The following is a 70,444-nucleotide window of genomic DNA, read 5'->3' as shown; positions in this document are numbered from 1 at the left end:
ATTGGTCCTGCTTTGAGCAGGGGGTTGGACTAGATGACCTCTTGAGGTCCCTTCCAACCCTGATATTCTATGATTCTATGTCCACACTAGTGCATTAAGTCGGCGGAATGTGTCCTCACTACCGTGGTTAGCATCAACTTACAGAGCTGCCCATTGGAATTCTGAGTTAAGCTCCCAATGCCTGATGGGGCAAAAACATTGTCGTGGGTGGTTTTGGGTACATGTCGTCAGGCCCCCCACCCTCCCTCCCTCCATGAAAGCAATGTCAGACAATAGTTTTGCGCCTTTTTTCCTGGGTTACCCATGCAGATGCCACACCACGGCAAGCATGGAGCCCACTCAGCTCACCGTCACCATACATCTCCTGGGTGCTGCTGGCAGGTGTGGTACTGCATTGCTACACAGCAGCAGCTCCTTGCCTTTGCGGCAGATGATGCAGTAGGACTGATAGCCATTGAACATCTCCTGGGTGCTCCTGGCAGACCTCGGTGAGGTCAATCAGGGGTGCCTGGACAGACATGGCTATCTTCCTCTTAGAGCACTGAACGGGAGCCAGAGACTCCAGGTCATTCTCTTCTTTAAGTTTCGTCTCATGGAGATTCAGTCTTGCCTGGAATATCATGCGAGCTGGAGGCTTCTGCCTCAGGCTGCTCTCCCAGCCAGCAGCACTGTGCAGTAACACCTACCCCTTGCTCCCATAGCTCAGGAAGCCTGGACAGTAGCAAGGAGCAGTTCAACTTTAAGATTAAACTCGATAAGTTTATGGAGGAGATGGTATGATGGGATAACATGATTTTGATAATTAATTGATCTTTAACTATTCATGGTAAATAGGCCCAATGGCCTGTGCTGGGATGTTAGATGGGGTGGGATCTGAGTTACTAAAGAAAATTCTTTCCTGGGTATCTGGCTGGTGAATCTTGCCCATATGCTCAGGTTTTAGCTGATCGCCATATTTGGGGTCGGGAAGGAATTTTCCTCCAGGGCAGATTCAAAGAGGCCCTGGAGGTTTTTCGCCTTCCTCTGTAGCATGGGGCACGGGTCATTTGCTGGAGGATTCTCTGCTCCTTGAAGTCTTTAAACCATGATTTGAGGACTTCAATAGCTCAGAAATAGGTGAGAGGTTTTTTGCAGGAGTGGGTGGGTGAGATTCTGTGGCCTGCGTTGTGCAGGAGGTCGGACTAGATAATCATAATGGTCCCTTCTCACCTTAGTATCTATGAATCTATAGGCTGAGCAAGTGAAGAATGGTGGTAGAATGTGCCTTTGGACATTTAAAAGTTTGCTGGCGCTGTCTGCCGACTAGATCAGACCTCAGCGCAACCAACATTCCCATTGTTATTGCTGCTTGCTGTGTGCTCCATAATATCTGTGAGAGTAAGGGGGAGACATTTATGGCGGGGTGGGAGGTTGAGGCAAATTGCCTGGCGTCCAATTTTAAGCAGCCAGACACCAGGGTGAAGAGCACAGTAAGGCATGCTGTGCATCAGAGAGGCTTTGAAAACCAGTTTCATGACTGGCCAGGCTTCGTGTGACAGTTGTGTGTGTTTCTCCTTGATGCAAACCCACCCCCTTTCTTGATTTTAATTCCCTGTAAGCCAACCACCCTGCCCCCTTCGAAATGAAGTAACTATTGTTTTGAAACCATGCATTCTTTCTTTATTAATTAAAAAAAAATGAGATAACGGACAAGGTAGCCTGGGTGGGGTGGGGGAGGAGGGAAGGACAAGGCCACATTGCTTATTGTAGCTACACTAAAAATCAAACTGTTTGAATGACAGCCTTCTATTGCTTGGGCCATCCTCTGGAGTGAAGTGGCTGGGAGCCCGGAGCCTCCCCACCCCCGTGTTCTTGGGCGTCTGGGTGAAGAGGCTATGGAACATGGGGAGGAGGGTAGGCGGTTATACAGTGGATGCAGCGGGGGTCTGTGCTCTTGTTGACTTTCCTGCAGCTCCAACAGATGCTTCATCATGTCCGTTTGTTCCCCCAACAGATGCTTCATCATGTCCATTTGCTCTCCCATTAGCCTCAGCATCATGTCCTGCCTCTGCTCTTCATGCTCACTTAATTTTTTCCTGGCCTCTGCCACTGAATGCCTCCATGCATTAAGTTGTGCCCTACCAGTGCGGGAGGACTGCATGAGCTCAGAAAACATGTCATTGCAAGTGCGTTTTTTTCGCCTTCTAATCTGCGATAACCTCAGGGATGGAGATGATAGGGGGAGAGTAGAAACATTCTACGCTCTACGATTCTGGGGGGACTGCATGATCACCTGTGCTGCTGAGTGCTCCTGAGTTCGCCATGCTAACCAAACAGGAAATGAAATTCAAAATTTCCCGGGGCTTTTCCTGTGTACCTGGCTAGTGCATTGGAGTTCAAAGTGCTGTCCAGAGCAGTCACAATGGAGCACTCTGGGATAGCTCCTGGAGGCCAATACCGTTGATTTGCATCAGCACTACCCCAAATTCGACCCAGCAAGGTCGATTTTAGCGCTACCCCCCTAGTTGGGGGGGAGTACAGAAGTTGATTTTAAGAGCCCTTTAGGTCGATGGAACAGGGTTCGTTGTGTGGACGCAGTCATTTTTAAATCGACCTAATGCGACTAAATTTAACCTAACCCTGTAGTGTAGACCAGGCCCAAGGCATTGCTCCAAGACAATTCATACTAGTGAAGCCTTTCTGGCACCAACAGAGCACTGCAAAAGAAACATTGGCACCGCTGGAGTTCCTGCTGCTATTGGCAAAGAGCAATACTGCTAAGAAGAAATGGATACCACTGAGGTCCTAGTGGCAATGGACAGGGTACTATGTAGAAACAGCTAGAAACATGGTGAAAAGAAAAGAAAAGGACTGGGAGAAGAATGTGGGCAAGAGGAAAAACCTGACTGATCATTATATATAGATTTATCTACATTAGACAGCCAAACATAACCACCAAGGACAATAAACAGAGTAATGTAATCCAGAAGCACCAGTTGCAACAAATGCATTGGTATTTCCAATTTGAAGGACAGTTCACTTTTTTTTCTCCTGCTTCTGGCCTCTCACTAATATTCATCTCAGCTTCTTTAAATTATTTATATAACCAATGACACAAAATACACTCTTCACTGGCTGCATGGAAAGAAATATTTCCTAAACATATATGAAAAAAGTGTGAAAATGCATATGAAGATTCATGAGAACAGACTAACATCCCCTGGCTGTGCTTAATGTTCTCTCTCTCTTACCTCTTACTTCCAGAATCTTCATCTCGGACAAAACTAGTACTGTGCTTGTTAATGGAATAATTAGTCAGGTGCATGCAGACGTCATCCTACAAATAAACGAATGGGTTATAAGGTGAGAGAGACATCTGCCTTCTTCACTCTCCCTGTACATGATGATACCTGGTCACACTACTTAATGCAGAAAAAAATCTAAGTACAAGACATTCAATAGCAGTACTTATCTCATCACTCTCATGAACCCAACACAGTCTTAAGATCATTTAAATGGGACCACTTGCATGAGTAAAGTCATTGTGGTATGCATCCAATGAAGTGAGCTGTAGCTCATGAAAGCTTATGCTCAAATAAATTTGTTAGTCTCTAAGGTGCCACAAGTACTCCTTTTCTTTTTGTGGTATGTAAGTGTTTGCAGGATCAGCCCCTAACTGCCCAGAAACTATTATGTAGTGTTATTGTGTGCTGTTAAACTCTAGCTATGTTCTACCACAGAGGTGGCTGCATTTCAGTGGTGGGTGAGATGATTCATCTATAACCTTACCCATGTCACTTTGATGAAGTGAGGATTAATTATTATTGTTTGTGAAGGACGTGCAGATCCTCAGATTAAAGGTATCGTAGCAGTCCAAAGCATTCTTGTTTCTCTGTGCCACAACATTTCAACAGATAGTTCCTGTTGTTATGAATTTGAATGGTGTTAATTTATGTTAACAGGGTTCTTTACTCACCAGATTGCTGTGTGAGGGGTCAGAGTAGGCTGATGTAGCAAAGCGTGCAAGGCCCTCATTATAGACAAATATCCTCAGAGGGTCACATGATGTCACAAGCACATAAATCCTCAGATCAAACTTAAAACGATCAATAATAAAAGGCTGGGAAAGAGAAGATGAAACTGAGTTGCTTATAGTTTGTTTGAAGTACAAGAGGAACATTAGTAACTCATTAACTCGAGACTGAGGTGATGAAAATAGCTGTACAGTCCCACCTACAAGCTGAAAAAACAAAACCAAGACATGCAATCCTTATAACAATACTTAGCACATATACATCACCTTCCTTCATCAAAGTGCTAGACAGATATTCAGTAATTAAGCCTTACAACATTCTTTGGGCGATAACAACACTTCCTTATCTATCTCCATTTTAGAAATTGGGAAACTGTCTGGGTTAAGACATTCCATCCAAGTAAGGGTAATTGCAAACTTTATGCAGAGCATGATCATTTTAATAAGATCACATGATCAGAACTAGTCATGGACACTTAATAGATCTAGGTGTTCTTAATATGCAAACAAAAATTTACATGTACCCCAGTATCCGGTATATAAGCAATTCTTGCTAGAGTACTTTTCTCTTATAAATGATGTTTCTTATAGTTATTCAAATATTGGGAAATTGGAGAATTTAAGAACAGTAATGTATTTTATCGTACTGAGCACAGCAGCAACACTATAATAGTAATTAAACTAATCCGTCATTGAGTTCTTTACATGTTCTGAGCATTGAACAAACTCATTAATCGTCACATAAAGTCTATGAGGTGGATAGGTTCCCCCCCCCCCCATTTTAAAAGTGGGGGGAAACAGACATGGAACAGTGATTTGCTGAAAGCCACACAGTGAGTCAGCACAAGAGAAGATATAAACTCTAGCAGTTCTGAATCCCAGCTCCCCAGACCATGCTTTATCTCTCTAAAAAAAAATCAGTAATAAATAATAATGAAACATATTCAAAATGAAAGAACAAACCAGAGTAAAAACTTAGGTTCTGGTATTTACATTATAGGTGTCCCAAAGGCACAGGAGATCCCAGAGGCTTGAATGTGGATGTTTCCTTAGGAAGAGAGGGTAATGCCAAAATGTCAGCCAAAAGATTCTTGAGTAAAATAGGTTATAAACAGGTTTGTGGGACTGGGTACAAACAATCCCCTCACTCTCTCCTCCAGTTGGGCCTACGGAAATATTGTGTATATTTGAGAGCTAACTCACTCTACAGCAGGAAGGAGATTTCCCTCATCTAGTTAGGTTCATCCAGCAAAGGTGAATTAGCTTATATAAAAAGCTTATTCAAAAATTACTTATGAACCCATGGCACACAAAAGAGGAATTATTTCAATGGTCATGTATTCAAAGGCAATGAGTGCTGTTTATGACTGGATGATCACAGGCAAGCAAGGCTGAGCTGAATTAAAGTCTGGTTTAATGACATAAAAGTAATCTTGGGATGTGGAATAGGGAGATTACCCTTGAGATGTAGAGCTGGCAGATCATATCCTCTCCAGGTTTTATGTCTTTCAAAGATCTGGTGATGAAGATGCCTCTCCCCTGACAGCCAGAGTCGGGCTTACAGATGTATGTCTTATGTTTCCTTGATCTGCTATAGGTCTGCAAATCCCCATAGCTGTAGGGAAAGATGATGCGGGGGGGGGGGGGGAGAAAGAAAGAAAAGCAAGACAATCAGAATTACATGATTCTGAGGTTTGATGTCTCACAGCCTACCAATGCTAGAAACGTTTTGGCAGACAAATGCAAATGTCTACAGAACCAGTGATCACAAAGAAAAAAACATCTGTCCCTCCAGAGCCAGGAATACAACCTGTTCTCTAGCTCTCAGTAAACCTTTATTTCCAGTAGAAGCAAGTTTGGAGTGAATCACAAAGTCTTATGGGAATGATCTCTTTTTTGATTTTTAGAGAAAAGAGATTTTTAATATGATATAGAAATCATCTCCTCTTCCAAAGAGGGAAGATACTTCATCCCATTGAGTAATACAGCAATGGACTTCATCCAGAAAAATAAAAGGAATTTTATTCCATTCACTGCCAAGGGGCTTGCATCACCAGTGAATACATGGTGCATTCAGCTCAAAGCAACATCATTCTACTATGAAAATGTTCCTAGTCTTTTTCCATTACTCTGGGTAAAGAAAAGAGCAGAAAGGTAATGGGTTTGATTCTCTTCTTACTTGCTCAAGTTTTACTTTGGAGCATCTTCATGGAGCTCTAAGAAGATACTCTCAATTTACACTGGTGTAAGAGGAGACTCAGGCCCAAAGTAAGGAAGGCTGACATAAAGGATGAGCGGAAAAAGTGAGGGTGATGGTGAAGAGAAGCAAGACAAGAGGAAAATCAGTCAGTAAACATTGTAAGGAAGACTCACTCAGCAGGAAGACACCAGGTCCTGGGAAAGAAGTTAAATTCTTTAGGAAAGAGCTTTAGCATCCTGCTCATGTTCCTGGCCAGCAGATCCTTCCTACATATTTCACTCATCCCAGGGAAGTGGTTGATTTTCTGGAAAGAAGTCCAGAGAAAAGGCATAATAATAAGCATCTTCCTGGTCTCTTGGTCATTTGCACTGGGGAAAAAAGTAATAATTTAATATCCACTCCACCTCACAGAGATAAGTACCTGATAACTTTTCATTTCCATTACCCGATCCAGTGAGACTGAATAGTCTGTCCAATAGAGGGTCCACTCATCATTCTCACCTGCTTCCCGTAAGCCATACTGCTTAGCAGCCCGACGCACTGCATCATAAGAAAAGAAACAGTTTCAATCATACTCGAAATTTAGACTTTAGAAAATTCTGTTTGGACTCAGAAGGAGATATAGAATCATGGTTCAGTTATACCACTCAGCTCAGATATCTATAGACCTCAGCTCTACTCTGAGTGGCAGCTTCCAGTCCTCTAATCTCTACGGATACGCTGCCCAAAAACCATCCATTTTGTCTGACAAATTGGACAGTCACTGGTGACTACTGAACAAGTTGACCTCTCCAGTATGCTGCTAGAAACTTCACACTAGCTAGCAAAAATTGCAGGATGGAGTAAGCTTGCGTTGCTGTTGCATTGGTCTTTCTGAACAACGGTGAAAAGCAGAACTTCTTGAAATAAAAAAATTAAATGATTCATTTTATGTGGAATGGAGCCATTTGAATTGGTTCCCCATGTTGCAAATCCACAACAAGCATTCAAATCTTGCACTGGCAAAAGTTCATGGATATGACTTCTTGCCTAACTTCAGTCACGAGAAGGGAAACATATTTGATGATCACAAGCTAGTGCCTTTAGACGATTTAGCATCATTAGCAGACTGTGCTTGAGGAGGGCAAGTAATAAAATACCAGGGGATGCTGTTGGTTAATATTGAGATACGCTAAGAGAGCTATGTGGTGCCAAATGTGTGGAATAACAGGAATGCTGTAGGTCAGGAATGAGTTTCACTAGTAGGGGAATCTTGCACAATGCTTGCCCAGACTGCATGAGGTTTCTAAATGATGCTTGCATTTGGTCATATTCATAAGCACTAAAATTCAGTTAACAAGTCACATGACAAAATAAATTCCATTTTAAATTGAGCTCTTTTTCCTAAGAGTAAATGAAAATATACATTTCTTTACATGAATCGACTGGGTCACAATTCTTTGGCTTACCTTCTACATTTGGGAAAGATGAGAAAGATACTCACCACTATCATACTTGCAGTTGGTCAGACTTATCACAGGTCATCTGGAAAACAATAAAAAAAAGCAGAAAGACAGAGGCATACAGACAAGGACCAGTTTACGCTTTATGGGGAAGGCCTGGGAACTTTACAGTTGTACTTCCATAAATTTATGTAAAGCACTATCTAAATGATCATCTAATAGGCTAGTCACCAGGATTGATCACTGTTTTTTTGCTCAGTGGTCACTTCGAAAATTATTTGCTGGAGACAAACTAAATAACTATGCATTTAGTCTCTATAGAAAAGAAAGGCAGGTACTATTAAGTAAACATCTCTGAAGACAATGATACAACAAGCACAATGTGAATGTTATTCCCTGGTTACATGGTCTCCCTCCAGCACATATCATCAGAGAAACTGGGGGGAGCAGACTGCTGGGATGGAGACCTGAGAATTCCCCATGCCTCCAACCTCAGCAGCACCCTTAATAGTATGCTCCCCGATTGCATTGGCTAAACTAACCCACTTTGCAGAACCCTCAGAAACCGGGGGCCCCTATGCTTTCAACTGCCATTTTTCACTTTGGGGCTTTGCCTGCAAGCCAGAATCCACAGCAAAAACTGTGGAATCCATAGCAGCAAGCTCAGCCTCCATTTTGCAGTCAGGTTCAGGATGAGAGGCCACTGAGGATAAGTCTATGCAGCAGCTAAACACCAGAGGCTGGCCTGAGACAGTTGACTTGGGCTCCCAGTGCTTGGGCTGTAAAAATGCTCTGTAGACGTTTGGGCTGGTCTGGAGCCCAAACTCTACTGGGACCCTGCAAGGCGGGGGGGAGGGGAGGGGAAGATCCCAGAGCCCGGGCTCCAGCCTGAGCCTGAATGTCTATATGGCAATTTTTAGCTCAGCAACCAAGCCCCGCAATCCCAAGTCAGCTGCCCCAGGCCAGCTGCAGCAGTGCCGTAGGTCCTTTATTCCAGTGTAGATGTACCCCGAGTCAGGAGCCACAGAACCAGCAATAGCATCTCCCACATGTCATAAAGGGACACTGACTCCCCAGAACCCATTTCCCCACAGACATCTGGAGCCTGTTAGGACCCAGTCTCTGCCACAGCCACAACCACCCCACCCTGTGCTTTACTCACAGAAACCCACACATTCCCAGGTACAGGATCACCACACCAGAGGCAGCCTGCCACTGCTCAGGGCACTGATTACTAAGTGTTACCCCCAATGAAAACAGGCTGTCGTCAATGGCCACAAACAGTGTAGTCCAGGGGTCCCCAAACGGTGGGGTGTGCTCCCATAGGGGAACAAGGAGGAACGTTCAGGGGGTCGCGTGGCAGGGCTGGGCCAGCCCCCATGCAGGGTGGGGAGGGAGCGCCACCCAGCCCAGCTGTGCCCCAGCCCAGCTCCGCTCTGCCCCCAGCCCAGCTCCAGCCACAGCCACGGCTCTGCTTTGCCCCCTGCTCCACCCCCAGCCCAGCTCTGCCCCCATTCCTGCTCTGTCCTCAGGCCAGCTCCGCCTCTAGCCCCAGTTCCTCTCCCATTCCCAGTTCTGTCCCTGGCTCCGTCTTCAGCTCAAGCTCTTCTTCTGAAAAGGGGTCGGCACCACCATGTTGCGCGACAGACACTTGACAAGATTACCGTACTTAGTGACGGACATTGGGGGCATTATGTCATCCAAGGTTTTTTGAACCATGGACCTCATACATGGACCCCAAAATTTTTACCACAGCACTTGTCCGTGTACAGACACGTTGCCGACCCCTGCTGCTGAATCAACTGTGCTGTAATGGGTGGGAGGGGCGTACGGACAGATTCCATTACTGGTAAGTGGGTGTGCAACAGGGAAAGTTTGGGCACCACTGGTGAAGTCACAGACCCCAGTTGTACGCTTCAGGGAAACTTTTAGAACCTTGGAAGCAGTGATTAATATAATAAAAACCTGCCTATGAAAGGACAGGAGATGGCAAACCTCTGAGGCTTTACAGCCCAAAGGAACCCTCTTAATAGACAGGTTTCAGAGGAACAGCCGTGTTAGTCTGTATTCGCAAAAAGAAAAGGAGTACTTGTGGCACCTTAGAGACTAACCAATTTATTTGAGCATAAGCTTTCGTGAGCTACAGCTCACTTCATCTGATGAAGTGAGCTGTAGCTCAAGAAAGCTCATGCTCAAATAAATTGGTTAGTCTCTAAGGTACCACAAGTACTCCTTTTCTTTTTCCTCTTAATAGAGTTAGTGCTCTCACCATAATTCAGCAGGTCTCTGGCCAGCTGCTTATTTCCTAAACACGGAGGGGCATTAGAGAGAGAGTGACTTAAGAAGCAAGCATCAAGAAAGGCACAACAGGAACAAAAACAACCTGCACAACAATCCCCTCAGCAACCACCAGCTCAACACTACAACAGCCTTGCTCATGTGGGAGGTATACCATACCCAATCACCTTTCCCACAGCTAGAACACACTCCTCCACAGAGGTAGAGTCTGGAGCCAAATCAACAACCCGATATCCCCAGGTTAAACCCTCAGAATCTGCAAGCAACTGCAGTCTTTGTCCCCCTGGGCTGACTGTGCCAACCAAGAGGGCAGACAAAAGCCGGCTAAGACAAAAGAAACCCTGAAACGAACGCCACAACAACCACAAAACTAAACAAACACAACAAAACCCAAACCCCATTTCCCCAAAACAGAAAAAGTGAACAGCGAAGCACACCCACTCTCAACCTGCCTCCCAAAAACTCCCACAATGAAGAGAGACACAGAGAGAGCACACAAAGTGGTGGGGTTCACTAGAATCACAATTTTCTGTAGACATTTCATACACTCAAAAAGCTTCAACTGATTTTTAATAATAATAAGAATTTGAAGGCGTTCTAAACAACAGGACAACAGTATGCAAATGAAATAAGGAAGAGACGAATGGAGAGATGGTAAGAGGAAGAAGGGGAGGATAAGGATTATGAATTTTACCTCTGATATTGCAGTCCCCTGGGGAAGGAAGAAAAGAGGACAGAGTAACCCTAATCAAGTGTCTTGTGGTATGGATTACCAGCTCCAGTAGTAAGGCTATATCAGACATCTGATGATGATTTCAACAAGAAAATATTATATTTTAACAACACAATATAATAGAAAAGAGTGAGCACATTTTACATAATAGATGTAGAAAAAGAATACAGTGATGAGCACTACAGAAATGCTTGTAAAGATAAAATAAAAAATAATACTAGAATACCAGAATACTAGAAAACCAGTAGTTATGAAACCAAAGGAAGAGCACTCTTTCTGTTGCAGTGGGAGAAAAAGATATGGCAGTTACTCAACAAGATTGGTTATTTAGGAATCAACCTAAGAACGGGATTCCCCAAAGTCGTGAGCCAAAGGGCAAATGGGCATCAACAGAAAATATTTATGCTCAGAAACTGTACATCTTCTTTTTCTCCTGGACTATTCTGCAACTCTTACTAGCATATCTATTTCACATCAGAATGAAAGCTCCCCTGAACTATGTTCTTTCCATGAACACTAGTGTCTAATTATTATTACTATTATTTATTATGGTAGTAACTATTACATGTTAGGTTCTTTCTGTACATTCAAGAAAAGGCAATCCCTACTCTGAGTTGCTGACCACCTACAAAACTTAAAATCATCACTTTTTCTGAACACCTTAATTTCCCCTCCACTCCAACACATTTACCTATCCCTCTCACTACAAAAATTCTGTGTTCCTCCCCTTCTGCATAGCACCACTCCGAATACCCTATTCTCCAACATCTCTTCCCCACATTACCCTCCTCTATTTTCAGTAGCTCTACTATGAACATATAAAAGTCCCTCTTCAGGACTTTTACAGCCCTTTCAATAGTTATTTCTAACCTCTTTCTCTTTCTTTTCTTTTTCATGGATATGTTAGGATCTTGAATTCTTCTTTTCTTCTCTTCACACCCCACTGTATCCTGGTCTATGGTGTCCAAGGCATTGTCTTTTCTTTCTAGTTCTCTTGGTAAAAAGTCTAGTTCAGTTACATCTTTCTCATCTGACTCTTCTGTCTCCTGCTCCACTCCTTCAAAGGATCCATATTTTTGCAGTATAGCTGATGCCTTCATCCTGTGGAAACATCCACAACAGACCAGAAGAAAAGTGAACAGTGTACAGGGATGAGCAATAGTCCCATCAATCTTTTCGTGGATCCAGCTGCTTCCTCAAATACAGCTGATAAAACAGAATACTGTATAACTCCCTGCATATTCCCAAGTTAGGAACAGATATGTTCATCCCCTCCTCACAAGTCCACCCTCCATGCCTCTCTCCCCATTTCGACAGGATCAGATATCTACCTATATATGTATCTGCTTCTGTCAATAGTGATTCCCATCTGAATGGCATCTCTGCACAGGAAAATAGCTTTGTTTGACGCTGACGAATATTTCTAAACTCCTGCTATCTGTGATATTATGCTAATAGAACATCAGGAAGCTGTCTTGGCGCAGATTCTTAGTGTTATTGCAAGAAACTACAATGGAAGGATTAATAGCTTTTGTCTCACTAGAGTTAGTGCTCCCTTAACAGCTTGTTCTTTCTCTCTTCCTAAAGGTTCAGTCCTGCTCAGATTTGAGAATTCAGTACTAAAGAACTGACTGATATGCACCTAATCTGAATGCCAGCTCAGTGCTAACACATGATCAGAGGGATGAGATGAATCAGCGTCTATCAAATCTACAGCTAAAACCCTAGTCTAACAGATCAGGTTCTGCTGCAAACAGAAATCTTTGGCAAAGTAAACGGAGATTAACAATCTTTATATAGAAGTTAATGTTTCTTATATATCTACAGATTCTACCCTGCCCTTCCAGAATGGTGTTGTATTTATAGAATGCTCCAAGAGGTAAGGATTCCTTTCTCTTAAAGTATAAATAGCAAGTAGTTCAGAAAACAAACTCTATAAAACTTTATATTAACAAAAATATTCTCACTCTCTTTATTTAAAATATCATTTTTGTTTGCACTTACAAATTTCCTTGCAGTATTTACTACTTGAGTGGTAAACACTGTGCTAACTTTTGAGAACCAGAAAGTGAAACCAATCAGAAAGAAAAAGCGAAATTGACCAATCTATTCCATTATTACATACAAAGAACTGAATGAAGCAGGGGACCTGTGGAAAAAATAGAATATGATCATGTAATTAAAAACTTTATTGTAATGCATGCACACAAGGGAGGTGAATTAGGATTGCACAGCCTAACTTTGAGCGCTTGACTTTGCAACTTTAATAATGTTATGTTAATGTAGTTTTGTGTATGTGATTTTTGAGGTTTTTAAAAAAACAAACTCAAAAAACAATTTCCATCATGTGGCAGCATATTGACATCCATATGGGTTATCAGCATGGCTGCAACCTTTAGCCCCACCACACGGATCTTTGCCATTTGAGCTAACAAGTAACTGTCACCCTCTATGTGGAACAATGCTAAAGGGGAACGGAACACTTAGCCAGTGGGTTTCAAATATGTTTGAAAAGATTGCCAGGGTTTTTTAACCTGGGCAAACCAACATGTTTTTCATTAGCCTTGTTCTTGGAAATGCCTGTACAGCTTTGGCTGAAATTTAAAAAAAAAAAAAAATTTAGCCTGAGGCAGATACCCAGCATGGAAAATTTCAGCCGAAATGGTTAAAGTTTGGCAAAGTTATAAGCAACTGAAAACAGAGTCTTATGTTGGGAAATGTTGAGCAACCTTCATAATATGTGGTACTACCAGCCTGCCTATAATACAAGGGGATTAAGTGCAAATAGTAAACAAACAACATATGAATGATTAAATGTATATGTATTTTTAAAGTGCTCAGCTTTAATCATCTAAATACTATTAGTAGCACAACCAAATCTATAGTTAAAAGAACATGATTCACTTTTAATTTGACAGCACCTCTTTAAATGTTAACCTTAATCTCTTTACAAAATCTGACCTGGATTTCTAGCTCCTGTGCCCTGCCCAGAATGAACTTTGGGTTCTCCCCAGCTCTGGCCACAGCACGGAAAAGAAATCGCATGTTACAATTTTTATCTAGTAGTTGTCTCTGGGGTAAGGGAATCACAGACAGAAAAAACAACAAACACAAATCCCAATTGATGAAAGAGTGAAATATGCCAATGCCTCACATATACATGGATGGCCTGATTCTAAACTCACATTGATGTAAATCAGGAGTCACTCCACTGAAGTCAGTGGAGCTACATTGGAGTAAAACTGATGGGGGCTGTCCACAAATTACGTAATACATATTTTGGTGATTTTCAAAATCCACCCATCCCCTTGTAACACTGAAACAAACACTCTGTCATGCAAAATTAAGGACCACCAACCCACTAATATATGTTATGTTATTTATGGGCACCCCCATGTAAGTGAGATCAGAATTAGGCCCATTACCTTCCAGAAGTTTATGTGTTTCATTATAACCTGTCTAGATCTGGCTTTCTGCTATAGATCATTATGGCTTCTGTCAAGTTAGAGAACCCTGAATATTGTTTTTTGTATTGTCTCACATTTTAAAAAATAGAGCTTTTCAAAGGAAAGTGTAAAATGTATCTTATTGATCCTAGATCAGTACAGTTTTTTGAATTTTTTTTTTAGATAATATAAATGCAGTAGCTTTTTGGCAAGACAAAGAATGGTATAAACACCAATCCTGGAAGATTAACCACATGGACGACCCACATGCAAAGCCACAATTCAATAATTAGCAATCTTTCACAAAAGAGAAACTACAATTCAATCTTTCCCCAAAAAATTCCAATGGAAACAGGATTTTAATATACCCATAACAAAAAAATAAACAAATGTTCCCCTGCAAAGTTTCAACCCAAATATTGCAGCAATATACTACTGAACAAATAAACCAAAAGATGAAATTGACTGCAAAATAAATGCAAAAAGTAAACAAACAGTGAAGAATAAATTAGATGTAAATATTCTTTTCATTTGTATAATCTAAAGTGTTGCCAGTAACACAGATGATGAATTTATATATAATTCCTGTGTTACTGGCAACACCTTAGATTAAAAACATTAAATTTGATATAAATTCTTTTCAATTGACATTGTCCCTGTAAGACATTGAGCCAAATTCATCCCTGCTGTAACTCCCTTGGGCCTTGTCTACATCAGACTTTTCTGTCAAAAAGTTCTCACCGGTGCTATATCTGGTTCAGCACCATTGCATAACAAATGGCCCTACTAGTGCAAACCAGATGCCAGGGGCCACTGGTATTTTTACTGTCATGTATTTAAGACTTGAACAGGGTCATAAGACATGGCATCAAAAATGCCTATGGCCACAGAAGTCTTATCTACTCTAGTACTTTTACTATAGCTACCACTGATGCAGCTAAACCAGTATTAACAACTGGCAAATTTTGGCAAAATCCCTAGTGCAGACAGCCTTAAAGTCCCTGCTATTACACCAGGGTTGAATTTGGTCCACCAGCTATAAATTGTAAAGGAAGGATTTCTAAAACCATTACTAATCATACTGTTTTGAGGGCTCGTGATTACATCAATGTTTGCAGGACAAATGCACAACATTGAACTATTGGAAGGTAATTGAAGAGACTCACTGATTCTCCATGGCTTTGAATCTTGTGTAGTCATTCACATCTGTGCAAAGTGGATGAAATATGCTACCACCAGTGAGTGAATGATTTGGTAGAATTATATATTCACTTCACACTTTTTGAATCGGTGTAAATGATGACACAAAGTGTCAGGGCCACTGAATTTAAAGTGTGCCAGAAAATGTTACTGTATTTGTAATATATAGTCTTTTTCTCTTATTTATATATAGTATTATTGAATCAAACTATTTTAAAAACATTTTATATCCAGGCCTTTTTTACCCCAATCCAAAGACTACTGTAGTCAATTGGAGCCCTTCTATTTCTTTCAGTGGGCTTTTGACCGAGTCCACATGCCACACTCATCTCTGCGGTATCTGAACATATACACATAATTCAGGATGATTGTTACCAGTACATATTTTCTCCTAGTATCTCAATTTTTTCATTTCTGCATTACTCATGCAGAACAAGCACCTGCTTGGTGAAAGGCAGCTACAGATTCTTCAAGCAGCAACTTGCAAACTTACTTTTAGAAATTTAATTATGAGTAATGTAATTTATAAGAGGCTTTTAGTTCACTTCCAACTAATCAGACAGTGGGGGTGTTTCACCAACACCATAGGTAAGCTTGTATTATCTACACAGATTTCACTATCAGTCATTGCACAACTTGGATAAATTACTGTACAATATATGTCTTTGTTTACCCTCTGTCTGATATCTATATGCACATCTTCCCAGGAGGGGAGTGTGAAGAATGGGAAGGGGAAATATTGTTGGGTAAAGAAGGTGGGACTAGAGACAGAAAGCGTGAGTGAGTGACTGAGTATAAACAACAGGCGGTGGGCTCAAGGAAAGAAAAGTGACACTCAATAAGACTTTCACGAACAAAGACGCACAGGTGTTCAGAAATTGCAAAGGCCTATGTGGCCTCAGCAAGAGTGCCAGACAACAAATGGCTAGAACAAGGGCAAGACATAGTCAGATACTGTGCTTCATACACAGCCACCCTGTCTAGGAGAGACAAGGGATTTTTAGTAAAATATTTATAATGTCCCTACTGCCTGCAGTGCCCACCATATTACTACCTTTGCTAAGGAGCCCTGCTCTCCTTCCTCCATCCCTATCCTGACAACAACGCTGTCCACTAGAGGTCACCAGTGAGAGGATTTGGTAAGGGGACAATTCAAATCTGGCAGCAGTAGGGAAAGCAACGATAATGATTAGGTACTGTTCCCAAAAAAGGGGAAAAGAAGGAAAAGTAAGGGACTGCTTCCTATTACTCCTCACTCTTGCAGCGGGGTGGGCCTGTCAGGTCCCTCCAACTCTGCTCCAGTACTGGGGGGCAATGGGAGAGCTCTGCGTCAGGGTGGGCTCTGCACTGGAGTGGATTCTGAACAGGGGAAAATATGCACAGGGGAAAATGCGGGGGAGCCCTGCACTGGGGATAGGGGGTGGAGGGACACCGAGGTGGGGGCTCTGCACTGGGGAGAATAGGGGGCGTAGGGACGCTGAGGTGGGGGCTCTGCGCTGGGGCTAGGGGGCGTAGGGACGCTGAGGTGGGGGCTCTGCGCTGGAGGATAATGGGGGGAGGGTTCCCCGCTCTTACCTGACCCCGCTCCCTTCCTCTCCTCCTCACTCCCCGTTTTGTTCCCCAACTTTCCCCCTCACCTCGTAACGCTCTCAACCAACCTACACCCCTACCCCGCCTACCCTGATGGCTATCTCCTGCCTTCTTATTGGTCGAAATACATACCGACGGCCCTCCTCTTCACTCCCCCAGACCTTTAGAGCATTACCTACTTCAGTCCCATTGGTCCAAGCGTCAGCCAGGTTTCTGATTGGGTGAGAAGAGGGTTGTCACGGCGATGTTAGGACGCTCTGGCCTCGCGCTCCCGAGAGTGAGGGCGCGTGCCATCCTGCTCATGCGCAGTTGAGGTTCTCGGCGACTCTCCTTTCCCCCTTGTCCCACTCCCTCCCTCAAAAAAAAGCTCGAGACAAACTGTCACCACCAACCGCCCTACCTCGGGTGTGGAGTCAGGGGGCGTGGCCTCAGTTTGAACCTCCGGACCGCAGCCAATCAGAGCTGTGAGGGCGCTGGCTGATTTGAATATATGTAAGTCACTCTCCTCCTCCTAGGGAGATTTGGGGCCAGCAACTGAGGTTCCGCCTAGAGAGAAGGGGATCCAGACACAGGGAAGGAGACCCCCCTCATGACTGGATCCGTTCCACCACCCATTTCTAAACCACTGCCTTACCCTGAAATGGCAGCAGGCCACTAAACGTGTCACCATGACATCACCATGCCAAACACGTCACCGTGACATCACAGCGCTAAATGCGTCAGTGCACCAAACGTGTCGCTGCGATGGGGTCGCCAACTTCCCAACCACACAAAACCAAACACCCTTGGCCCGCCCCTTCCCTGAGGCCCCGCCCCTTATAAGGCCCCTCCCCCACTTATTCCCCCCTCCCTCTGTCGCTTGCGCTCCCCCACCCTCACTCACTTTCACCGGGCTGGGACGTGGGGGGTGACGGCTCCGGCTCGGGGTGCGGGCTCCAGGGTGGGGCCGGGGATGAGGGGTTTGGGGTGCAGGAGGGGGCTCAGGGGCAAAGGGTTGAGGTGCAGAAGGGGGTGTGGGCTCTGGGAGGGAGCTTGGGTGAGGGAGGGGGCTCAGGACTGGGGCAGGGGGTTGGGGTGTGGGAGGGGGTGTGGGCTCTGGGGTGGGGCCGGGTATGAGGGATTTGAGGGGCGGGAGGTGGGCTCTGGGAGGGAGTTTGAGTCTGGGAGGGGGCTCGGGGCTGGGGCAGGGAGTTGGGGTGCGGGAGGGGGTGCGGGGTGCGGGCTCCGGCCAGGCGGCCCTTACGTCAGGCACCGCCTGGCCTGCGGCACAGAAGGGCTAAGGCAGGCTCCCTGCCTGCCCTGGCTCTGCGCGGCTCCCGGAAGTGGCTGGCATGTCCCTGGGCGGAGGGGCCAGGGGGTTCTGCGTCTGCCTGTGCTCGCAGGCACCACCCCCGCAACTCCCATTGGCTGCGGTTCCCAGCCAGTGGGAGCTGTGGAGCCAGCACTCTGGGCAGGGGCAGTGTGTGGAGCCCCTTGGCCGCCCCTGCTCCTAGGGGCCACAGGGACATGCTGCCACTTCGGGAGCTGCCAGAGCAGGCAGGGAGTGCTGCCTTAGCCCAGCTGCACTGCCGACTGGACTGTTGTTGCTAGTTTAAATCTAGAGCATGGCTAATGTGAGCCACTCACTGCCACAATATGGCCAATCCCCCCCACAAAATAATGAGATTGGCTTAAAAATCATGGAGGTTTAAATAATAACTGAGGGTTTTTTATTTGCTGTCTGGTGTTAGGGTGCACATGGGTCACATTTGCAAGTTTTTCTGTGCAACCATGAGATCTAAAAACTTACTGTTTGTTTAAAAAAATGAAAGCTGAGATTCTCACAACATTACATGACTCCGGAACCGGGGGCTTTAAGTTAACAACAATAAAATCACAATGAAATCACAAGAGTTGGCAACACTGCTACCATATGATGGCTGTTTGGTGGCCTATGTGAAATGAGTGGTGTGGGGAGGGGGGGTCTCAGTCCAATTTCTAGTGGACAAGTACCCAGATTTCAAAAATCATCACAGCTGATTTCCTCCCCCTCCCCAACACACACACACACATCACTTTTTGAGGGGGGGAGAGAGGGGTTCGGGTCTCAATGGGGAGAGGCCAAAGATTGAATGGACTGTAAAGTTTAACTATCTTCTCACTCCCTAGCAGTGACTGTGACAGGGAAATTGCTTGAAATACCCTTGAAAAAACCTTACTGAATTAAGAAAAGGAGTACTTATGGCACCTTAGAGACTAACCAATTTATTTGAGCATAAACTTTCGTGAGCTATAGCTCACTTCATCGGATGCATCTAGTCTCTAAGGTGCCACAAGTACTCCTTTTCTTTTTGCGAATACAGACTAACACGACTGTTACTCTGAAACCTGTCATTACTGAATTAAGTTTACATATCTTTGGAGTCCATTGTATTAAATGCAAAGGTTAGGTATTATTGTGATCAAAGGACTATATTGACCAATGTGACACACTAGAATGATCTTTTTTGTGACGATATGTGTGAATCTGAATTCCTGGAAAATATCTAGGGGGAGGTAAATGCAAAACCTAAATTTTGGACCAAATTTGCCGTGATCCCTTTAAAAGAGGATTGTCAGTTCTAATGGGTCTGTTAGGACCAGTGAAGTTTGTTACATCCACTGCTGCTGAGTAATAAATCCCTGGATTAAAGATCCATATGACTTTCTAGACAATATCACTGCCCATGTGCAGCTGCTGCTTTTAAGAATACACTAACTGTTCTAAAACAAAAGAATTAAAGTAATCAGATAGTATTGCTTGCCAAATCCAATTTTATTTTTAAATTGAAGCAGTTTGCCTTTTTTTTTATAAAATGCCTTTAAACGGGTGTCCTTTCTGTCTTTTTCATCATTATTATTATTTATTTGTAATAGCATTTGCATGCCTTCTTCAGGGTGGAGGTCCCATTGGGATAAGCGCTGTAAAAATACATTGAGTGGAAGAGCTTACAATATGCGAGTTGTCAGTGGGAAATCTCTTGCAGTTTGATGGAGGGGGGTCATAGGCCATGTCTACACGAGCGATCTTACAGCGGCAAGCTGTGCGCTGTAAGATCTACCATGTAGCCGCTCTATGCCTACAGAAGAGAGCTCTCCTGTCAACATAATTAAACTACCCTCAACAAGCGGTGGTAGCTATGTCCCGCAGACATCGCGCTGTCCACACCGGCACTTCCATCGCTGTAACTTACGTCATTTAGAGGGGTGTTTTTTCACACCCCTGATCAACATAAGTAATAGCAACAAAAGTACGAGTACAAACATAGCCATAGTCTGAAAGCCCAAGTAGATTTTTCGGGACCACCAGTAGGAAAGTTAAACTCTCCCAGGAGACTGAGGCATCAATCCCTTTGTCCTTCACCCCAGCTCTCTCTTTTTGCTACCTGTTCCTACTCCGGATGAATGTTAGATCTGAAGTCTTTTTATGCCACAAACTTTCTGTGCAACGTTGCTCAAGTCCCTTCAGTTCTGTGCCTCTGTGGGGATAATATTCTATGTCAATGGGAGGAGGGAGGAAAGGCAGAATTGTGAGGCCTAATTCATCAATATTTGTAATGTGTTTTGAGATCCTGAGAGGGAAAGGGTAAAGAATGAGCTGTGTTTCACAGCAGGTTTTGCAGATTTGCATCTGCATCGCTAAGGATTTCACTATATTTTGGAGTCTCCACACCAGAGTGGCAATTGTGTGAAAATACAATCCCTAAAAGGCTAAATCCTGGTCATGCGGAAGCCAAGGGGAACTTTGTCACTGGGACCAGGATACGGCCCTACATTTCCACTGACGATAGCTGGGGTTGGCTATGGGGGGATAACCTGGTCAAAGGATCCATCTTGAAAAGAAAAGCCTCCTCTGACTAACAGCGGGAGATAGGATGTGTAGTACAAATACAGTAACTCTGCCAAACCAACTTGGATCAGAAACTCCATTGCTAAGGAGGAGGCCCTGTGTTTGCCTAAGATTTACTGCTTCACAGACTGAGGGAGCCGAGTGTAAACTGCAGCACATCTGTCTTTATTCCAGCAGCCTCCATGGTTACATTATTCCTGGTCTCCAATCCCCTGGATGAATTGCCCTTCCCCCACTATGGGACCAGGTGACTCTATAACTGGCCACCCGGCAGATGCTTCTGCAATACCAACTGTTCTGAATCCCCCGCCCCTTCTCTCTCTTTTTTTTCTCCTTCTTCCCCTGTGCCCTACCAATCTAGGCTGCCTGGCACATGCTGCAGGGCTGCAGTCCCACTGGAGTGATATTGTGATGGAAATGAGGGAGGGAATGCAGGCAAAACTGCACAAATTTACAGCACTCAGAGGGCTTCCATTAAAATCCTTGACAACCTGTGATTTACGACAGGGCCAACAGTGCTCCTAATGTCCCAGGCCTAGGCACCATTCTGCTTCAATTATGCTGTTTGGAACAAATGAGAAACCAGCTCGGTTAGTATAATGGAAGAGCCCAACAACTGGTTAGTGAAAACAACTGATTTCCTTTGAGACTCACTCCTGCTCCCATTGACCAAACTTTCAGGGCCTGATTCTGCCATGCCTGCACCTCATGTCATTGTTCATACCAATGCAAAGTGAGTGTTCAATGCTGCCATTCTGGTCTGGTGGCATTTACGCCAGCTTTGCATTGATATACATGACAACATAAGCTGCAGGGTAACGGAGAAACAGGCTCTTGTTGACTTTAATTGGAGCAAGTTCTCCGTGTCAGCTGGGACCTCCACAGTAATGCAAAGACATACAACAAAAAAGGGATCTGTACTTAGAAAACAATATGAACCAAAAAAAAAAAAAAAAATTAGCAGTAAGAATCTCTGCATTTATTCATTTATTTTCCAAATTCTACATAGGCACATTAGGGTTTATTTTCTTCCTGTAACAGTTTCTGAACCTTTAACCATCAATGCCAAGTGGCTTTTGGAACAATAATACCCAGCATTTTGCCAAATTGTGAAAAATAACAGGTAAAACATGGGTACATCTCTAACATAACTACCATGAACGAAATAGAAATGATCCATGAAAAAAGCATTCCAATGATCATATAGCTTTAAGCATGAGGATGTATATTATACAAAACTGTGTAAAGAAATGACCATCTCTCTTGCTGTATCTCAAAATGGAACTGACAAGCAGAATGGCTAGCATAACCACTCAATCACTTGCTGGTATGTTGCTTTCCTTTCCCCCCATTGTTTGCCTGCATTTTGTCTATTTACATTTCTTGTGGCAGGGACATTTCTATGTTTTAAAAGTGACATGTGAATGTTTTTCACCATATGCAGAAGAATAATAGATAACTATACACACAGAGGGTAAAATTTTCAAAAGTGACTTAGGAGGCAAAGTCACAGGACACAGAATCCTAAGGAGCAGATTTACAAAGGTATTTAGGTGCCTAAATATGTAGATGAGTGCCTAGCGAGATTTTCAAAAGCAGCACCTAATCTGTTTAGGTGTATTTGAAAATCTCACTTTGCGTCTATCTCCATTTTTAGGCACCTAAATACCTTTACAAATCTGGCTCTAAGTCACTTTTGAAAATGGCTCTTAGGCTACTCAGTTCAGCTGGGTGAAATATTTTGGCTGAAACTTTTTTCGATAAAAAAGGCAGATTCAAATCGACACAAACATTTAACAAATTTATATGAATTTTCCCGAATTGTTTCAGTTGGAAAAAAACCTACACAAATTCTGAAAACATTTTGATTTTTTAATTCAAAACAACTTTTTGTTTTGAAATTTCCTTCCATTTGATTTTAAAATTAAAAAAAAAAAATTTAAAAGCACTCACAATTGAAATGAAACATTTTGGTTTGAGCTTAAAAAAAAATATTTTCTTCGACCCAAAACATTTTTTCTTTTCTTTTTTAACTGTTCAATTTGCAGACGTTCTGAAAAAAAATTGATTTGGGTTGACTCCAAACTAATTTCTTTCCGGAACTCCCAGCAAACCAAAAAATCAGTTATTCATACAGCTTTCCTCGTAGGTCTCTTGGGCCCTTCTGAAAATTTGACATGGAGAGTCTGATTTCCACCCTCCTACACTTTACATAGTAACCTACACTTGTGCAAATCAAGTGTAATAAAATGCTACCATTCTGATTTTGTAGCATTTAACATCCAATTTGCACAGGAGTAACTAATGACTGAAAGGGCAAGTCAGTGGTGAATAAGAAGAGTGTGTGTGCATGGTTTCCCCAACAGTGTAGGATGTCCACATGCAACTACCTTTGACACAAACCCTCAAAAGCCAGGAAATAAACTATTAAATTCACGTATGTATAAGATGCTAAACAAGCAAACCAACTCCACATAAGTCATTAACTTTAGTTTACCAAACATAGGTTATACCTATACAAATTGCTCCATCAACCACATTGGCCTTAACTGCTACCTTGATTCTTTTTAACACTGTCTGCTAGTATTGTTGAAATAAAAATTATGAAAAATGTATTGTGCTTCTAAAGAAACATGTTTGCTTTGTGACTGAGGTACAATAAGCACAAAATAGGTTTCCCTCTTTTAATGCAGATAATATAGTGTACTGCTTAATAAGAATTTTGGGCCAGATTCTCAGCCCCATTTCCATCCTCTCTACATGGTTTAAGCAGCATAAAGGGGATGTAATGTGGCTGCAGCTGGCCATCTGAGAATTCTTCCAGCAGATGTGAATTCCCAATTTGCATAAAGCCTGCAGAGCTGGCTCCTAAATTTCTTCTTCTCCCCACTCCAACATAGGGGTATGTTGTGACGGAGCAGATGGTGCAGAGTTCTGCTCCTCTACAGCAATTCTCTGCTAGCATACGGTAAGATCCCTTAGAGTACCTTAACCACAGCCATAAATCACAGCAGCCCTTAGGCTGCTCTAACTTATATCAGGACTAAGGTGGGTTTGAGAATCAGGGAGCTGCAACTGGCTTTCTGATGGTCTTTCCCTCTCTCCTGCACCAAGAGTATCTTGACAAAGGAAAAAGGCTGGCCCCTCTTGAAAGAATTGAGATCACTGAGTGTGTGATGCTTTCTGTGATCACAGGGTTGGTAGCATGTTGCTGCTGTTAATGGAGTTTAGCATTTAATGCATATAAGGACTTAACTGTTTATTTCCTGGATTTTGAGTGTTTGTGACAATGATCACTGCACATATGAACCCTTTACTTTTGAGCGAAGTTTTTTTGTATGCAAATTGGGAAATGTTCCACCATGGAATGAGCTGTCTGAAAATATGACAGATAAATTTCTTGTGTGTCTGAACAGGACAACAAAAGCCCCCAAGGGAGGAGAGGAGAACTACCTAGGAAAGAGGAGAAAGTCAAAGAGTAGGGCAAAAAGAAATCAAACGATGGAGGGAACTCCCAGTGAAGCTGGGGAAAAGGGCCTTCCCAGGCTGAACAGACATGCCCAGAAGGGGACTGCAGGCACTTGAGTAGGGCTATGAAGAAAAGTTGTGGCATACTCTCCCTGCCTGCATCACTACCTTACTCTCACAAACCACCCACATCCCTGTGCGCATCATTGCTTCCTCCATGAAGTGTCACTGACTGTTTCTTCCTAGCTACAGCCAATGATTAGAGGAATGGGAAGAAGGAAGAAAAGACAGAGAAACAAAACCTCCAGGGAGGGAAATGGGGGAAGTGGAGGTGTACCGATAAAAGAAGGTGAAAGGGGAGGAGTCAATAGGGAAGGGGATGTGACCAATGAGACAGAAGCAGAGCTCATCACTTATCCCTGATTTGACCCCTGATTATTAATAATCAATTATTATAATTATTTAATAATTTATGGCCACCTCTACAACATGCAAGGTTCTTTCCACACATCCAGGAAGGGATGGTCCCTGCTCCAATAAGCTCACAGTTTAGCATATTTACAGTGTACTCATCAGTATTGCATCTAGGCGCATTTAATAAGTGTTAAAACTGGATATAACTGTATATTCAGATAGGAGGAACAAGCTCAACCTGCAACTTTAAAAGAGCAAGAACCGGGGGGGTGGAAACCTGGCCAGTTTGCTAATGCCCAGGATTTCAGAGCCCATTGGGAGCGTGGACAAAAGGATGTCTTGTCAGTTTTCCAAATGTGGTTGTGTTTCGGTTTTAAATGACAAAAGCTGATTTTATTTTAGTTTAGGGTTGTTTTGCTGTACTTTTTTTTTTTTTTTTTTGGTTTAACAATTTGTGGAGCATGTGACTTGATAGAGGGATACTTTTATTTCATTCACAGGGCAAGGAGAGAGTGTTTTGGGGGCAGAAGAGAAATATGGTGGGGATACTGACACTAGGTTCCTGTGATGATTGCTGCGTTCATTTGGGTGGCTTGCTTGGTTTACAGGAGTTGCTACCCTGAACAGATCATTGGCCCCCCAGATCCTCAGCTGCAGTACATTGATGTAGCTTCATTGAGATGAATAGAGCTGACCAGATTTACACCCACTGGATTTGACCCGCAAACTCTAAGTCCTACCCTTTAGTCAAATTTCAAACACCTTTCCCTTTCTAGGATATAACCAAAGTTGGACATGAAAGTATCCTGCTGAACTCTGCACAGGTACAGGAAAGAAACTATTATGGTAGTTTTCAGAGTATCAGCTGTGGTAATCTGTATTTTCAAAAAGAAAAGGAGTACTTGTGGCACCTTAGAGACTAACAAATTTATTTGAGCATAACTGCTAGCTAAACTCAGCTGGGATGAAGATTTGGGTTTTGCATACATTCCTTTAGGACTTTAGTAAGGGACTCTGTAAAGTAGTCTGGCCGAGGGCTAGTACACTTTTATGCCTGGAGCAGGCCTAAGGATGGTGGGGGAAACTGAGACAAATGTTTTCACAGCACCACAGCCAGCTAGGAGGCCGTGTTGGGGTGGAAACTTTGCCACAGGCAGAAAACTCCTCCTCTGCCTTTTTGGGGTTGCTCTCTGTAGGTTCTTACTCAACATCTATCCATGTAATAGAGAAGCACCTCCAAAATTAGGAAGTACATATATGCCAGTGGAGTTACTCTTAATTTACACCAGCGTAACAAGAGGAGAATGAAGCGCTAGGATTCCTTGGGCCCCATTCACTGGTGATATAAATGGTGCTGTACATTACAGTTCAGCAAATGGATGCCCTAATCTGTGCTGGGGCCAAATTACCCGAGGAGGGAGAAGATGCATGCTGCACCTTACTGTGCTCCGTACAGGCGCAGGGCTGAATCTGTGCCAGGACTGCAGAAAATTCCTACTAGTCCATGAGACTTCCTGCCATCTAACCCCCCCTGCTGGGCATCCCCTGTCTCTGCCTGCTACTGGAATGGCACAGGGGCAATGTCCTGTGATGAGACCTACAGAAACGACAGGAGCATGCAAGAGGGAAGATGATGGAGACAGCGACCAATGTAAAAGGGAGGGAATGGCGAACTAGGAGCACAGTTCACGGCATCAACCGCATAAAGGGCATAAGACAGACTCCTGCCATGGATCTAACCTCAAATAACCATGGTTTGGGTTTGTGAACTCCGATTCTAAAGCAAATGTTAACCACAGCATAGGTGGGGAAAGAGGTGTGGTAATTATGTCTAACAGGGGCAGGTGCCGATATCAGGATTTTAATAACATCTATATCTGTCTTGTATCATAGCCATGTGTCTGTAAAAACAGAGGATTTCCTAGGAAGCAAAAAAATAACTTGGTACTAGGGCTGGTGGGAAAAAAATGGTTTCTCACTGGAAAAGGGGGATTCATTGATCTTTTCTGTGGGAAAAGAACAAGTTTGGTGACATTTTCTGTTGGGGACAATTGAAATGAAACATTTCATTTGGGGAATCCTGAGATTTCATTTTGATCATGTCAGAATGGAACACGTTGAGATTTCAAAATCAAACATTTCAGAACTTTTCATTGTGCGAGTCGTCTCTGTATTGCAATTTTTATCCCAATTGGGGATGAAAATAAAATGTCAAAATATTGAGTTTCCTACAGGATAAAAATTCCTTTTTTCAATCTGCTCTGCTTGGAACCCATATTAAGGAGGCAGCTAACAACAGGAATCTTTCCTTTTTCCAAGATCTTTTGTGCCAATTAAGTTAAACACAGAGGGTCAGATCTTTAGCTAGTATAAATGGAGCTGAGGATCTGGCCCAGACAGACCACATGGAAACCCATGGATGAAATAAAGGCCAACTTTGATAGTGAAACTCAGGCATCGGTCAATGGATCAGGGAATCAGGGTGCTAGACCCCAGACACGCATAATTAAAAAACGACAATCCCTGCCTAAAAGTATTTACAGTCTAAACGTATGAGGAGAGGCAACAAGTGGAGAAAAACAGGGTAATGATGTAGCAAATCATGCAAAGCCCTAATTATAGACAAATGTCTTCAGAGGATTGCATGATGTCACCACCACAGAAACCCTCAAATCAAACTTAAACCCAATGATAATAAAAGGATGGGGAATAGACGAGGAAACTGAATTGTTCCTCCTGTACTTCAAACAAACCTCTGAACACCAGTGACTCATTAACTCAAAGCTAAGGTGAGGAAAATTGCTCTATGGTCCCACCTACAGGGTAAAAAACCTGCAAACCTTATAATAATACTAAGCATAAATACAATGCTCTCCCTCTTCAGCGCTATGCAACATGGTTTTGGGTGATACGTACGAAAGGGTCAGTATCCCCATGCTAGAGATGGGGAAACTGAGGCAGTGAGGTTAAGTGATTGTCCAAAGTGACATGATTGTGTCAGTCCTGATGCATCTTACTAAGTAAATTCCCAGGGTATGAAACCGATGCATGTTCCTCTTATGAGGAAATAATTATCCAATTCTGGGGATGGTGATTATTTATGCCAGCACGGAGGCAAACTGGGTAGCGAGGGATGAGTGTGAGGAACATGGAAGGTGACTGCACATGGGAAAATGTTGTGTGTTTGTACAGCACCTAGCACAGTGGGGCCACGGTCCACAGATAGGGTTACTACCGGAAAATAAATAATAATGATTCTGGATGGTGATAAGGGCTGTAGAATCAAGAGGATTCAGTAGCAATGCTGGGGGAAGAATGAAGTTGGGAACGTGCTTGGGGATGGGAAAAGTCCATGTGGGGGCACTTGCTTTGGAATAAAAGGGGCCTATAAGAGTGTCCACATACAGATTTGTACTAAAATAGCACAAGGTGTGACTTACAACCCATTTAGTTATTTTGGTGCTAGTCTGTGTGAGGACAAGCCCTTATTTTACGATAAGTGCAAGCAATCCAGTTGACTTCAGCGTGGAGGACTTCATGTGCTAAAAGTTAGCGATGTGCATAAATGGACTTGGGCCTTAGAAAGGAATTAAGGGCCTGCAAGACAGCTCCCTGAGGACATCTTTCACTGGGGATGGGATGGTAGAATCTCCACCTGTCTTATTTGTTATAAAAATAACCAGACACTTTCTCCTAGTGTAGTTTCTGTTGGCTATTGTTTATTCACCTTTTCCATTTCTCTGTTACATGGTTTTGTATAGTGCCTGCTAATAGTTAAAAAAATAAAATAAAAGCCTTATTACATAATCAAAGAAAGTTTTAATCAAAAGTTGATCGATACAAGTTTATTTAAGCCTTTAGCATTGAATATATTAAAGCAATGTCTTAAAGTATCCATTATTCTTAACTTTATCTGAACCAGGCTATTCTGAAAACCTATTAGGATTCCCTATAGATATTCATCACAAAATTAATGCACAGTATAACACTGTTGGATAATAAACTTTACCCTTGTGTTTGCATAGAGGAAAGAATGTTTACTGTAAATGGCAACAAAAAGAATTTAAAACTTGTGCAAAAGCAGTGCAATCACCCCAGGCATTTGACAGGTTTGAACACCGGCATTCTGCACTCAGAAGAGGCTCCTTTTGTCCTGGAATCAGGAAGCGTCAGACAAGCACATCAGAGAAACAATTCAGGCTCCCCTCCATCAGTTTCCTTAGAGGATGCACATAGATGGTTAAACTCATTCCTGAGACATGTAAAGCCTTCACTGGCTTGGGATAAAGGGTGAAGGAAGGAGTCAATTTTATTATTAAGTTAGATCCGCAGTCCGGTAACCGTGAACAAGACTGGGACTTTGAGCTCAAAGGCAGCATATTGTTTGTGGCCTTAGGGTTAGTGGTCTCAGCTCTGCTCTGAAGAATAAAACATCTGTAACAGAGCGGGTTCTGCAAAGCACAGGCAATTGGGAACTGCCGTTCTGCAATATCAGTACTTGACTAGATCGGAGCAACAGAGCACAGCGACAGCTTTGTTCTGGAGTACTGGTGTCGCACTCGATCCGAACAACTGGTTACAGGGACTGAGCTCTTTAACAGTGCCCATATTTGGCTGAAGATAAAGGACACAGCTGACAAGGATGGATTATTTCAATAGTACTGGTTGGCATCTGACCCAGCTTGATGATGGGTCACATCACATGGAACAGATGGGTTAGCACAGGGGCCCCCAACCTTTCTGTGGGAATAGCACATTCCTATTCCCAGAAGACCGCGGCGGGCGCCAGACACCCCGCCCTTGAAATGCCACCGAGAAGCGGCAGCGGAAAGAAGCGTTGCTGCCAAAATGCCACCAAGAAACGGCAACGCTTCTCGGCGGCATTTCGGCGGGCGGCTCTCCGGCGGCCACGCTCAGCAGCGGCATTTTGGCGGCGCGGTGTCCTGCAGGCATTGCACCCGCGGGCACCGCGTTGGAGACCCCTGGGTTAGCACTACAGTACTGGTGCCTAGTCCAGCCTTGCTAGGGTGATTTTACTAGGATCTATATCCCTACAGTATTGGTTATGATCAAGTCTGTGCTATCACACCTGAAAGAGGAGCTATACACCTGCTATACAGCACAAAGCAGAATTAAGAATTATTCCAGGCTGTGGCAGTACATATGATCATCATACACCTGCTTATCCCCAAAGGTTTCATCACAGAATGGGCAATCCAGAATGTGGCTTCGCACATGGTCCTCGTACTGACGTGGCCCAATGTCGTCAGAAAAGACCTCATGACACAGGGGGCATTTCTTCACAGAGGGCTGAAAGGTGAATACAAAACAATGACATATATATATATATATATATATAATGCATCCGATGAAGTGAGCTGTAGCTCACGAAAGCTTATGCTCAAATAAATTGGTTAGTCTCAAGGTGCCACAAGTCCTCCTTTTCTTTTTGTGAATACAGACTAACACGGCTGTTACGCTGAAACATATGTAACGGAGGAGGGGAGGTTAGAAATAATCAGTTACAGGGCAGGCTGCTTTAGTTTCTAATGCTCCACAGGGTTTTAAATGTTTCCATGCCTCAGTGACTGGCTCTATGAGCCTAAAAGCTTCTCAGAACTGCTTTTGCTTTCTATCCTACCCAGTATGTGTCCATTTCTCCATTATGAAATACAGCATCTGGCAGCTGAATTCTGCTCATTCCGGCTTCCACGCTGATGTTGCCCATGGCTGCAATTGAGTTCTAGCAGAGTTCCCTTGTTCCTGCTTAGCACAATCATTAATTCCCCCAGCTTATTCTGCAATATACCGGGCTCCATTCCTCTGGTCTTGGAAGGTAGAACCCACTACCTTGACATAACTAAAAGCTTATACAGGAAACTGGCTATGGAGCTCAATTAGACTTCTGCCTTCATAACACTAAGCAAAATCCACCAACCACTTTACTCACCACGTTCACAGCACTTGATTCTAGGGAGTCTGCAAAAGAACAGAAAATGCAAGTCTTAATCATAGCCAAAAGTAAACCGTTTGATGTGGTGTAGACCTGTTATTCTTGATTCTTCTTGAAGCACCAGATCTAGCTCTGAATCTGGAAGAAACCTCCACATTTAAGACTCCAGAATGCTGAACTGAGGACATGGGACTGGCTGCATTGCGGCTGGGCAAACTGGTTCTCTTTCTTGGCAGAAAGAGAGCACAGTGCTAATCACTTAAGTCAACTCTCAGACCTGACAGAGTTTTGGAGCTGCCAGGGCATCTTCTGAACACATGGGAGGCAGCACAGACATGCTGTTGAGAGCTTTTTTTTTTTCCTACAAACCTCCATATCAAGAGGGATGACAACCTGCTAAGACCCCCACCACCACATGGGGAGGGGGAGGTCCCTCCTGCCAACAAAGAGTGAACGGACAGATTCCATCTTTTCAGGAGCTATGGGGAGGAAGTAGATTTTCACCTTCTGTCTCTCACTGGCCAAGAAGAGGTAGGAGGACTGAAGAAAGGATCTTCAGGGGGTGGGAGCTCCCAACTCTATTCATTCTTAATTCATCTCTGATTCTAGCCCAGTTCTTTGATTAGGGTTCTCCTGCTCGGGAGCAGTCAGGATGCGATTAGATAGGACCCATCCCGTTTGGTCCCTGCGAGCCTCTGCATAGCATGCCAAGTAACTCACTATAGTACGGGTTCCCAAACAAAAGGTTTGCGCTTTCTGGAGGCCGAGTTGGAACTTGTGCCAGTGGGACAGCAACCCGGGCAGAATAATCCGAGCTCTCAGAGAGGCGCATCAGCAGCTCGTTGTTCTCTTGCCTTAGTCTCTGCAAAGGGACAGAAGAGCAGAATGAAGTTCCAGGAACTCAGGGGGCCATTTCAGAGAGAAGCCATTTATTATTAGCCATGACCATTTGCACTGATATAGTTCCTCTCACCTGAGAATCTCAAAGCACTTCATAAATCCTTTTCAGTAGGTCAGGCTTATCCCCATTTTACAGATGGGGGAAACAGGCAAAGAGAGGTGAAAACACCTATTTGATGGCCCATGTAACACAGGAGGTCAGACCTGATGATCATCGAATCATAGACAAAAAATTTTGGGCTGGAAGGGACCTTGAGAAGTCAAGTCCAGCCCCCTGAGCTGGGGCAGGACCAAGTAAACCTAGACCATCCCTGACTGGTGTCTGTCCAACCTGTTCTTAAAAACCTGCAATGACGGGGATTCCACAACCTTGCTTGGAAGCCTATTTCAGAGCCTAACTAGCCTTATAATTCGCAAGTTTTTCCCCAATATCTAACCTAAATCTCCCCTGCTACAGATTAAACCCTTAACTTGTTGTCCTACCGCCAGCGGACGTGGAGAAAAATTGATCACCGTCCACTTTATAACCGTCTTTAACCTATTTGAAGACTTATCAGGTCTCCCCTTAGACTTCTTTTCTCAAGACTAAACATGACCAGGTGGTTTTTTTTTTTTTTTAACCCTTTCCCTCATAGGTCAGGTTTTCTCAACTTTTTATCATTTTTGTTGCTCTCCTCTGGACTCTCTCCAATTTGTCCACATCTCTCTTAAAGAGTGGTGCCCAGAACTGGACACGATGATCAAAGCAACCCCTTCTGCCCTTAAAATCTATGACCAGCCTAAGGTCATTCAGTTTGTGGCAGAGCTCTGAACAGAACCCCGGAGCTATTCTTTAGCTAATAACTCTGTGAAAAGACTTTGTGTGGTTTGTTTGCAAACACTGGGTAGGACCACTGAATTCCATGGGAGCCGTTAGGCCAGTGCTGAGAGCATCTGAAAAAACCCCACCATCTCATCTGATTGCATTTTAGTAAAGCTTTCTTCCACAATTTCCTTGTCAGGCAGCTCTTTTTAACTATTTTCTCATGATTCTCTATTTCATAATAATGGTTCATTATTTATGAGCTCCTTAATAAGTCTCAGCAAAACCTCTTACAGCTTTTTGTTCAACCACCTTGCCTAACTCTGAACTGTGTTCAGTACCACTGCTAATGAAAAAGAAAAGGAGAACTTGTGGCACCTTAGAGACTAACAAATTTATTTGAGCATAAGCTTTCATGAGCTACAGCTCACTTCATCGGATGCATTCAGTGGAAAATACAGTGGGGAGATTTATGCATCCGATGAAGTGAGCTGTAGCTCACGAAAGCTTATGCTCAAATAAATTTGTTGGTCTCTAAGGTTCCACAAGTACTCCTGTTCTTTTTGCAAATACAGACTAACACGGCTGCTACTCTGAAAACTGCTAATGAAGACCTCTCTGCGCTGTGAGGTTGGTAGTGCGGGTGTGAGTTTCTCACCAGATTTTTCTCATCAATTTCATCCTTTTTCCGCTGAAGAATCTGAAACAAATGGTTCTTCTCCTCGAGTTCCTTTGCTAGATCACGGTTTTGATGCTGTGAAGCAAAAGCATTAGGTTTGTCAGTGATGGGGAATCACCAAAAGAAAAGCTGTGAGAGCATCGGGGGTTGCTCAGATATCATTTGTTTCTTATGCCTGCATTTGTGTGTGTGTGTGTGTGTTTCAACAATAAATAAACATTGACCTTCAACGTGAGTCTGACCATGTCATATCTAACCAACCTAAGTCACCATTGCTTCCAAAATAAACCACTCATGGTCTGTATTTCCCTCATTACATACATGGCGATACTGTGAGTAGGGATGTAAAAGTTTACCCGATAAGCATCGGTTTTATCGGTTTTGGTTATCAATTAAACTCTGCAGCTGGACTGCGCCCAGGACTCCGCTGCCACCACGGGGCTGGCAGCCGGGAGGGATGCCCTGGCGCGGTGGAGCCGGCTGTGGGGATCCCAGATGCGGGGTGGCAGTGGAGCTCTGTGGGGGTGCGGCAGCACACACACCCCCTGCACCCCTAATTCGCTGGTTGAAGGTTTAACCGTGTAACCGATAAAATTTTAGTCGGTTACACAGTTAGTTTTTTTTAACCGCTATTTACATCCCTAACTGTGAGTAATATTTTCTACCATCTCTGGTTGTCTAGAAGCTTCCATCATCTTGGCAAACAGTGACCTGGCCTTGGCTATTCATGCCTTTGTTACCGCTCAGGCTGGATTACCGCAATGCAGCATACCTGGGCATGAAGCCTTCAGCCCTTAGGAAACTTCAGCTGGTAGAGAACACCACAGCACATCTCCTCAGTAACACTGGCTACTGTGAACTAAGATTGCCAACCTTCCAGGATTGTCCTGGAGTCTCCAGGAATTAAAGATTATGTCATGTGATGAAACTTCCAGGAATACGGCCAACCAAAACTGGCAACCCTACTGGGAACACATCAAACCTGCCCTCAGCTCCCTACACTGGCTTCCCATAGAATAGCAAATCAAGTCTGAGGTCTTGGTTCTCATCTTCAGGGTGCTCAATGACCTGAGCCATGGGTATCTAAAAGATTGCCTCAAGCTCCGAGCTCAACAACTTTGCTCCTCAGGCACAATGGAACTTTCTACAACAAAAGTAACAGTTTGTGTGTGCAGGAACAAGAGCTTTCTCAGGGCTAGTTGGAGCTTGTGGAGCAAACTCCCCCAAGACTAAAGACAAACCTCGCCCCCTTCCTCTCTAAGTGCAAGGCCTGTTTCTTTGCCGTGACCTCTCTAACCTGCCAGCTATATTCCCTTCATGATAAAGAAGTGTTCCATTCTGCTGTATACCCATTGACTTTACATTCCTTTCAGTAAAATATTGGCCCTCCCTGAATCCCAGCAACACCTTGTCCTCTATACAACCACAGATTTCATCCCCTCACTTTTCCCTCTACTCTTTGGAGACCATCCCCCACATCCACCCAAAGAAAGACATGACACCTGCTTATGTTGCAGATGAAGAGCCATGCTGGCCTCTGTCACCTTCAGATCCTCCAGACATTGTTCCAGCTTCTCTTCCTGCTCCTTCTGCACAGGACCACAAATTTCAGCACCATATGCAACAGTGAGCGGGAGCCGCATATAAATAACAAAAGGAACACCAAAGAGAAGGGAGGTCGGAGGAGGCATGGGACGCGCACACAGCCAATCAACTCATCCCCCACAGAAAATGGATGCTTCCCACTGTTTCTGGCTTTCTTCTGTAATTTAGACCCTCTCTGCTCCAAGTGCATCTGTTTGTAGTCACTTCTATTAAATGGCTTTGCTAAACTAGGATACTATAGATGAGTAAAGGGATGACAGAGAAGAGTTATAAGGGTGTTGCTGCCCCTCCATCAAGCAGTAGCAGATGTACAGGGCTTTGTAAACCAGCTTCCCACTGGAGCAGAAATCAGCGATGCAGAGTTTGGGTATATTCCTAGTATACCTTGTTTTATTTACATGTATACACCAGTCCTGGGACACGGGCGGTCACAAACACAACACAGACAATCCTCTCTTTTAGAAATCTCAGCAAAACACAAATCCCTGGCTCCCAAGGAGCAAATCTGACCGAAGAATTGACACTAGTTAGAGATTAAGGCAGGGAGCAAACTCTCTTGCTGCTTGCAGCAGCTCTTCAAAGGAACTGAATCACAACCACCAACCATACAAGTGTTTTCCCATCAAGACTAAAAACTGGTTTGCACACTAAAAAAGAGCACCTGGAAGAAAAAACTAATGTGTAACAGCACCGCCTGCTATAACAGGGGCGGTCCCTTCCCCTCCATCACCTAATTCCCCTGGAGCTTCCATAAAATCACCTCCATCTGCTCACCGCTATGGGCTGCTCTCTATCCCTCCACCCCAGCTCCCTCATGCCTCAACGTTATTGGGGAAGGCTCTACCTGTTCAGTCACAGTAATGCGTAACTGACGATTCTCCTCCTTCAGATGCTCCAGCTGCTCAGTCTTGTCATGGTCCATCTGAACCAGGCTTTCCATTTCCTTCTCTTGATTCAACACCTGTGACTGAGGTGAAACAAGAGTGGATGAAAGTGATGGCCCAACAGTTCATACAGGACAGAAGGAAGCACAGGCAATTTATAATGCAGCAGGAATGTCCAGAATGAAAATAGCTTGGCAAAGTCTTACCAAGCCATAGATCCTAATTCCAAACCCCACCCTATTCACATGGCTTTTGAGTGTGATTTGCATAACTGCACACTAGTGGTAAATATCCTGAAATGTTGACCTGATTCAGTTGTAGAACAAATGTCTGGAAACCAGTTCCAGTGAAACATTTTTGGAACCCAATGAAACTTTCGGAAAAGCACCAATCTGGAGACAAGAAAGATGATCCTTTGGCTGGGAGACAAGAGAGCTCAGTTCTATTTCTGGCTCTGCCACTGATTTTGTGCATGTCCTTAGTCAAGTCACTCAATCTCTGTTTCCCCATTTGTAAAATAGAGCTAGAAATGGGAGAGCAGGTAAAAAAAAATTTTGATGCAACAATTTTCCATCAAATGCCATTTTAGTGAAATTGGGATGTTTCAGAGGAGTCATATTGGATTTGATAAAATTTTTGTTGGAAAGGTTCGTCGGGACCAAGATGGCATTTCTGGTCGGGAGGATGGGAAAGCTATGTAGCCTGGTGGGTAGAGGCTCCATAATCCAGTAGTTCAGACACTGGCCTGGGTCTCCCATGTCCCCAGCCTAACTGCCAGGATACAGAGAGTCAGTCTCTCCTTTTCCTTCTGATGGACAATAGCACATTGTTTGAAACCTCTCTCTGTTTCATGAAATGGAGTTGTTAGTTTCCAGCTAGCCTTACCACTTACATACCTCATAGGGCTCTTGTGAGAATAAACCCTTCCACATTCATAAATCCCTTTGAGATCCTCAGATAGGAGGAGCTAGAGGAGTACAAAATCTTTATGATGAACCTAACATGGGTGCAGAGGGGAGGTGTTTTGGGGATGAGATGAAAAATCTGCAATGATTCGCTAAAACTTCCCAAATACAGCATTTGTTAGGAGCTTCCTGGAGCTTACGTTGTCATGTTGTAGCTTCACATTTTCCTAAGGAAACCATGGAATCACTAGGAACAACTCAGACACCATCCTAATTTGCTACAGGCAGCTCCATTCCCAGCCAGACACGCCAAGTACTACACAGATTGCAGAAGCAGAAACAGACCGCGCCTTGCTTACCTGCAGCTGGTCCATGTGATCCAGGGTAGTTTTCAATCTGTTTTCCAGCTGTTCCTTCTCAGATGACACTTCTTGATTGTGCTCTTTGAATCTGCTCAGAGCAAACTAAACTGTAACATTTTCAGCTGCATGTGGCCCCCCAAATTCCCCCTCAGCACCAGCCCTTGGTAAACCGCACCCGCAGCCTTCATTTCTCAACCTAATCAAAAGCTTATCTTGTCCCCAGGCAGGTTCAAATGGAGTGACCCTAGATACCAAAGCCCTGCTGTCTTGCTCAAACCTTTACATGAAGTTACCAGAGATTCCACAGCCCTGTGGGTTCCTTTCCCCTCAACTGACGCAGACAGCTGAGAGCCTATCATCCGTGGACGCATTCCAAGAGTCAGTTTTGCGCAGTCACCCTCACACATCTGGTTGACTGAGGGCCTGTGAATGCCATACCTAGATCAAAACCCCCAGGGGCTCCTTATACTCTCACTCACAGGGTGCATTCTGTGTATACAGTCACTGGCTTTCATCAGCACGAAACAAAAGAGGAAACCCAACCCACTGCGCCTGGGAGCTTCCAGGAACTCCCATTTGCAGACGTATGGTGTGAACACTCACTGCTGCAACTCTCTCTCTTTGCAGCCATTCTGCTCCGTCAGCCGCTTGTTCTCCTCTTTCAAGAAATTTCCTTCCAGCTCCAATTTCTCACAGCTGCTCCTCAGAGACTCCAGTCCTTTCTGCAGCTCCTGAGTGCAGGAAGGTAAATGGGAGTCAAACCACAGAAACAGCCATCATTTTTGCTCCCCACTGTATCCGCACGTCCTTTTGAATGCAACAACCCCAGACAACCCTCCTGAAGGGAACAAGATTTTCTCTCTCCTTTCTCTTCTCTCTCATGTATTCAGCTCCAGTTTTGCTTAAATTGGGGCCCTGGACAAAAGAGGAGGAGGAGGGAGCAATAATAGGCAGGTCAGATCCAGAGCTGGCCTTTGGGGTTTTGGGACACGCCTATGAAATCATTTTTGAGCACTCCCCTTTCCCAAACGTGACCAACTCCAGCCCATCATGACCAACCTGCTCTGCACTGGGTCAGCCTCAGGATTTGGGAGAGGGTTGGAGAGATCGTTTTTTGGAGATACACGCACAACTGACTCTTTGCACACAAAGTGTCGGTCAGATCTCTCTCTCTCTCTAAATCTTTGGACCTCACCAGGCTCCAGCTGCAGAAATGAAGCCCAGGTGCTCGGTCCTTTCCACCCACGCGATTGGTTTGTATTTTCAAGGCTTTTTGCCAGGAAAGGGCCTTGAAACTCTTTTTGTTTTGCTTTTTAAATGGACGTGGAGATTCTCTGTTGCATTGAGGGTTCCCCCCGAATTCGGAAGGCCCAGGAACCCAGTTCCACTCAGAACCTGTCTAACTGCAGAAAGAAGCTCGGCACAGAGCTCCCATCAGTTCCATTCCCACATGCAAGGTGCTGGGGCTGCAGCAAGACTGTTCCACAGAGATCAAAGGGCATGGGGCGAGGGAAAGAAGTGAGGGGGAGATTTTCTCTTCTCTTTGCCCTTTGGGACTAACCCTGAGAAGCATTTACCAACCCCCTCATTGGTTACAATGGAAGATACAGTTGCTCACATTTCTCTAAGGCGAAGACCTTAAGTCTATCTTATTCTCCCCACTCCACTTTCTCTGGTCTCCCCCTTTTCCCTCCTCCATGTCATCCCAGTTTCCAGCTCATCTGGACTTTTACCTTATTTTCCTTTCCAAGTGTTAGGTTCTGTTCCCTAACTGAAGCCAAATTCATCTGGGCAGAGCTCATCTCTCCGGCCTGTAGCTCCTGAGCTCTCCGCAGCTCCAAGTTCCCAGTCTGCAAGAAACAGACTTCTCCCTCTAACTCCTTCATCTTCTCCTGGAAGCACATAATGGGTATGTATAAGCCTGAGTTGTCAGCCACAGGGCCTCTGAATTCCTGTATTATCCCTTGTCTGTACCTGTGCCAGCCGGAGCTCCTCCTGCAGACCCAGGTTCTGCTTCTGGAGACAAAGGCAGCTTTCCTTCAGTTCCTTGTTTTCTTTAAGTAAATCCTTGTTTTGTTGCTCAATCTCCTCCACTTCTCCCTTGTAAACAACACAGACTTGTTCAATAAGAATGCAGTGTGTAGTGATGAGCAAAGGAACATAAGCCCTACAGAAAACCACAGTATATTCTTCCCTACCCCTTCACTGACACCAGGGAGACTGGACTTCCCTTTCAGTTTCTCCTGGTGCTGCCAGAGCTTGTCCAACCAGAGCTCAAAATCAAGCTCCAAAATACTGCACACACCAGGCCTGAATCTCCAAGGCGCTCAATGCCCTCAATTTCCCCAGAGGTCAGTGGGAGCAGAGGGTCTTCTGCCTCTTGTAGGATTAGGCCCATGAACTGACGGATCTGCACAACCATTAACTTCAGGCGGCCAGCTGAGTCCTCGATACAAACAAGCACCTGCTGGCTACCCAAATGCACCCTTGATCATTTCCTGGCACAGTATTACCTGCTGCCACAGCTGCGCTTCCACCCCCTGGTCCAATTTCTACTTTTGGGGTTGCAGGGAGCAACACTTACTGAGGCTTTTGGAGACTGAGGCTCTGGGAGACCTCTAAACCCCCACCTCCCCCAGCCTAAGGGAAGGAGCCACTGGACCCAGGCGTCAAGAGATTATGGGAGACAATAAATGAAAAAACAGACAGGAGTGAGGGTCACATGGTCTAAAGCAGGGATCCAGAGGGGGACACCGAGCAGAGAACCCCAGACAGTGCCCACTGCCCCTTGAAGACGTCCAGTGAGCCAGTGGACACGGCCCAGAGGAACTCTGCCCAGAGACTTAAAGGAGGATCAGAAATAGGCCGCCCAGTCACAGAATACCTCCCTGTCCAGCTTCCTCCTCCTGGTACAGTGGACGGCCACCTTGGCCAGTGCCAGGAGGAGATCGACCAGAAGGTCTTGCGACTTTATGGGGCCACAGATGAGGTGTGCATAGGTCTAGAGAAGTGCAGCCAGAACTTAAGGAGAAGGTCCTGGAGGAGCCGGAAAGGGGACTGCAACCTGGTGCGTTTGATGTAGGTGAGCGCCAGGGTCTCCCTCTCACTGCAGATGGGGCAGGTGTCAGGGAAGGTAGTGAACTGCACCAGAGACACACCCAGGCTCAAGGCTCCCTAAAGGACTGCAGGGAGCAGCAGCTGAAAGAGCCACAGATAGCTACAGGCCACATACAACACACCACCATGTAGCCCAGCTAAAAAAAAACAAACAAACAAACAAACAAAAAAAACACTTTCCACTTACACAGCACCTTCATCAAGGGACTCAGTGGGCTTTACAAAGTCTATTAGTCCTCAATTTACAAAGGGGTAAACTGAGGCATAAAGCGATAAAGGAATTTGTCCAAATAGCACAGTCTGTGGTTGACCTGGGGACATAACCCAGCAGTCCTGATTTCCAGTCCTCTGTTCTAGCTATACTACATTGCCTCTTTTAAGAAGAGTCTCCTTAAGTCCAGTGGAAAACTGAATCTGACAACAGTACTTCCACAGCACCTAGGAACCCCAATTATGGGCCACGACTCCATTGTGCAAGGTGCTGTATAAACACAGAACAAAGCGACAGCCCCTGCCACAAAGAGCTGACAATCTAAGTTGGCTGTCTGACCCTCCACCCAACACTGAACTTTTTAATTGACCCCAAGGCCAATTTCTGCAAAGAGCCCTAAACAAGATAATTTTGCTCAGCCTGACAGCGGGAGGGGAGGGAAAAAACTTGTTCTTCTGTTTCAGTTCCAGATCTCAGTCTGTAAAATAACAACAGACCTCAAACTGTTACCCTGACAAGGAGATTCTGCTACTGGAGACGAATAAAATGCCAGTTTCTACCTCCTGCTTGCCAAGCAGGAAAGATTTGTCCTAAGCTGTCCACTCTAAGTTCTACCAAGCTAGGGAGGAAGTGAGGTCTGGTCTTCCGAGCAAGAGACTGGGAACCAGGACTTTTGCGTTCTATTTCTAGCTCTGTCAGTGAGTTGCTCTGAGTCTTCTGGCAAGTTCCTTTACTGCTTTGTGCCTCAGTTTACCCATCTAGAAAATGGGGATAATATTTGCTTACCTCAGAGAGAGGCTGCAAAGGCTAATGAACATTTGCAAAGTGCGTGAGATTCTTGAGTAAAAGGTGCTATAGAGTGTACATTATTGGTACAATATTTCATAGATTTCATTTCATAGATTTCACAAGGCCCAGGAGGGATCTATAAATCATCTCCTGATCTCCCATATATCACCAGCCATTAAATTCATCTATGTGCTGAGCCCAATAACTTGGATTAGACCACAGTTGTTAAATGTATAGCCCGCAGGCCATTTCATCCAGCCCTCAGACTTTGAGCCCAGAGGCCGCACTCCGGGAATGTGATGTGCAGACCACACCAGTGTGTTGTGCTGAGACTCCCCCATGTAGATCCTGCTAGCATGCATTGATGAGAAATGGACTACATCAATGTGTGCTACAGAAGATTTAGTGCACACCAGCCAGGATCGCATGGGGAAAGTTAACACGCAGCACACTGGTGCACTCGACAAATGCGAGTCCCAGTTCAGTGCTGTTGTCACTGGACCAGGATGTGTTAGGGAAAAAGAGTCTGAACAAAAGATAAGGTCATGAGAAAGCAGGAAGAGAGAGGGAACACACCTGTGTAGTAACCACCAGGATATCATCCTCGGTCTCTGCCCGGAACTGGAAAGGTATGCTGGCGCCACGGACCACCCCCTCCTCGTCAACGTAACAGAACTGGTAATATTCATCATCTTTTGGCAGGTAGTAGGCTTAAAAACAAACAAAAAACCCCACCATAGGGTGTTTTTAATTACTCAGGCCTCTTGTCAACTGTACAGCACAGAAAGCCCAGATCTAACCGACCTAAGACGACAGAATACAAAGCAACATACACATTATAGGGCCAGCTCCTCGTGCGATCATCTATAGCAGTGCAAAGTGAGCGTAAAACACTGACACTTTGCACTGATGTAAATGACTCCTCAAGGAGCAGGTCAGTGACTCCCTATCACCAAAAGAACACGGATCGTCAGACACAACTGAACACAGTACCTGCAAGGGGGATTCTCACCAGGGGCTTTTGCTGCACTGATAACAGCGGAAGAGGAGGCCGCAGGACGGCATGTGCCGTATGGATGTGTCTCCGTATTAGCAGGAGGGGACACTCTCTCCAGGCTGAACTGCACTGACAGTATATTCTTGAGGTGACCTTATAGCCACAGCTCCTTGAATGAAGTTTACCCAAGTACGGGACAATATTCCTATTCAACAGTTGTACAGCTTCAGGTGGTAACACTTATTACTGGCATTTAGAGCAATTTGGTACATGACCGTGCATGTGCGAACTGTGAAGTGCCCATCCCTTCCCAACTAACCTCGAAACTGAATTTGCTGCTGCACGACAGAATCACCGCTGAGGTCAACCGGGAAAGGAGCCCACATGAAAGTGTAATATTCCCGGGTTGTTTTCCATCCCACCTGCAACAGCAAGATAATAATACGGTATCATACAGCTTATTGACGTTTCTCCTGTGACCATTCACAGAGGGCAATATTGTAACTTGGGCTGTAGGCCCGCACTAAGCTGTAAGAACCCCCTTTACACTACTATACCAGCTACCCAGATCTTGGGTCCATGCACATGGGAGTAATCAGGGCTATTTGCCAGCTTACCCTTCCTTGGAGCAAGAGGGAGGGGAGAGGTGGGGAATGAGAGGCGCTCTGGAGAAGGAGAGCATTGAGGGCAGATGTGGGCACAATGCACTACACGACGCCTATTCCTCACTGGCCCTAGGAAACAGGGCACAAGTCAGATTGGCCCTGAAACAGCTCTAATTTCAGGCTGGCCCCTCAGCAGTCCCAGAATACAGGAAGTGCAAAGGTGGCTCAGTGCTACGTTAACCTCCCCTACTCCATTCCTGCTCCCAAGTGCAAAAAGGGCGCAACAAAGAGTCAGGTCCCACGTCTCTTGTTGCAGTACAGACACTGCAGCATACAAGTTAGCCCCTGAAAAAGAGCTGCTACTCTGTTCTTCCCAAGTCTCAAACCCTCCCTTAGGGATCAAGCGTGAAATAGCTGGAAATGTCCACACCAAGCCATTCCTTTCGTGAGCGGCCACCTTACAATACATGGTGGCTAATGGTTCGGCGCACACGCTTACCCGGAAAATGCCCACCCAGTCCTTTCTGCGAGGAGCGATGTGCTGCGTGAGGGTATAATAGCAGGTTATGTCTCCTCCGGGGACGTAAAACTTCTCCACATTATTAAAGATAACCTGGGAGAAGTGGCAGTTGTCCAAGAAGACGGCAGAAGTGGGAGGTTCATCTAAGGTCTCATCCATGATGACGTTCTGTGAGAGGACAAGAACAAAAGCGAAGAGTAAGACAAAACCTTGCAGCCTGTGGTGCTGGGACACAAGAGACTCCTGGGACCTCATCCAAAGCATTCTTAGCACCCGAGGCTGGTCAGCATGAGAAATGCAAGACACGCGCTCACGCCAGTAAGAAGCAAATCCAACAGCCTTCCTATTTTTTCATTAGCAATTCACCATAATGCTTTAGCATCCAAATCCAACACACTTTGTGTCATCCTCATCTTTGTGGCTCAACCTCATTGTTAGGCTTGGCAGAAATCAATTTTTATTTATTTATTTGTAAGTTTAACAGATAATATCGATGTTTATTTTAAAGCCTTTTTTATTATCATCTCTCTAAATGTTCACAGTCACAGGAAGTTATGGGCAGGTCAGACAATAACTGTTTAAACAACAGGAGACATCGAGATTCAAAAAGTTAAAGCTTTATAACCATTAAAGCACAAATGGTCAGCATCACATATCAAAATATACAAAACCAATATCCTTAAATCAAACTGCAAGAAGTTCTCAAGAAACATTTTTCCTGCTTTGCCTATTTGTAACTTTCAAATATCCTAGATGGGAATATTTTTGAGGGGGGGGGGGGATGTGTGTGTGTGTACAGTGAAACTGACGGTTACCGACACTAACCAACAGAAATCTAATGGTTCCAAGCCTACTCATTGTGCACACCTCCCATGCAACATGATCCTTGCTCCCTAGGTGGCAGTAGTTCGCTCTTAAGGGTCTAAACCAGGGGTGGGCAAACTTTTTGGCCCGAGGGCCACATCAGGGTTGCAAAACTGTATGGAGGGCCGGGTAGGGAACGCTGTGCCTCCCCAAACAGCCTGGCCCCTGCCCCCTATCCGCCCCCTCCCAATTCCCACCCCTCTCATAACCCCCGACCCATCCAAAACCCCCCCGCTCCTTGTCCCCTGACCGCCCCCTTCCTGGGACTCCCCGACCGGCCCCCCTGGGACTCCCACCCCCTATCCAATCCCCCCCCGCTCCCTGACTGCCCCGCCCCCTATCCACACCCCCACCCCTCACAGGCCCCCCGGGACTCCCACGCTTATCCAACTCCCCCGTTCCCTGACTGCCCCTGGGACCCCCCTGCCACTTATCCAACCCCCCGACCCTGGCCCCCCTTACCATGCCACTCAGAGCAGCATGTCTGGCAGCCGCACCACCCGGCCGGAGCCAGACACGCTGCCCTGCAGGAGCACGCAGCCCCGCCGCCCAGAACGCTGCCTGTCCAGCGGCGTAGTTGCAGGGGAGAGGGAACAGCAGGGGAGGGGCCGGGAGCTCGCCTCCTCAGCCGGAGCTCAGGGGCCAGGCAGAACGGTCCCGCGGGCCGGATATGGCCCACCTCTGGTCTAAACCCTAAGGATGTAGCATTTGCTACTAGCAACCACTGTAGTAAAATTGCCACATGGTTCTCCATATTAAAACACATCTGTTGCATAGCAGCAGCATCAATAAATAGTATAAGAACTCTCACCTGTTTCTTTATTTAGGAACCTTTTAATTGTGCTGTTACAAGTTCAAAAAATAAATTACACGCGGTTACCTGCAAGAGACAGTTCAAAACTATCGACCCGCAACTGTTAATAAAACAGTATCCAAACTACCAAGAACAGAGGCAACATCCAAGACAAGAAACACTCAGAAAACTAAATATATGCCTTACCATCATGCCCTAGAGGCAGCCAGACTCAGGGTCTGGCAGATTGCCAAGGGGAGGGATTCCTTGCCAAGAAAATCCTGCTGCAAGTCCAGGACAGCCCAATTCCAGGAATAGAAAGTAGGCACCTCCCAGCTGATCTTAACTGCAGCTATTGCATATAGGGTAAGAGATGACCTCAGATAAAATCCCCAGAAGGTCTGGGACTGTGTTATCACAGTCTGTGTCATCACCAGCACCAGGAGTTCCATGTGGAAGTGACCTTAGATCAGAACACTGGTCTTCTGTGATCACTTAGAGGGTGGCCAGCTGCATTCTGTGCCAGCCAATACTTCCCGGTGGCCTCCTGGGGCAGCTCTAGATGGAACATATGGCAGATGTATAGCCTGAAGGTGGCAAGGGTGTAGATGGCTGTTCCCAGGGCCGCATTCAGAAAAGAAAAGCTGTAATATCTCGGCCAGCCATAGAGAGAAAGGGGGGCACTATTGGTCCTTATTTTTACTCGGGTATTGTCAGAGCCAGGACATGGGCAGCCTGTGGGCACAGTGAGCTGCTCACTATCGGGGCCAAAGGTCAGAGATCAATCCAAGTCCGGACAAAACTGCAACGTCAAAGTCCATTACAAAACTGAGAGTGTGAGGTGAGAATCAGAGTCAGGCCAGGCCAGGGTCTTTCACTAGGGTCAAGAATGGTCTTAAGCCAGAGACAGTAAACCAGGGTCGGAGCCAGGATCACAGCAAGCAGTTAGGGCAAAAGCACACCAGAGTCTGCATTGCTCAGACAACTCCCAGACATGGCTTCCTAGCTTATATGGAAAAAGAAAAGGAGTACTTGTGGCACCTCAGAGACGAACAAATTCATTTGAGCATAAGCTGTAGCTCACGAAAGTTTATGCTCAAATAAATCTGTTCGTCACTAAGGTGCCACAAGTCCTCCTTTTCTTTTTGCGGATACAGACTAACAGGGCTGCTACTCTGAAACCTAGCTTATATGGGGAGTTTCAGCCAATCAGGGAATCATGGAGGGCTGTCACTCATGCCCCTTAGGGTGGGACTTCCTGAAGGGCTTAGCCTCTCAGTTCCTCTTGGTGATAACCCTAACCAGGCTCCTGGTGGCAGTGAGAAAGTAGTACCTACCTTGAACTCTGCAGCCTTGGTTCTAGGCCCATGGGTTCTCACGGGTCTCCTAGTACAGGGATGAATTCACCAGTACTCCAGCTGAGAATTTATTCAGTAAAAGGCGGTGCAGATATCACCTCTGCCCAATCGCATCCACAGCATACAACAAAATGCTGTGGGTAGGTAAGAATTACACGGCTGCTACTCTGAAAATTTATCTCCATTGTTTCCCAGCCTTCCTGATCAAGGTACACAGGCGGACAGCTACAGACTCCATGTTTAAATGACATTAATCACCCCAGCCCCCAAATAAGCACTACATTTCACAATGTTTTTTTAGAATGGGATCTTCTTGTATCTAGCATCTTTCATGTTCAGTATGCCTCAAGGCACATTACAAAGCAATGACTCAGATGTTAAGAGAGCAAGGACTACGCGGACAAACATAGCAACTGTTCTGCACACAGCACTAGCTCAAAACCACTTGAACCTTGGAACGTGTATTCCTGGGACAGGGAGGAGTTAGCCAGCCTGAGGGCAGGGATCCTGACTCTTTCCGGGCTATGCCATGGGACCTTTAACAGCCACTGTGCTATGTCAGAATTGGGTCCGAGACCAAGATGGTGCAAAAGTTACATGTGACCAGTGTCTGGCTGCAGCCAAATAATGAATTCATCAGCAAAAAATGGCTAGGCAGCAGTTCTGCGGAAAAGGACCTAGGGGTGACAGTGGACGAGAAGCTGGATATGAGTCAGCAGTGTGCCCTTGTTGCCAAGAAGGCCAATGGCATTTTGGGATGTATAAGTAGGGGCATAGCGAGCAGATCGAGGGACATGATCGTTCCCCTCTATTCAACATTGGTGAGGCCTCATCTGGAGTACTGTGTCCAGTTTTGGGCCCCACACTTCAAGAAGGATGTGGATAAATTGGTGAGAGTCCAGCGAAGGGCAACAAAAATGATTAGGGGTCTGGAACACATGAGTTATGAGGAGAGGCTGAGGGAGCTGGGATTGTTTAGCCTGCAGAAGAGAAGAATGAGGGGGGATTTGATAGCTGCTTTCAACTACCTGAAAGGAGGTTCCAAAGAGGATAGCTCTAGACTGTTCTCAATGGTAGCAGATGACAGAACGAGGAGTAATGGTCTCAAGTTGCAGTGGGGGAGGTTTAGATTGGATATTAGGAAAAACTTTTTCACTAAGAGGGTGGTGAAACACTGGAATGAGTTACCTAGGGAGGTGGTAGAATCTCCTTCCTTAGAGGTTTTTAAGGTCAGGCTTGACAAAGCCCTGGCTGGGATGATTTAACTGGGAATTGGTCCTGCTTCGAGCAGGGGGTTGGACTAGATGACCTTCTGGGGTCCCTTCCAACCCTTATATTCTATGATTCTATGAAAAATGCTAAATTCAGCAGCTGCCCAATAGCAGAATCCGTAGGGCCCTGAGTGAGATGGCTGGGCCACTCTCAAACCCAATTATTTTAGACTTTTTGCAGACTCAGACAGGCATTGCTTTACATTTGATTCATGTTTTAGACGTTGTTATAGCCATTACAGATCAAACTTAATTTAAAAAAAAATGAAAGCTGAGGTTCTGGAGCACAATCTGAAGCTATGGGTGAATTCCATGGCAAATTCGACAACCACAAAACACACAGGGCTCTGTGTTCGTCTTATAATTAGCAATACTTTGCCTTTCTCTTGTATCTTCCAACAAAGTGCCATGCAAACTTCACAACCCTTCTACGAGAGGAGTATTATTATCCCCATTTTACAGATGGGGAAAACTGAGGCACAGAGAGTTTAAGTGACTTGCCCAAGATCAAACAGCAAGTCAGTGACAGAATTTGGAAGAGTGCTGTATCCCAGTTTCTCCCTGTTCTAACTTCTAAGCCTGCCAGCTGTCTGCATGCGTTGTCCCAGTGCTTCACTGATGCAACGCTGTTTGTTGGCTCATTTCAATCAACAGAACAATAATGAATTAAGGACAACAAAGAGGGAGAGGAGGAAAAGAGACATAGGGGAAGGAGGAAATTATAAGGGCATGAAAGAAAGGAAAAAAGGATGAGGTGACAATGTAATGATGTCCAAATCCTGCCACTCATTCCTTGAGCTGTTCATAAGCCATCAGCAGAGAAAGAAAAGGGAAGAAAAAATGAGCAACCTGCTACTGCTCCTTACGAAAGGGCCAGTAACAGCCACACCTTACGGCATGCTAACGAGTAACTCACTGCTGCACAGACTGTGCAATGAACTAATGAGATATTAGTACACCATGCACCCAGCGGGGGAGAAATAAATACCCAATTAAAGATTTCCCTTTTTTACAGTCCATCTCTGAGGGACTGTTGTTGTTTTTTCTTTAAGAAGAGACCATTTTCAATTCTATCATATAAGCACCAGAAATCCTAAGGTAGGCTTATGTATGAACACTTTTCAGAGGAACAGCCGTGTTAGTCTGTATTCGCAAAAAGAAAAGGAGTACTTGTGGCACCTTAGAGACTAACCAATTTATTTGAGCATGAGCTTTCGTGAGCCACAGCTCACTTCATCAGATGCATACCGTGGCCGGTATGCATCTGATGAAGTGAGCTGTGGCTCACGAAAGCTCATGCTCAAATAAATTGGTTAGTCTCTAAGGTGCCACAAGTACTCCTTTTCTTTTTGTATGAACACTGTTTCCTAGAACTATATGAAACCCTGAATTCTCCTTACTAAGCAAGACGAGGTCATTTAATTGCCATGATTAGAAAGGTGAGACCTGCACTCGCACCTCACAGGTGTTAATCAACTAAAGTCATCTGAGAAGAGTTTGAGTCTCTCCAAAATATTCATACAGCCCTCAGGTACCACCTAGATAATAAATAACCAGATTCAAGAAAAAGAGGGGGGCAGGTTGATCTTGTGGCTAAAACGAGACCCTCAGGAGATTGGGATTCAGTTCCTGATTCTGCCATTGACTTCTTGTGTGACTTTGGGCAAGTCACTTAATCCCTCTATGGCTCAGTTCCCTGCTGCAAGAAGAAATCAAAACAAACGTACAAAGGGGGATTACAGCAGGAGAGTGAGTTTGTGTGTGTATGGGGGTGGGGGGGATGTGAGAAAACCTGGATTTATGCAGGAAATAGCCCGACTTGATTATGTAAAGAGTTGTCACTTTGGATGGGCTAGCACCAGCAGGAGAGTGAATTTGTGTGGGGGGGTGGAGGGTGAGAAAACCTGGATTTGTGCTGGAAATGGCCCACCTGATGATCACTTTAGATAAGCTATTACCAGCAGGACAGTGGGGTGGGAGGAGGTATTGTTTCATGATCTCTGTGTGTATATAAAGTCTGCTGCAGTTTCCACGGTATGCATCCGATGAAGTGAGCTGTAGCTCAGGAAAGCTCATGCTCAAATAAATTGGTTAGTCTCTAAGGTGCCACAAGTCCTCCTTTTCTTTTTGCGAATACAGACTAACACGGCTGTTCCTCTGAAAAGTATCTAGACAGCGGCAGAAAGACGGTTTCCACAAGGACCAGAACTGAACCCTTCAAGAAACCCCTATACCTAGCATGGGTGATTGCTGAACAAGTTAAACCAATTGGTCCATGGTGTCACCAATGAATAAATATGCCAAGGCCTCAATCAGGGAGTCCAGATCCAGGAGAAAAGAAAACAGCAAGAATCATCCAGTCCACAAATTCAGCGCCCAATGCAACCCTCCCATCCCCTCTGATGATGAAATGCTTTGTAAAGCCCTTTGAGATCACTGAATGAAAGAAGCTGCGCAAATAAAATCATGACGGCCTTCACGTGAGCAGATACTCCAGCTCTATTCTCTCGCTCCAACAACATCATTCAGATACATCAGCCCCTTTCTCCCTCCCCTCTTCTCTGACAGATGATCCGCCACTTATTTTCAAGGATTACTGTAGTCCGAAAGGAGCCTAGTTAGATGAATCATGGGATGGAGAGAAGCAGTAAGCTCAAGCACAAAAACCCCTTTGCTAGCAAAGCTATCAGCAACTCTTGTCAGTCTGGAGCAGGGGTAGTCAATAGGCGGACCATGGGGACAAAGCCGGACTGCCAGATGCTTCTGAACGGACCCCAAAATCGTTTTATTTCTTTATCATTTTTTTAAATAATTTTCTCTGGAGTCTGGACCTTGACCAAGAAATTTATACCTTGACAAAAAATAATTGACTACCCCTGCAAATCTGGAGTATAAACCTTACCACTACAAAGGAGGGACAGTTTCTATGTTTTACTTCCTTGACTGCTGTTCTTACGAGGTCATCCCCTTTTCTTCCACTTGAATCCCTACTCTAGCTTGCCGTTTCCTTCAGCATCATGCTCAACCCCCTCACTCTCACCATAAAAGCTATTCATAGTTCTATCCCTCATATATTTCACCCCCACACCTTTCACTATTCCCCTGCTCACGCAGCCAAATACATACCAATGCAAGGACAGAGGGGGGCAGAATGTGTCTCCTCTATTCAGCGGCACCCCCTGTAGCTATTGCCCTTATGGGTACTGCAGCAACAGAGAGAGAATGGTTAGGTTTGGCCCAGCTCAGCCCCAATGTGCCCTCTGTGTATTGAGGGGGAGACACTGTACAGGAATGAGTAACTGGGCCCAGTGAACTCTCTCTCCACTGTGCCAACACAACATGCATTGACACACCTCTAGTCTCCTTTTCCCATAAGCAGCTCCATGTCTTTTCCACATCAAACCATATGAGTGGAACATCCTCCCTGATCCTGGGTGCCATGCAACTTCCCAAGACCCACTTCTTTCTGCAAGGTTTCCAATGCTGACCTCCCTCTTCATCACTCATAGAAACTGCCATATCAGAGCAGACCAACGGGTCCATCTAGCTTCACACAAACGATCACAAACACTGCTTAGGGCAGTTATGAAATCAACTGCCATTTGGGAAGTTTCTCCCTACTAAAGTAAAGGAATTATATCCCTTACACTTTTTTCCCTACCCAATGTTAGAGTGGACTTTCTCATTATTCATATAAATGGATAATCATCTTGTGAAGTCTGCTGAACTCTTGACCTCAGTTGGATATTGTGGCAGTGAGTTCCACAGGCTGATTATGTGGGCATTAGAAAATCTTATGTCCTTTTATCAGTGTTAAAGCTTGTTTCCTTAATAGTTTAAAATCACCAATAAAGGTAACAGACTGCTTCCATGTTACCTTATCTATACAGCCCTTTATTTCACATATCCCTTTCACACGCTCTTGTTCCCCAATACTATAAGCATAGCTCCCTTCCACCCAAACTCCTTGTTTCCAGTCACGTGGGGCACACGCAGAGTTACCGCCTTACCAACTCAGGCATCACGACCCCACGTGGACCCGGCGACTATTGACACATCGTCCCTTTGCCGTGCGTCACGTGGCACAAGTTGCAACATTTCAAATGGGGTCCCTTAAGAGATTATTGGGGCAGTGGGGGAAACAGCCCCAGAAAATCTCAGGGTGGGGGCAGGCCATTCAAAAAGGTTGGCACTATTGGCCCCTGGAGGATGCTGTGGCCAAAGTCCAGGGCCCAAAGGATCCTTGGGGTGGGAGAGACATCTGACCCATAGAAAGCATAAAGACTGGCCTCTTTCCACTTTTGGTATGGGGCGGGGGGGAAGACGGGGGGGATTGTGCCGCCCACCTGCCCTTGCTGGCCACATACAGAGAGGCCTTGGGGGATGGAAGTAAGTAGGGGCAAGGGGGTGCAGGGAGAGGAAGGCGGACGGGATTTGGGGGGCAAACCCCACCATGGTGCCCCAAGGTGACACTTTGTGGCGATTCTACGGGGGGGGGGTCATCCCCAGGGCCAGGCCTTGTGGGGCATGCCCCCCCTTCCACTGATGGTGGAGGGGAGAAATTGCCCGCCCCCTCCAGACCTTGGAGGATGCCCCCAAGTGGGCCCCCCAGCCCCACTTGCTCTGCGCGCAGGGAAACGAAAGTGAAAGCAGGGCAGCTGCTACGCAGACAGGACAACCAGCTCCCCGGTGCCGCCCCCCCCCCCCCAGTATCCCCGGGGGGTGGCGGGGCTCACACCCCCCACCCTGGGGAGGGGAAGAACCGCCGACTCGCTCACCGCTGGACAACGTCTCTCTCTCGACGCCTCTCGGACCCGACTGCGACGGAAGAAGAGGAGGTGGAGCCGCCGGGAAAGGGCGGAACCGACTGCTTCCGCCCCTCAGCCCCGCCCGGAATTTTTTCAGCGGGGCACCGCCCCTCGAAGAGGATGCTGGGACTTGTAGTTCCGCTGCTGCTGGGGTGAGGGCTGTGCCAGAGGGGACCCTCGCCCCTGGGTTTAGGGGACGTAATGTGGGATGGGGAGAGGGGGGTATTGTCTATGCGTCTTATTCGCTGGGGGAGAGAGGGGTCTTTTAAAAAGGTAGCAGGCCCTATAAGGAGTGATGCTGGGGATTAGGGGCAGGCCATTCAAAAAGGTTGGAGCTATTGGCCCAAGGAGGATGCTGTGGCCAAAGTCCAGGGCCCAAAGGATCCTTGGGGTGGGGAGGGAGAGACATCTGACCCATCTAAAGCAAGGAGAGGGGAGTGCTGGGTGGGGGTGCTTACTTTTCAAATAAAAGTTTCTAGCCTGCATGGTTATGGAGAAAGCTTGAAAATGTGAATCTTAGAGATTCAAAAACCAGGTTGCCAACTAAAAGACCCCAAAATATAGTCATTCAAAAAAATCTTCATAAATTTAAAGCCTGTTTTATAATGTTATGGGAGGACTTATTCATGATTTTTTAATGCTTCCGATAGGCAATACTGAGGTCGTTCCAGGTATGGGGAATGTCATGTACAAAGGCACAAAGTTAAGAGAGGATGAAGATGGACAGAATACATTAAAAGGTAAAGAACAAGACAGGGAGGACGCTGATTGATGTCCTGGCATATTTATTAGTAGATGAAGCCAGGGACCAATTGGTTTAACCTGTTCATGAAAACAAAGGCGGAGATGCAGATGGAGACTGGAGCTGTTCAGCGCTTTGAAGGCAGGGAGCTTCACAAAGAAGAAGAAAGAAATGGGTTTGACGACAGTTGATGTGGTAAGAGCCAGAGGTAGGATGGGACACCATTTGAAATAAGTGTGAATCTCCCAAGCCTAGGGGCTCACCCACCCTGCCCTCCTGCAATAGCACATCATGGTGGCATTCCTTGTCTTGGGATATGGCTTTGGAGGTCGCAGTGCAAGGAGACTTTGTGGGTCCTTCATGTTTGGGGGAAAGAGTGACAAGGTAGGACCCTCTTAATCATTTAACTGGGCACTGGAAAGGGTGGAACACACCCTATTGCTCAGGCAGATGGCTCCACCCGCTGGCTAGTTTGTGGATTGACAGACGGCTATCTGATAAAATGGACAAGAAACCTGATTGAGAGAGAAAGTGGGGTTTGTTTTTTTCTTATTATTATTCAGTGTCTAAAACCTCTACGCTTTTTGTTTATCAGCACCTATTTAACTCAAGACAAGATAAAGTATTGAACAGGGAGAAAAATTCTTCAGTGGTTGAGGTTTTTCGCTAGGATGAACCCAAAGCCTAACTCACCAGGTCTCTTTCTTTACTCTGCTAGAATGGTTGAGCAGCACCTCGCTCTACTTTTCTCCTGTGGCTGCCCTGTTTCCCTCCTGCAGTCTGTACTGATGTGGGGAAAGGTCAAGGTCACTGAGACACGTTAGAGTATGTGAGAGGTCTTTAAAAATCAGACCATTTACTTCTTAATACATGCATGAATTACATAACTCTGACTTAACTGAAAATTTTATATGAAAATTTAACTTCTGTTTGTTTTTCACCTCAGAAATATCTGGAACGTTGAACTTATCTTCCCTGGAGGTCTCCTGGAAGGATGCAGAAATAGCTGAGGACTTAATTATAGGACCTGGGATGCTGAATTAAACAACAGCTTTTCTTCCAACTGTTTGCTCAGGTGTTTGAGATACAAATATTAACAAAACAAAGGAAAACCAAGTGTTTTAAACAGTGCATTTTAAAAACCACAATTAGAAGCAACCCGACAAAAGGAAAAAATGGGCTTCTGACATTTTTGCTTCTTCCGGAGGTGTAAAGAAAATATGAATTAAAAAGATTCTAAAGCACTGGATAGTAGAATTATGAACTTGTCTGTCTGTATCCATATGTTGTCTCTGTCTTATAAATTAGATTATAAGGTTTCTGGGACGGGGACAGTCTTTTTGCTCTGTATTTGTACAGCACCTAGCACAGTGGGATCCTGATCTATAATTAGGGCTCCTAGGTAATACAAATAAAAATTATTAATAGTGTCATCACAGATAACATGGAAAATAAACCCAATTAAGTGAGAGGGGAATAATTTTATTATTATTATTTGGTGTTTAAAACCTCTCAAATTTTATTTGATTTTGTCAGCATCTGTTTAACTCAAACACACAGGAGAAAACCCCTCTTTGTTGAGGACTGATCACATATATACATCCTTTAACTAAAGGCTGAGAAAGCCCCAAGCCCGCATTTCCAAATGACCCACATGCTATATTTATGCTGCAGTGTAAACCAAGGTTTGAACTCAGGATCAAACCTAACTCTTCTGCTGTCTACAAATCGCACTAACCTAGGGCTTGGACCTAGGTTTCCTGAACAGGGGTGGAAGGTCTGACCCTGAGTCAAGATGGGTTCCAGGGTAGCCCTATAGCTTTGCAAACAGTTGGAAGAAAAGCTGTTGTTTAATTCAGCATCCCAGGTCCTATAAATTAAGTCCTCAGCTATTTCTGCACCCTTCCAGGAGATCTCCAGGGAAGATAAGCTCTACGTTCCAGATGCAGCCCCACTGGACTCGTGCTCTGGGAGTCCACCAAAAGTATCTAACAGTTCTATGGGCTGAATTTCTTTGTCATTTGGACAGTCAAGTTTTACCACACTACCACTAACCAAGGTCTAGAGCGGACACATTTTGGAAGGGTGCTAGAAAGTCTGGGATGTCAGTGATTGGTATTGGGCCCGCATGGTTCAACAAACAGTGTTCAACAATTGGTAATCTGATGGCACAAACAAGTGTAGATGCTCAAGCTGTAGGTTAACGAACCCAGGGTGTGCTCATTTGTGTTCTATTAACCATGGGCTTACATTGCAGTGTAGATATATCCACAGAGACCTCTGACAAAAGGGAAGCATAACTTTGCTAAGGAAAAAAAGTAGAAAATAAAATAATTATAAACATTTCCAGCCTTTATTATGCATCATAAAGAAGCATAAAAAGACAGATCACCTTTAAACATAAAATAGTGAAGGGTTCAAACTCCGATTGAACTTGAACCCATGACCTCAGGGGCCTCAAGTTCAAAACCAGGCAGAGAGTTGTGCAAGGAAAACTGTTCCTATAGACGACCACTCATGGGCCCGTGGTTTGAAGCCAGGCCATAGTGGCCACTGGAGACCCTGGGTTCAACTGGGAGGCAGCTGCTGGGAGGTGAAGGTGCAGGTTCAAATCCAGCCCAAAATGGCGGATGAGGATCCCAGATTCAAATCCAGACCCGGACAACTCCTTGGGGTCCCCTGTGCGTGAGTTAGGTTTGGGGCCCCCAAGGAGCTGTCCGGGGCTAGATTCGAACCCCCGTCCACACCCTGCAGTTACAGCCTCATCACGTGACCCCCAAGGTAGCTTCCGCTCCCACGTTGCAATAATCTCCAGGACTGAAGGGGGAAGGAGTCAAAGTAACTGGGATTCTCTAGCCTCCCCCTTGGCCAACTCTACGGTCCTTGGGAAGGCGATCAGGCAGCCAACCAATCAGAAGTCCCAAAGGAGCCAATCGGGACGTGAGCACGTCGTCGCCCTTTCACGCAGGCCGAATGTCCCGGATTTTGGTAGGCGGGGACTCATCCAGGAGAGCCAATAGGGAGCGCACGTTCTGTCCCCACGAGGCAACGGGGCAGCGCACGTTGCGTGGCGGCGGCCAATGGGAGTGGAGGACGCTGAGGTACAGGGCAAGGTGAGCGGCGGGGCGGGGCTTGCTCTCCTGTCTCAAAGGGCTGCAGCTCGGGGGCTCGCGTGGGGGTGACCGTCCGCAGGTGAGGTGCCCGAGCTGGCTGCTGCTGGGCCTCGGCTCCGGCTGTAGCCCGAGCTTGGCTCGCTAGGGCGGCCGCCTTCTCCTCTGACCTTCGTGGCTGGGGCAGTTGAGGGGAGGAGGCAGAAAGGGGGGCAGTTGAGGGGGGGAGGCAGAAAGGGAGGGAGGCAGAAAGGGGGGGAGGTAGAAAGGGGGCAGTTGAGGGGGGGAGGCAGAAAGAGGGGCAGTTGAGGGGGGGAGGCAGAAAGGGAGGGAGGCAGAAAGGGGGGGAGGTAGAAAGGGGGCAGTTGAGGGGGGGAGGCAGAAAGGGGGGGGCAGTTGAGGGGGGGAGGCAGAAAGGGGAGGGGGCAGTTGAGGGGAGGAGGCAGAAAGGGGGGCAGTTGAGGGGAGGAGGCAGAAAGGGGGGCAGTTGAGGGGGGGAGGCAGAAAGGGAGGGAGGCAGAAAGGGGGGGAGGCAGAAAGGGGGCAGTTGAGGGGGGGAGGCAGAAAGGGGGCAGTTGAGGGGGGGAGGCAGAAAGGGGAGGAGGCAGAAAGGGGGGGGCAGTTGAGGGGGGAGGCAGAAAGGGGAGGGGGCAGTTGAGGGGGGGAGGCAGAAAGGGGGGCAGTTGAGGGGAGAGGGGGCCTTTTACTGATTTGCTGCACCCTCCCCCTTATTAGGGTGGGTCTTGATTATGACAATAGGTGTATTTTTAAAGTGTAGCGGCTAACAATAACGGTGTGTTTTAAAACTGGCATTGACAGGGAAAGCTGTACTGTAACTTATTCTCTGGTCAACGGTGAAACTTTAGGCTCCACCCCACCAGAATTCGCCTCTACCTGCTAACAACTTGTCCCTGTGCTGAATGAATCTTTTAAATATACTAGCTTTAAAACTTTAATCTAGGAAATCCCTTAGTTTATTCTTCCCATCTTGGCCCTCATGGTGACTTTCCACAATTGGAGGTCACTGTCTCGCTCATGCTACTCCATCTGTGTGGCTCCCTCTTGTTTCTGAGGGACTGACTCAACCCTTCTGTCAGCATCCATTGAAAGCCAGCCTTTTCTTTTAGTTTAGTTTTATTATTGAAACTCAGCAAAACCCTTTTGTGAGCCTGTGTCTGAAGGACCCCAAGTAAAACTACAACAAACTTTGGCAGAGAGCGAGACTGAGTCGTAATTGAAGGGAGAATCAGGGGAAGGAAGCAGGACAAGGATAAGGCACAGTAGCTAAATTTTGTTTATAGTTCTCCTGGGGAGCGTATGTTGATCTGATGTGCATTCTACTGTAAAGAGTAACATGGGGTTTGGGTATGTGTTGTTCCTTTTCAATGTGTTTTTGCTTTCTTCTCACTAGATCAGTCAAAATGCAGACTCCAGTGGCCCTCCTTGCTTCTCCAGCTCTGGTAAGCAGCTTTTTGTTTGCAGAGGAGTAATGCCAGGAGGTGGGGATGCAGCTACCATGGTAAATGAAGGCATTTCTGTTTAGAGCTGTGTTCAAAATGCTGTTCCAGACACCCTTCTATTTGGGATGTGTTATGGTGGATAACTTTCAGTCCAGACTCCTTGACTGGGGGAATCAAGGTCATCTGTGGTGTTGGTGAAGGGAGGGTGGATATCTTCTCAGTCTCCATAGGGTTGTATTGTTATGCAAATCCAGAGGCTGAGAAGATATGCTAACCTATTGTGGCTAAGGGTACTGCCACCTCCACTCTTGATAGGATTCCTTCCTAGTTGTAAGTCCCTCAAAGTGTACAACACTGGCTCAAAACTCAAATATAGTGGCACTAATTATACTTCAATAGTGTCTTGTCCTTAGATTATAGGTTATTGTTAGTCAGCTAGCTTGAGTCCCTGAGACATTTGCTTTCAAATTTTATCAGTGGAGTTGAGGGTGACTCTTAATTTCTTGTTCGTGACAAAAGCTGTTCAAAGACCCCAATAGATGACTGTAAACTGCCTTCAAATCTAAGGAATGTGGAGGTGTCCCATTATGGATTACATGTCTTTCTTTCACTTCAGTTCCGCTGCTGTTCCAGGGCTCTGGCAAGGCCGGTTTCCATATCTGTACTGAGCAGGCCTGAGACTCAGACGGTACAGGTAAGACTAAAGAAAATTGCCCCTAGCTGCTGTAATTGTGTCTCTAATTCTAACATCTTGAGATGAAATGCCTCCTTGTCGTGGTTAGTCCTGTCATTAGTCACTAGCCAGATGTATGTGGGTTTGGACAATGGAGATACTGTTTGTCTTCAGTGCCTGGCTCAGGTTACCAGCTCGAATGGCTGGTGACTCTGTACAGAGATTGAGGGGGAAGGGGAGGATAAGAAGCCTGTACATTAAGGAATGGCTAGAGGTTGTACTATGGGTTGGAGTATTGCCCTACCAAGATGCTAGGGTTGCCTTTCAGCTGGGCAAAGTTTGGATGCCCTTGCTGTACCTAGAATAGAGGATAAAATGTAGACAGACACTTAATAAATGTATTCAATTAAAATAATGTTGCTGTTTGGCTTCTTCTCCCTTCTCCCCACAGCTCTCTGGTGTTTCCCATCTACAGCTGGCTCACCGGGAGTTCCAAACGAGCGCTACCTCTAGGGATATTGATACTGCTGCTAAGTTCATTGGTGCAGGTGCTGCCACAGTTGGGGTGGCTGGTTCAGGAGCAGGTATTGGAACAGTGTTTGGCAGCTTGATCATCGGCTATGCCAGGTAAGCAAGCCACTGGCTTCAACTCTACTTCCCTGTTCCAGCAGTCAGTTTTGTAGGCCCTTTTTGTAAACACTCAGTTTTAGCTGTTACTTATTTTGTAGGAAAAGGACATTGAGACTGACCATAGCAAACAAAAAAGTGGGGGAGGAATAAGAAGGTGAATTTAGAACTGTAAAAAGAAAAGGAGTACTTGTGGTGTTCCAAACCCCAAGGAACCATTTATAATGAGGATCTTGCGTTTTCATAGCATCTTTTATCCACACACATCCCACAGGCTTTACAAATTTAATTCCCAATTAATACACGCTAAGGAATTACTTTGCCCATCAGTGAAATGAAGGCACCTCTGGGGTAGAAAGTGACTTATTTACACTGCTAAACAGCTACACTACATAGTTTAAGACAGGATGTAAAGAATATCAATCACTTCCTCAGTCTTTCAACATGTTTACAACACCTCAGTAGAACTTCACAGCTGCTGCCATCACACAGAGGGCATAATGCCATTAATGCTTGGTAAGGGATTGCTGCCTGATAAAATAATTATGTGGAGACCAGCCTTTGGGGTTTAGGGGATTGCACACAGACATGCTAAGAAGCCAGAGAAATGCCTTGAACTACTTTGGCTTTCTCTCACTTCTTTCTCTGCTCAAACTTAATGCATGTGTGTGTTCTAAGTCTCCCACTGTCATGTCCACATTCATCCGTATCCACTATTCTGTGGGATCCTGTCTTCAGGAGGCATAACCTTACCACTGAATCCAGTAGCTTGTGAGAGAGCATCCTTAGCTCCTTGTGGAATAGATTTGTTTTTTTCTCACTTAGGAATCTGTTTTTTGATGTGTCCCTTACAGGAATCCCTCTCTCAAGCAGCAGCTCTTCTCCTACGCCATCCTGGGCTTTGCCCTGTCCGAGGCCATGGGACTCTTCTGTTTGATGGTGGCATTCCTCATCCTGTTTGCTATGTGACAGCCTCTGGGCCAACCCATGGCTTCCATCACTCTGTGTCCTCTCCGGTTTGAGTCTGCCTCCTTCACCAGAGCGTTCCAGATTTATAATTAAACAAAAGCTTTTCTCTTAATAAACTGGTTTCAGACTCCTCCTTTCTCACACTCAATATGGCCCAGTGGTGAGGCCTGGGATGTCCTTAGGGATTCATCTTCCATGGTATACTGATAAAAGAAAGTAATCTTGTAGGAGTTTTAAAGATGACCCAGAAGGATAAGAATGGTGGGCTGCGGGAGAAGGTAGCTACTGTAAATAAGGTAGCAAGATAAGTAAAGTTGGCTGGTTGCTACTAAGTGACTTGAGTCTGCAGCTTTATACTACCATAATAGCTTGAGGGAAGGGCCACTGGTGCTGATCACATTCATAAATACAATGGTCTTACACAAATCTGTTAAGATCTCAAAAGACACAGCAGATGTTGCCATATTACAGCAGATAACTGCTTAAGCTGATATGAGACAGCACCATTCCCTCATATCAATATCTTAACTGGTGCCTTTCTCATGCAACATCTGAAACTGGGTATCTTGAGAGTCTCAGAAGGAGAATTTGAGCATATCTGGTGGTAGTAATTGAATGTGGGTAAGATATCTTTCATCATAGGAGAAGTTCCAACAACACATGCCTTATGCGTCTAACTTCCCTGTTGTGTTAGAGAAATGGGGTGGGCCAAAGGTCAGGGTTTAAAATAGCTGTCCTCAACCAACCTTCCCTGGGTTCTTTGCATCAGCTTCTGGTAAGCAATATGTAAAGTGGTACCCAGTGAAGGTTATTTTTCCACTTGAAAATTCTGATGATCTGTCACTGATATTCAGACATGAATACATGGATTTTACTTCCGCGGCAGCTGTGCATGACTGACAGTGTTATAACAGAGATTGGAACATACCATAGAGGAAAGCACCAAGACTCTTAACAGGTTCTAAATCAACTCAATTAAACTTCCTCTGGTATCTTAGTGCAAAGAAAATTATGTGCTTAATAAAAATTGGAATATCACAACTCTGTTGAAATCTTACCTGGTTCTCTGCTTCTGATAAATTAATTCTAAAACAACTTTTAGTAAATTAAAGCCCTTGTTGAAGTTCTAGTTCTGACCTTTCCTGACAATGTGAATTTTAAAATGGACTGTACTAATAATGAGGGTGCTTTCTCATTACTTAGCTATCAGAGTAGCCTTATGAGGCAAACAGTAACAAGGAGTCAGAAGAAATCCCAAAACTCCCCTGTAGGAGTAAGAAAGTACCCTCAGGAGGCAGGGAGTGTGTTGAAGAAAATGGCTTACTTGAATCTCAGAGGAATCCAGGTTGAAAGTTGTTGGCTAAATATACATAAATGACTGTGAAAGGACTATGCTATTTTAAGTAGGTGACTTCTGTGTCCTGGTGTTTAGCCAGTTAGGGGCATTCCCCTTGCATGGCTGGAACTGCTTTGTGTACATGGTCATATGGTACCATAGCTAAGGCTCTACAGTTGTGTTTCCTAGGCAACTGCTGTATTAAGTGAGCTAAAACTCACTTAATACAATGAACCTTGTCCTGTTTTTCCTATCTTACACAAGCCCAGTATCTACCTTTTTCTGAGGAAAGTGATTATGTGGGGAGCAAGTATCTGTGTGGAGAGAGGAGGAATCTGGGACAAATGACATTGTGTGAAATCCCAATAAAGAGGAAGGCAGGGGAAAAGGATTTGGAATGAATGTAACTTGTCCTGAGATAGGTAGCTGAGATAGGTGGACTGCTCTGAGGATGTACATAGTCCTGCTGGAGGGGATCACTGTACACGGAGCAGGATCAATGACTTTTTAAATGAAAAGACTCTTGAGACTTAGATCCTCTAAGGTATTTAGACACCTAACTCTTATTTCAATGGAGGTAAGGTGCATCATCAGTACCTCTGAGGATCTGGGCCTGACTGGTTTGTTTATAGGTGTGGCTTCTTAACATGCTTGACTTACCCCCACTCAAGGTTGGCCTTAAGCATAAATAAAGGAAGCGGCTATGTAGGACTCTACAATCGTCCCACATGAGCCTGGCAGCTCCCTCTTTTCCTCTCTGGCAGTAGGAAAGATGGGAGTGGCAATAACACATCACTGGTGCCTTTATCTTTTTCCATAGGGCCACATAGGCCCTCACGTGGAGGATGGACTTGTATTAGGGGTCTCTCACGTCCTGGTTGAGTACCCTATCCACTAGGCTAAAGGTTATAAGGGAGCACCTCCTCCTGGCTGTTTTGTTTTGGGTTCCACATGTGACTTAGTGGGCCAAATACCTATCTTCCCCAGGTTCGAGGCTCAATAGCAGGGTAGGCAGCTATCTCTATGAGAGGGGTGGGGGTTTAGCATACGCCCCTTTCAGCTTCTTTCTGTGGCTAGCTTAGGCGGCTCTCTCTTCCCCATTCATTGTATAGGGAGCTTAGGCACCTAACTCAGGCTCTGTGGATTGCAGTGCTGTTCCTATGATTTTCTGGGTGCCTAAAAGTTAGGCATTGTGATGCTGAGCATCGTGGCTCATACGTCCCCATGTGGAGCCCATCCCCTTGAGCCTATCTAAGGGTGATGCTTGCATTTATTGCAGTGTAGTTGTAGCTGTGTTGGTCCCAGGATATTTGAGAGACAAGATGGATGAGGTAATAAATTTGATTGGACCAACTTCTGTTGGTGAGAGAGGCAAGCTTTTGGTTTATGATAGACTTATATCTTCTCAATGATACCTGCTTCATAGGGTCTGCCTGCCTGGTGAGTGTAGACTCTATGTATCAGGATGTATGCAATATGCCTACTCTGAAGTGAGTTAGCTAGTTTAATGAAAAGCTCTATATACATCAGGATCTTAAAAAGCCCAAAAACCTGTCCATCTTAAGTACCCAGTTACAATGAAACAATCTGGAGTCAGATATTGTTGCTTGTTTTATCTGGCCTCTTCCAGTGTAGAATTGTACCCAAGACGGAAAAAGTGATTAGTCAGTCAGCCATGAGTCAAGTGATGAGACAGAAGCACAGAGTAGAATCCCCATCAGCTGATTAGACTCTTTGATATTTTCCCATTTGTAATCTAAATTTCAAGACTACCCTTAGCACTAGGTGTCAGGAATAGCTGTGGAATAACTGGATCTTACAAGGGGATAACCTAGAACAGGGGCTGCTGTGGCAAATTGTACAACATACATAAAAACACAGCAAAGGTACTTTCATCTTAGGATAAACTGTTGGGGGTCACCCCAGAGCAGGGGGTGCACAACGACCCCCTGATCTACACCGGCAGAGACCCAAGGACAGGTGAGTCTTCCTAATCCAGGGGTTCTCAAGCTTTTGTACTGGTGACCCCTTTCACATAGCAAGCCTCTGAGTGCGACCCCCCCCCCTTATAAATTAAAAACACTTTTTAATATATTGAACACCATTATAAATGCTGGAGACAAAGCGGGGTTTGGGGTGGAGGCTGACAGCTTGCGACCCCCCATGTAATAACCTTGCGACCCCCTGAGGGGTCCTGACCCCCAGTTTGAGAACCCCGGCCTAATCCCATCTTCCAAATTGTGAATCACAACTCCTGATTGGGAACCTTTTTCTATGGTGAGGGTGTATTGTGGGGGTGGGGGGATGGAGCTCCCCTCCCCTCTCCTCTCCTCTCCTCTCCTCCGCAAGAGATATTTGTACAGATGTTTCTAAACCTGTTTATTTTCTATGCACTTCTTTTATTTAAGGTGCCAAGTCGCCCTCCCCTCCTCCTCACCCCTCCCTGTTGGTCTAATTGTAAATAAAAGGCCACACATTGCTTTCGGGTATGTTAAAGCATGGATTGCTGGGAGGTGTACTCTCTCTGTGTTGCTCCTTTCTAGCAGAGAAATGAGTCACTGCAGACTGCACTTCGGCCTTCCCTGGCCTTTGTGACTCACTCACTGAATTTGAAATTACTTATTACATTTGACTTTCCCTGGCAGAGATCTCTTCTGCCCTCTCTAATATCCTGGGACCCACCGGGTTCTACCTGCACTGCATGCATCCAGGCTGTGATGCCATGTGATGACATCATGAATGCCGTCACACTGATACAGCATCACCCTCCACCAAAAGCACAGGCCGAGGACAATGCTGTCATGACACCCTGGCACCAGCCTAGCTGCACAGAGGCCTGCCCCCTGCAAAGTCTTGCACCACCAGGCCACGCCCACTGCCTCCTGGGCATGAAAAGCAGGGCACTCCTCCTCCTCCCCGCTGCTGGGCGTCTCGTTGATTGGATTGACACTCTACTCCCAGAGAAGACTCTATGGTCCGCAACTCGTTGGTTGAGGGTGGAGGACGCTCTAGTGAAAGGCGTCTCCTGGGTGGCCAGCTCGGGAGCGACACTCTGCAGCCCGGAGGCGACTCCATGGTGCTGAGCGGAGTGCTCGGGGCGGCGGCAGGGCGGGGCGGGTGGACGCTCTGGCCCGGATTCGGCGGTGGAGGAGCCGGGTGAGGGCCGCTCTGGCCGGCGGACTCGCTGGTGTGGAGTCCCGGAAGCTGCGCTCTCCCAGACGGGGCACGGGCCGCGGAGAATGGCGGAGAGTCCGGCAGCGGAGGAGGCGGCCGCGGCGGCGGTGCTGGCGGCCGCCACGAGCGGCGGGGTCCCGGCGGGGCCCGGGGGCGGCGGAGCGGGCAGCCCCGGCGTGTTCATCCCGGCCGAGCTGTGGGCGGCGGCCGGGTTCGGGGCGCCCCCCGCGGGGGCCGGAGCCCCCCCCGGGAGCGGCGGGGCCCCCCTCGCCGGGCTGCCCGCGGCCGCCGCCGCCGCCGCGGCCGGGGCCGCGCTGCTCACTCACTCCGCCTTCTGGGACCCCACGGTGAGCGGCGACTGGGACAGCGAGAGGCCGAGCCCGGCCTGCCTGCTGCGGATCAAACGGTGAGCGAGCGAGCCGGCCTGGCCCGGCCGCCTCCGGCCGGCCTGCTGCGGATCGAGCCGGGGACCCCCGCCCCGGGGGTGTGTGTGTGTGTGGGGGGGGGGGGATCTGTAACTACAAACCCCGTCTCCCGGGGGCCCCTCCCCCGGGATAGCGCGCGCCCCAAACCCGCCCCCCGCCCCCGGTTCTGCCTGATCCGGGCCAGCCGGTGCTGGCGCATCCCCCGTGGGGCTCCAGTGTCTTTCCCTGGGAGCTCCGGGCCCAGCCAGTACCCCGCCTGCCTGCTCGGGACCCGGCGACCCCCTCCCCCAGTGCCGCAGTCCTTTCTCTTCCTGTAGCCAGGGGCTTCCCAGGCGAAATCACCGCTGAGTAAATGCCCTGTCATGGTGACCGCTCCTTGCTCTGTTCTGGATTTCTCTCCCGGCCCCTCCCCCGAAAAGAGGCGGTTGTCCGTGCTTGGGGGCCTTCCCCCTCCCTCTAAAAGGAGTACGAATCTTTCCCCGTCCCATCTTGATCTCTTCCAGCGTCTTGCCCTTTGAGCCTAGGGTTTTGGGACTGGCATTACCAACACCCACTGTCCCATCTGCCTGTGGGCCATAACCACTTGGGTAGCCTCTACCCCATGGATGTCATCAGCATCTGTGCTAGGGACAGGACGAACTCTTCCATGTTGTTCTCTGTGGCCTGAGGCCACCTATGGAGACACCTATATATCCTAGGGAAGTGGATGCATTTCTTTATGCACTGGCACTTACAGCTTTCCACAAGGGAATGTGAGACCCCCACACACGGGGGGAGGGAGAGCTCAGTGGTTTGAGCATTGCTAAACCCAGGGTTGTGAGTTCAATCCTTGAGGGGGGCATTTAGGGATGGGGGGCAAAAATTGGGGATTGGCCCTGCTTTGAGCAGGGGCTTGGACTAGATGATCACCTGAGGCCCCTTCCAACCCTGATAGTTTATGATTCACTCATCACCCCTTTGATCTTGTCCCCAGAGGTATCTGCAGCTCTCTATGTTTTAGTAGGCTTCCCCAGGGTTAGGAGAACGTTCTGTGCATCAAAATGCTTTAGATTCCCTCTGGCTTTGTTGACACAGTCTAGTTTCAGCTCACTGCTGCTGCTCGACACCCAGCGTGCTAATGCTGCATTGTATTTATAAAGCGCTTTTCATCCAGACAGATCCCACAGTGATTTGCAGGGTGTATAAATGTAAGATCATGTATCCACGTCTCGGGTGGAATGTGATAGCTGTTCTCCACGTGCAGCAATGCGGTACAGCACAGGAGATGAAGCATCCCATGTCCACATGAAACGTCCTGGAAAATATACTAGACAGAATCAATTATCCACCACTGAAATTTGGCAATTCATATGGGTCAGCAGCTTCTTGCTAAAACTGCCGTAGTCTATTTCGGTGATCACGTTTATCATTTTAAAGGGGGGATTAACAGAAACTTCCTCCCTCTGTCCCCACCTGGTTAAACCATTCGTGCTGCTACCAGTGGCTAAGAAAATGTATGAGTTGTTGAGTTGAGTTGTATGAAGTCATATTTTGCCCCATCCATGCAAGGATCTCAAAGCCCATACATTGAATTCAGCCTCACAACTGCATTTTTGCAGGTGCATACAAGAGAGGCAAAGTGACTTCCCCGAGGTTAACAATGAAGTTGTGTCAGAGACCAGAGTAGCGTTCTGATCTCCTGATTCTGTCCTGTGCATTCAATATAAGATGATACCTCACCTGACCAAAACTGCCTCTACTGAATCTTAAAATTTAATCTGTTGTGCCAGCTGTCTGCCAATGAGTGATCTGAAACCAAGTATCTCTGTGCATCTGCAAATTAGTAGTTTTGTATTAGATCAGTAGGGGAATAGGTTTCTTTTTTGTGTTCCTAGATTGAATTTTATAAGGTGTTACTGGCCCACCCATAATCCTATTCTTTCATTTGCCTGAGTGGTGCTAACTGAACAATTCAGCTATTTCCTGTCTAACTGCAGTATTAGAGGCTGCCTGTAAAAGGATTGCTCACATTAGGTCTGGCATGTTGATAAACTTTAAAACAATATGTTGTTGTATTGTTAGAAATATGGGCCTTATTTCAATAGATTCTTCCTCTTCCCTCCTCACAAACATTACTGCTTGCCAAATGATTGCATATCCTTCTTCTACTGTTGGTTACAAAACTCCTAGAACTTCACCATAAGATGGTACAAACTATGCTTCCAGTCCAAATGGATGAAAGCACTAACTTGATAAGAAGTTGAGGTTCTCCTGTCACTTCAGAAGTTTCATCTGCTTAGTCATACTGCTGAAACTTTAGCTCAGCTCAGTTTTCTTTACGAACAGGAAGACTTTTTTTAAAATCCTTTTGTGGCTGTGTGCAACTCACCTCAACACAGGGAGCAGCACTCTCGCTGTTAGAGGTAGAATGCTGCTGTATGTCCCCCAACTCGCAATGAGTCATATCTGATGCCATGTCTCTTGTTATGTATTTTGAGAGTGTGTGCACTCCTTCTCTCCTACAGCTCTTCTGGATAAGTAGGAACAGCTTAGCCAGAAAACAATGAAGCAGCAACAAAATAAAAAAACAAGTGCTTTCAGTAACAGGTTTATTTTGTTTCTCACACACACACTCTCATACTCTGTTCTGTTCCTTGGATTTGTCTGGACCCCGAGGGAGATAATGGCTAATTCCTGTTTTCTTTGTTCAGGGATATCATGTCCATTTATAAGGAACCACCCCCTGGAATGTTTGTTGTGCCTGATCCCCATGATATGACTAAGGTAAGTGAATATCCAGAACTGATCCAACTTTCTCCTTCTGTGTGTCTTCTTTTGCTGGCTACTTTAAGAGTTAATCCATATAAGGCTTGTCCATACCATTTTGGGGAGAGGGGTAGGGAAGAGTCCCATAGATCATCCTCAAAAGGTTGTAAAAGAATAAAGCAGCTTAAATTTTCCTGGGGACAGTGAGACGGGGCTGTGTTTTAAAATTGGAGGGGGGCTTTCAAGGACGCTGACTTTGTGAAGTGATAAACTGTGGCTCTGCAGATCAATCCAGTAGAGCCGCCATGGCCATACGACTCGGTAAAGCACCTATCCTGCTGGTTTCATGCTGCCAATGCTTGAAAATGATCAGTGGGAATGTTGAGGAACAGCTGACTCCGCTGTGAGCACCACTGGGCTATGGGAAGCTTCCATCAGAGACTGGGGGTGGTAAATGTGGTAGTCAGGAGGCATCTGTGCATTGGGTGCAGAAACTTCAGATTAGGCCATGATTCAGACCCAAGCTTATGCAGAGAGGTGTAACTTGCACTCCCTGTGCTAGCCTGCATCCTTGTGCCCCAGTGGAGGTGTTCTTGGGAGATGCCTGTCCATGTAGTTTCTGCTAAGTGTCACACTGCAGTCAGGATACCCTAGTAAGCTTGCAGACGCTGGCTGCTGAAAGGATGCATTTGATGCAGTGCATCTCCCAGCCTCCATCCCATATCCAGTCTTTGGGCTGCACTGGTTTCCTGTGAGGCTAGTGGTGGAGGAGAAGTTGCCTCCTCTTTTCCTGTTGCTGCAAGCTTTTCCCACCTCTCCAACAATCTTTCCACTTCCAGGTACCACCAGCACTAATCCTTGGCTGAAGTGAGGCCTTTGGGTTTTAAAATACTGCAAGGGAATAGTTCTTGGAGAGAATTCCTATATACAAGAATACTCCATATTCTGAGTGTATACTCAGTATTTTAATCATAACTTTGGTCCAACTTGATGCTGGAAGCTGAAAATACACACCCATTTTCCAACAATGCATTAGATCATTGACCATGTCTTAAAGCGTCTTAGTCTTGGCATCTTCTTGCAAATCACGAGGAGTTAAGAAGCATTTAAAATTGATCAAGTAAGCACATTTGAAATAGCACAGAAGGAAATAATCTTGCTCAGGTAGTAATTTCACCTGCATGTGATCAGGATCTTCAGAGGTAACTTTACAGTGAGGAGAGAATGCTCCTAACCATAGGTCCTGGCTGAGGAAGGTTAGTGATCCGTTTAAGTACAAATCAGTGCAGTATCTTCAAACTAAGAAAAATCCTCTTGCTGGTGGAAATTCAGAAGTTGGAAAATAAAGGTTGGGGATGGAAATAGGTAGTGAATATTTTTTCTTGTTAGTTGTGTTTTTTGTTTTTAAATCTTTCAACTTTTGAAATGTCGAGCTCTTCCGATGAAGTACTGTTTACTCTGCATTTGGCTGCGCAGACATGGAGCGGATGCATGTGCAAGTGTGTGAGGCATGTAAATACGGCTACGGGGGCATGCATCGCGCACAGGTGTGGCAGAGAAATGTATAAGTGAGTCTGGCAGGGAGGGGAAAGAGTGGACTGTGTATGATGTGCTTGTGGGAGAGGCCTGGTCGTGAGCTCTGTATCGCGATTTCTTGCACTTGTTTGGTTTTGTTGAAAATTTCACAGTGCTGCGCAATTTTGAAGTGGTGCGCAAGATGGGCTTTTGTTTTACAGATTCATGCATTGATCACAGGCCCATTTGACACGCCTTATGAAGGGGGTTTCTTCTTGTTCCTGTTTCGCTGTCCTCCAGATTATCCCATCCACCCACCAAGGGTCAAACTGATGACAACAGGGAATAACACAGTGAGGTTTAACCCCAACTTCTACCGCAATGGGAAAGTCTGCCTGAGTATTTTAGGGTAAGAGAAGATTTCAGCTGTTTCGGGGGAAGCCAGGAGTTTGCTGTAGGCAGTTCTCTGCTGTATGTGACCCTCTTTGCATATTTAGGTCCTGATCCTGCAGTGACATCTGCCTGCACAGACTCTCTATGGCGTTGCTTGCACGATGGAGGCCTTAAAGCTGCCAGAATTTAGCAAAAATGCGAGTCTGACTTTCTTTGAACCTACAAAAGCCAGGACTGAAATTCTGTTCTCTCACTCCATTGTGCCTAAGTAGCACAGCACTCCTCCCATCTCCCCCCATAGAGTTTTGGCCTGAACTTTGCATTTCTTCTGCTTTTGCGGTTTGAAGGCCGACCCTGATTGTTGTTTGAATGTAGGGTTTTTTTTCTTTTTGGTGGTTTTAATTTCCCGTGTGTGTGTGTGTGGTTTTTAAAGAAATTAAAAAAAAAAAAGAGAGCCACTAAGAACTCCCTGGAAAGCTGTTTAACTGCTTCTCTGCTTCCGCTTGTGCTTGGTGCAAAACCATGAGTAGGATAATTATTTTAAGTCCCCACTAGAGCACTGCCTATTCAAACAGCGGTTTTACAAACTTCGGCTCCAATTCTGCAGATGCTTAATTTTAAGCATGGGAGCAGTCCCATTAGCTTCAATTGGACTACTGTGCTTAAAGAACATGCATGGATGGTCCCAATCCTGCAAACACATCATCCCTTCCCTGACACGTTAACAATGCCAGGGCAGGATCTTGAGTGCCGCTGGGCACAGTGCAGCTCAGCGTGAAGCCAGTGCAAGTGGCAGAGGCTTGTCGTCTCACAGGGTTGGGTCCTAAATTAGAGCAAACACAGAACAATGGTTTAAGGAAGGAAGACTATTCATTGATGTGATGGGAGGGGGTTTGAAACGGGAGGCACTGAGTTGGGCAGACCACCTCAAGCTCTTGGGACGTGCATCAAACTGAAAGGCGCAGGGGAGGTGGAGGGAAAAGGAGCAGCAAAATGAAAGGGTTTAGAAAGCGTCTCATGTGCCAGGTGCATCCCTCTTTTGAAATGCTGCCATTCCAGGGGGGGAAAGGATCTGTAGCAAAGGGTGGCTAATGCAGAGTTTGTTGTTTTTTCTAGAAATGTCCCTCTGCATAAAGGTGTGCGCACCCCTGCATGTGGCATAGGGACCAGTAGATCTTTGC

At 45.8% G+C, this 70,444-nt stretch overlaps 4 protein-coding genes across 6 annotated transcripts in view; 2 read left to right on the top strand and 2 right to left on the bottom strand.

Annotated features, from left to right (window-relative positions):
- Positions 1–11,950, bottom strand: part of TTLL6 (tubulin tyrosine ligase like 6) — a 24,324-nt gene extending 12,374 nt beyond the window's left edge. The window contains exons 1-7 of one of the 2 annotated variants that reach the window (XM_048830383.2): positions 11,556–11,950; positions 7,696–7,736; positions 6,634–6,752; positions 6,386–6,516; positions 5,471–5,627; positions 3,956–4,099; positions 3,231–3,316 (exon numbers count right to left, since the gene is read on the bottom strand). In XM_048830383.2, the coding sequence (XP_048686340.1) occupies positions 3,231–3,316; positions 3,956–4,099; positions 5,471–5,627; positions 6,386–6,516; positions 6,634–6,654 (539 nt within the window). In that variant the 5' untranslated portion in view covers positions 6,655–6,752; positions 7,696–7,736; positions 11,556–11,950. Of the gene's footprint in view, positions 1–3,230; positions 3,317–3,955; positions 4,100–5,470; positions 5,628–6,385; positions 6,517–6,633; positions 6,753–7,695; positions 9,748–11,555 lie in introns of those variants that run through there. The other variant, XM_075123625.1, reaches the window with a different exon arrangement.
- A 16,420-nt stretch (positions 11,951–28,370) lies between these two features.
- Positions 28,371–52,169, bottom strand: CALCOCO2 (calcium binding and coiled-coil domain 2). Of its 2 annotated transcripts, XM_048830242.2 has the most exons (14): positions 52,065–52,169; positions 42,980–43,168; positions 42,195–42,297; positions 41,455–41,588; positions 38,736–38,861; positions 38,495–38,653; positions 37,365–37,492; positions 36,759–36,849; positions 35,455–35,577; positions 34,508–34,594; positions 32,985–33,080; positions 31,345–31,486; positions 30,622–30,650; positions 28,371–29,981 (listed from the first exon to the last, which is right to left on the bottom strand). In XM_048830242.2, the coding sequence occupies exons 2-14, from the start codon at positions 43,157–43,159 to the stop codon at positions 29,811–29,813; spliced, it is 1,569 nt and encodes a 522-aa protein (XP_048686199.1). In that variant the 5' UTR covers positions 43,160–43,168; positions 52,065–52,169; the 3' UTR covers positions 28,371–29,810. The 2 variants fall into 2 exon arrangements, with proteins under 2 accessions (XP_048686199.1, XP_048686201.1); XM_048830244.2 differs by lacking the exon at positions 34,508–34,594.
- Positions 52,170–55,794: 3,625 nt separating this feature from the next.
- Positions 55,795–59,791, top strand: ATP5MC1 (ATP synthase membrane subunit c locus 1). The gene is made up of 5 exons (XM_048830401.1): positions 55,795–55,949; positions 57,358–57,406; positions 58,023–58,100; positions 58,531–58,706; positions 59,561–59,791. Exons 1-5 carry the CDS (start codon positions 55,810–55,812, stop codon positions 59,673–59,675), a joined length of 558 nt encoding a protein of 185 aa, XP_048686358.1. The 5' UTR covers positions 55,795–55,809; the 3' UTR covers positions 59,676–59,791.
- A 4,177-nt stretch (positions 59,792–63,968) lies between these two features.
- The window catches only part of UBE2Z (ubiquitin conjugating enzyme E2 Z), an 11,965-nt gene continuing 5,489 nt past the window's right edge, over positions 63,969–70,444 (top strand). The window contains exons 1-3 of the mRNA XM_048830168.2: positions 63,969–64,591; positions 67,301–67,373; positions 69,092–69,279. Of these exons, the coding sequence (XP_048686125.1) occupies positions 64,251–64,591; positions 67,301–67,373; positions 69,092–69,279 (602 nt within the window). The 5' untranslated portion in view covers positions 63,969–64,250. The remainder of the gene's footprint in view (positions 64,592–67,300; positions 67,374–69,091; positions 69,280–70,444) is intronic.

Source organism: Caretta caretta, chromosome 27, assembly GCF_965140235.1.
Source record: "Caretta caretta isolate rCarCar2 chromosome 27, rCarCar1.hap1, whole genome shotgun sequence".
NCBI lineage: Eukaryota > Metazoa > Chordata > Testudines > Cheloniidae > Caretta > Caretta caretta.
The sequence above is the reverse complement of the archived record's forward strand: the minus strand, read 5'-3'. Positions and strand labels throughout refer to the sequence as shown.

Excerpts from the sequence above, each read along its gene's own strand:
- ATP5MC1 (XM_048830401.1), top strand. The coding sequence starts at position 55,810 with ATGTCCCGGATTTTGGTAGGCGGGGACTCATCCAGGAGAGCCAATAGG. Across the intron at positions 55,950-57,357 it reads ACGCTGAGGTACAGGGCAAG|ATCAGTCAAAATGCAGACTC; the intron begins GTGAGCGGCGGG and ends TCTTCTCACTAG. Across the intron at positions 58,707-59,560 it reads TTGATCATCGGCTATGCCAG|GAATCCCTCTCTCAAGCAGC; the intron begins GTAAGCAAGCCA and ends TGTCCCTTACAG.
- CALCOCO2 (XM_048830242.2), bottom strand. The coding sequence starts at position 43,159 with ATGGATGAGACCTTAGATGAACCTCCCACTTCTGCCGTCTTCTTGGAC. Across the intron at positions 36,850-37,364 it reads AAAGAGAGAGAGTTGCAGCA|ATTCAAAGAGCACAATCAAG; the intron begins GTGAGTGTTCAC and ends TGCTCTGAGCAG. Across the intron at positions 34,595-35,454 it reads GCATTACTGTGACTGAACAG|AAGGAGCAGGAAGAGAAGCT; the intron begins GTAGAGCCTTCC and ends GGTCCTGTGCAG.